Raw genomic sequence first — 72,089 nt, 5'->3', positions numbered from 1 at the left:
GTATTTATGTGTATATTGTGTACATAATTCCAGTAACTTTTATATATGTTTTGTATATAGTACATAAATAAAAAGATCTCATTTGAATGGTGTTGTAATAATAATTCCTCTTTAGTCTAATTAAGATGTTAGTTTGATCATTACAGTATATGCTTAGGGCTGCAGAATTAGATGAACTCAAAGTGGAAAAATTATGGAATAGATGACAACAATATACAGTATAGATAAACTAATTGAAAAATAATCTATGACAATGGAAATATTTGTAGAAAGGAAAAAAAACTTTGGCATTTGTGAATATAGGAAAAAACATTTGATAGAATTACTGCACTAGAAAACCAAGATTGGGAGGTACTGGAGAATAAATGTGATATTGTTGAATACCATATAGAGATTTTATAAAGTGTCATAGAATATTTTATAGTGTGAAGAGGAGAACAACATTAAGCATACACAGAACAGGATGTCACTGAAGCTCATATATCTTGAAGGAAAGACAGACGTGTGAGGGAGTGCATGGCGTCCACTGGCTTATGGGGGGATGTTATGGACGGAGGTGAGTGAGAGAATAATTGTTTCACTTGATTCTGTTAATATTATCAATAGCGATATTAGTATTAATGAAAATATTTTCAAAAGACCGATATTGTTATCAAACTTAACACCACAATGAATGCATTTCTTGGTGAGGCTCAACAAAGGGGCGTGGGTGTGAGGTCACTTCACTCCAGCAAGGTCACGTGCGGTGCTTCACCCCTGACCTGCCTGGATACTACAGTGAGAAGGAACCTCCCTCACAGCACATACACTCATACACGTCCTCGTAACTGAAGATATATGAATTTCCCTACCAGGTTGATTTTAGTTAAAGCATATAAAGAATATTTGTACGTAGTTTAGAGGATATATTTAAGACTACATACCTACTATGTGCGGTTAAGCATCTCATCTTCATTTTTTCTTTAATTGCTGCTAATAGAACGTATTTAGTTAATGTTGATTCTTGGTATAATTTTGATGTTACTTGTGGGTGTTGACCAGTTAGGAGCATTCTAGTTGGCTAACTAAAGCTGTATCACAAAATAGCCATATCAAAATCACCATAAGACGACATTTACTAGATACCCTCTCTGGATATCAGGAACATATGAATAAAGGAAACCATTTTAATTAGAAAACAAATAAAAATATCAAAACTGTATGAAATCTAACCCAATAATCTCAATTACTATTTTGATTCTAATTGTGGCAGAAAGTATATGTATATAAGTGTACATAATATTTACTGATTGACATCCAACCATTAATACACGTCTAAGAATTTGAGGTCATAAGTACTCTAAAAATATGGTTATTTTTCTCTCTAAATACTTTGTACCAAAACACAGGTTACAAATTTATTTTTAATGTCAATAAACCTTTATCAAGTGAGTAGCAACATTCCTGATTACTGACTGGATGGTACAGGGATGATGGTAATGACGACAGAACAAAATCCTTAAGGTTCAAATTCTGTTGAAAACTACATTGTTTGGGCGTCCTAAAGTATGAAATGCTCTCTCCCGACTTAACAGAGCTACCAACATGTTTTCTTGTCACCTATCCTTGCACAAATGCAATTCCTTTTTTGTATTGAAAAATATCACCTATAATGAATTTAATTTAAAAAGAGTACAATAAATCTTATGTATAAATTTACAAATAATAATAAAAAGAATGTATACCATGATTAGATAATGTGGTTTTGTTCCATTTGTTGGTATTCATGATGTCCACTGTCCAAACAAGCCTCCGTGTCACCTCAGGTCAACAAGAGTAGTGTGTTTTCTGTTTTGTGTTCCTTTCTTCAGGATTTCTGCCTCAAATTTTGCTAATTGTAAGCCAACAAACGTCTTGAAGATTGATAAGTGACAGAAGCTCCTTAAATTTGGCTCGAGAAGCAGACGTCGGCTGACAGACGAGGTAAGATAAATGTTTGTTTTTTTATGGGTCGACTGCTTCTGAACATGAACAGGTAGTTAAATTCTCGCTCATAGTTTTTTGTACCACATAAAATCTGCGTTTACGATGTTCAGTGTCACACGTTGTTCATAAAACTCGTATCATATGAGCTACAAATGCTTATGAATTAACCAAGTGTAAATAAATAGAGATTAACATTTTGTAGCCGAAAATTTGACTCATTATCTATGACGTCAAGAGAGTTAAATGCCTCCCTCCTCCGGGGTATTTTAATTATCAGTCTTTATGATCACATGACTTTATATAACATCACTGACTAAATAAAAGAGAATTATGAGAATGGAAGAGAGGGTAATAATAATACTTGAACAAAGAGTGTGTCTCGACCGAGTATACACCACGCATACACAAGTACAGTACACGTGCTTACAATATATACACAACACAGCGCCAACACATAACATGCAACACAAGTACATAAAATATATACATAAAACGCCCGTGTAAAACGCACACGTACACAATACTCAAAACAGTTGGCAGACACTAAACTGGTAATGACGAATACATCACAGCCAGAATTAGTGAAACAGTGAGTGATTAAAGCTGACTTACTGATTATGTAAGTGTTCAGTAGAGCGTGTCATGAAAAATAGACTGCTTAATGATTGCAGTAGTTGGATATAATAGTTTAACCCGCTATTTTGTATTTTGTTTACCTATCACGTGTTGAATAATAACCATTTCTTTACTGTGTGTGTGTGTGTGTGTGTACCAGTTACTATGATCGTTGTTGTGTATATTCATTTGTGTGTAAGCTGACTGGGTAAACCAATCAGTCAGTCATAACAAGTGTTGTACAAAAGAGGTTTTCAACTTCGTGTTGTTTATAGTGTTTGATAATTTTGTCTAATTCCTTACGATGTTTACCTATTTAGATTTTTAGACGATTTTCTCCTAAAATTTCATACAAAATATTTTTATATAATCGTTGGATGTAAAACAGCTATAAACTGATTTGAAATTTTGTCACTTGCATGATTACTTGTCGTTAAAATGCAGTTTGATAAAAAACATACTTAAGTTTACTGTATACCTACAGTGTAGTAAAAGCTAATTATATATCCTTTAAGCTTAGATAAAATTTTAAAGTTTGTTGTAAAAGCTTAATACCAAATGAAACGGTACTCAATAATCACGGCAGTAGAGGCACCTGAAACAAACAATAACAAGTTAAAATTTTGCATTACCAGGTTGAAAAAAGTGACTCGAACACTGATGAGTCAACAGAGAATAACGCGTAACGGGCCGTTGGTTCTTGCTGATTTCTGTCCGAGGTTCCTTTCAGCTACACACACTATGTCAACTGTGTATGAATATATATATAACCAGAGAGGAACTCTGGTCGTTACTGTGCTGGGGGGAGGGCGGAGGTATTCACTGTGATTCCTTGTGTCGGAGTTGTAATGGACGGTTAGTGTTTAAATTACACAAAGGTTACTGCATTCTCTTATCCTTTGTTACATGATTAAAAAAAATAGTTTTTTTTGAGAATCATGGCGTCGAAATTACACTGAGATTCTACTGTAACTAGGCAAGGGTCTCGGTGTCCTCTGTTATGGGTAAAAAAAAAAAAATTGTACGTATCTTTGAGCCGGCCATTACAGCTGACAATGAACCTCGTATTTCTTGCCTTAATGCTTGCCAATAAAATCTTAATGGGAATATCTGCATGTAAATACTGTATATAGTTCTCGTGTATAATCTTTCAAAGAATGTCATCTTCGCCAGACGTTTGCCAGACGACGATAAAAAAAAAAAAGAAGAAAACTTAAAATTACTCTCATTGTCGTGTTTTGTAATTTAATTTAATTTTAATTGAAAATGTTTTCTCGTGTGATTTCATTATTGTCTCTTGATTATTTATTTATGTTTTTTGCCTCCGTCAGAATTACGCCAGGCGACAGATTTTTTCCTTTGTGTTATACTTATTTTTTTTTTACTGTTTTGTTTTATTAATTAGGAATCGTTTACCGCGGATATATATATTTTTTTATAAACATCTTTCAATCGCCATTATTTCTTTTTGTTTCACTCTCCGCCAGAACGTTTACAAGGCAACGAAAAAATAATTAGTCCTTTTTATTAGCAAACTTTAAACTGTTTTTTAATGTACCGGATATAGGTTAGTATTTTAGTATGAGTTAATAGATTGTTATGATGTAAATGTCCTCCTTCATTTAAACGGTTTACATGTTTTGTTTATTGAATTTCTTAGCTTAGTTAAATTGTCATGTGAAGTTGTGTGAATTTTTTGTTTGATTATTTCTTTCTTTATTTTCAATTTAGTTGTTTGTTTATTTCTTTATGATCCGCAGTTATTCGTTTATTTCTTTGTTTATGAATCGTAGTTTTGTTTATTTGTTAGTATAATTATCTTTGTATATATAATTGTTTGTGAAGGTGGAGGGAGAGTTGTTAGCGTAATACAGTGTAGGAATATCTCTCTCTCTCTCTCTCTCTCTCTCTCTCTCTCTCTCTCTGACCTTGCCCTTGGGTGGGTAAGGACTTCAGTATCTCTAGATCGGTTTCCTCCCCTCTGGTATTTCAGGCGAGGGTTGATGACCTTCAGGCCGGGGTTAAAGGTCAATGCAGCTTCTCAACTGATCCAAAGTTCATTCGCTGCAGGGGACCTACCCATCTCTTTCTCTCTCTCTCTCTCTCTCCATTTTTATCTTTCATTTTCTATTCCTCTGTCTTTCTAATAAGTGAGGCAGACAGTGCGAGAATAATTGTGAGAGAAAAGGAAGGAAATTGATTTGCGAGAGAGAGAGAGAGAGAGAGAGAGAGAGAGAGAGAGAGAGAGAGAGAGAGAGATGTGACTGTATTGCGCTATATATTTTCAACAATTTCTTTTTCCTATCAGTGTAAATCTTTCTTACCGCCTGCACAATTGTTTAATGTAAAGAGATACACGTTGTTTAAAGTCGAGTTAATGTAAAGACAGTGTGTGTGGCAACGAGGGGAAGACGCCTGTAGGAATGAAGATGCTTAAAATAGTAATAATAGTTAAAATAGTTAAAAATAGTATAGAACTAAAAATATTAAACAAATAAAAAAATGGATAAAACTAGTTAAAAATAGTTGAAAATGGTACAAAAAAGTTAAACAATAGTAAAAAAAAGTTAAAATAGTAAAAAATCAATAAAAATAGTAAAAAAATCAATACAAATAGTATAAAATAGTTAAAATTACTATCCTTGAAATAGTTTGGCATTACTATTTGTCACCCTTACAAATTTAACATAGAGAAATGATTAAAAAAAATATGATAATATTAAAGTGTACAACAATAGGAAGAAAAATTATAAGGTGTAAAATAGATAACCTGAAGAAAACAATTATAAAAAGTTACCCGTTCACCTGCGATCCATTATTTATGATAGAACCCCCGTCACCCATCACAGAAAATGGGGAAGAGACGTGTAAAAAAGAAAGTGGGTGATAAATATAGCAATACATGATGGATTATGGTTAAAAAACTACAACACACACACACACGTTCGCCATTACTCACTTTTCGAAGCCTCACAAAATCTTTACAGAAAATTGAGGAAGGAAAGGACGCGGTGATAAAATATAAACGATGTGAAGTTATATGATAAATGATACCATGTATAACAAAAGGACTTGGCACTTCACACAATCATAGAAAATGGGATAAAGAATACAAGGAGAGAGAATCATAAATAAATAAAGGATATATATATATATATAGGATAGACTTTCATAAATATTAACAAAATCTTATCCACAAGTACACAATTGCTCTCTCCCCCATTGTTCAAGACTTGGCCCAACGAGCAAAGTTAACACAAAATGGCACTAACATTTTACTTACTTACAAACTAACTTACTTTTTAATTTATTTATTCACTTACTAACTTTCTTTCTTACTTCTTTTGGTAGGGGGATAAAGCTGGTGGATATGCAGGGGAAATATTACTTATCTTCCCTAAAAAAAAAAATCCCCAAGCATTTAACTGTAGACAGATTTACGCTTATTGCAGCTGCCTGATGTTGCCCCTGTAGCTTATTTATATCCGAATTAAAATACGGTTTTGATGTGTCCTTCTGCTAGGTGGGGGGAGGGTGTTATTTATTTACTTGTTGGCATCTGAGATATTGTTTCCTTCAGGCGATATATATATATACAATGTTCTCAATGGGTTTATATCGTCGTGGTATTCAAAGGGATAAAGTCGTACTCGAGAGGTTTGAGTTATACTCCAGGGGTTGTGATAGTACTCTGGTGGTGATGAAGATGGTGGTAGTGATGATGATGATAGATGGGGAGATAATGATGTTAATAGTTAGGATAATGACAGCTGTAATTACGGCTATGATGATGGATGATGATGACGTCAGTGTTAGTGTGTGCGTCAGGTAAACATTATTAGATGTTTGTTTACCTCATCCCCCGAAACATTAGAGGTTCATGATGACTGAAAATCCCTAACATTAACTCCTACATAAACACACACTGAGCAAAAAGCCAAACAAAGGAGGGGGGGGGGGAGGTGGCAGGATCATTTACATAAGCCAAGAACATGTATACCTGTAATTACCTTGTGTTTATGTATTGGACCGGCACCTGTGATAAAGTGTTTAGTGGAAATTGAATAGCTGTGTAATTTAAATCTCAATAAGGATGCGTTTCAGTGGTTTTATAATGTATATTCTATGTATATTTTTATCTTTTTTTTATGTATAATTTCGTCTCGGTTTATCTGTATGTATACACTTTATTTTTTGTTTGTTTGTGTCTATTCGTCTCTGCTTATGTATTGATTTACTTGTATACTTTAGGCGTCGGTGTCACTCGGCTACGTGTCTGTCTGTCTGTCTGTCTGTGTCTGTCTGTCTGTCTGTCTGTCTGTGTCTGTCTGTCTGTCTGTCTGTCTGTCTGTCTGTCTGTCTGCCTGTCTTCACCCTGAGCTAAAAGGTGTTACGAAGCGCCACGTCTCTAAATAAACTAAAAGAACTACTCCGCTGACAAACACTATTTACATAGATAGTGTTTTGTTTTTGTTGTTGTTAAGGGTTTATATCCCGTTTGTTGTTTTGACTTTCCTGGTGTATTTACCTGATTTATGTTACTTGTAGGTCTTAGTAGGGGTTTTGACGCTCGTGACATTCACACACACACACACACACACACACACACACACACACACACATACGAGAGAGAGATCCAATTATTTATTTTGTTTACATCCTTTCACCTCCAGGGTCTTACACTGACCGAACACACAGCGAGCATTAAAGAACCACGACTACCAATGACTACCACCACTACCACCAACACCACCACCTCACCACCACCACCTCACCACTGCCACCACCACCACTACCACCACCACCACCACCACTCACCACTACTCTCACCACCTCACCACCCACCACCACCACCACCACCACCTGACCACCCACCACCACCACCACCACTCACTCACCCAATCTTCACTACCCACTACCACCTACCAATGCCCACCACCACCCTCACCACTCCACCCACCACCACCTCACCTCACCCACCACCACCACCACCACCACCACCACCACCACCACCCACCACCACCCACCACCACCACCACCACCACTCACCACCACCACCACCACCACTACCACCACCACCACCCGAGGCTGAAGAGAACGACCAGGAGGCGACCCAGACCTTGGCATTGTACCAGAGATGCTGACGTCACCGAGTACGCCCCCACCTGTGCCTCGGGATACTTTCAGGTAACACAGTTTATGATGTAACTACCTGACGCAGATAGAGAGGAATGGAAGTAGCAGTGAAACCTCGATATAACGGAATTCTCTCTCCATATAAGTCCTTTAGAGGGAGGGCTTCACGTATAACGGACCCTTGATATAACGGAATTCTCTCTCCATATAAGTCCGTTAGAGGTTGGGTTTCACATAACGGACCCTTGATATAACGGACTTACTACCCCATAAAGGTTTCCCTGTAACTGGACCCCGAACGAAAGAGAGAGAGAGCAACAAAAACGCTCGGCTATGCTTATGCTCAAGTCGTGTATTCAAACTATCCCAAATTTGGAGGGAACGTTGTGTTGACATTCATGAATATATGTACCTATTTGATGACTTGTGTTTGTAGTTACTGAGGGAGGGAAGGAAGGAAGGAAGGAAGGAGGGAGGGAGAGAGGAAGGGAAGGAAGAGATTCAAGCGGAAAATATCAATAATTATTTGACACTTCTAAGAGCTGATGGTCACACTGGTGTACGTACAGAACACACACACACACACACACACACACACACACACACACACGAGAGTATAAACACAACGTGACTGCTACATCTCCTCATGTCTACTAGTCGGGGAAATAATGTATACTAATAATAAATAATAATAATTAACGGTTTATTGAAAGAGCTTGGCAGCCAGAAGGCTGAAACGTGTGTGTGTGTGTGTGTGTGTGTGTGTGTGTGTATGTGTGTGTGTGGGATTGTCTTGTGTTTGGTAATCATCTGACAGTATTTTGTTTTAGTGGAATATTTACCAAATTGGATTTTGTTCGGTGGGATTGTGTCCGTCTCGTCCTCCTCCCTCCCTGCTTACCTCACTCCCTTCCTCCCTCTTTCCCTGATTACCTCACTCCCTGCTTACCTCCCTCCCTCCCATCCTCTTTCCCTGCTTACCTCCCTCCCTCCCACCCTCTTTCCCTGCTTACCTCACTCCCTTCCTCCCTCTTTCCCTGCTCACCTCCCTCCCTACAGCTGCCCCCAACAATGCTCTCGGGGTTTGTGGAATGGAGTCGAAAAATCTGTTTGACTAAGAATTTAATGTTGTAAAAAATCAAAACAAGTGACGGACCGCAGATTGGATCCCATTGTATTGTCGGGTTAACATCAAGGTCCGAGGATTGTCCAAGGGTCTCAGAGTAAAACCTTCCCCCCCTCCCCCTTCTCCCCCCACCATCCACTACCCTAACCCATCCCCAACATCCCCTCACCATCTCCCCACCACCCCCCATCCTGACAACTTTACATGTAAGAACCTTCCCCCCTCCCCCCACTATCTCTGTTTGGCTTCCATAACTTAACAGCAGTAACTATGGATTCTCAACGGATTAAACATTAAAATCAATCTCTCTCTCTCTCTCTCTCTCTCTCTCTCTCTCGTGGACGATAGCTTAATATCCTGTGTACGATTTTAATTTTCCTCTTATGTTTTGGCTGCTACGATAATTGAATTTCATGAGTATGATAATTTGACTTTCCTGGGTACTAAAAGTTAAGCGAGCTGGCGAGATGATTCAACTATTTTTTTAAGACACTGTCCACAGGGGGGGTAAATCATCGTACTCAAGGGGTTAAGTTATCGTAGTCAAGGGGTTAAGTTATCCTACTCAAGGGGTTAAATCATCGTACTCGAGTGGCTAAGTCATAGTACTCAAGGGGTTAAGTTATCCTACTCAAGGGGTTAACTCACAATTTTCAGATAGGTTAAAATCTCTTCGGGTAACGAATAAAGACGGTAATCAGTCCTCGAGTACAAAGGACCGAGAATTAGAGGGTGGTGGGCGGGTGGGTGGGGTAGGGGACTGGTGGGTTGGGTGGGTGGTATTAACTGTACCTGAGATCTTGCAGTGTAAGCTTATCAAGGTGTGTCGCTGTAGGTAGAGAGCTAACCGCAGTAACATCTCTCCCCATCCTTTAAATCTAGGCTTCAACTGTTGAGTGAATCCTCTCTACCTCTCCCTCCCTTTTCCTACTCCCCTTTATATCCTCTACCCTCCCTTACCGCTCGTGTATCCCCCCCTCTCTCTCTCTCTCCTGCCTCATTCACTCCCCTCCTCCCTGTTTCACACACCATTCTTCTCTCTTCCTTCTGCCTCATTCTCTCTCCCTTCCTCCCATCCCCTTTTCGCTTCGACCAAAGACGGATGTTCATTCTTTCACTGCCTGTCTATTTCTACCTGTCTTTCTTTCAATTTGTGGATCGGTTTATTTATCTCCTGCCTGTCAATTTGCATATCTGTCTGTCAGTTTCATTATCGTTCTGTCTTTATTTTTTATGTCTATTGATGCCTCTCTCTCTCTCTCTCTCTCTCTCTCTCTCTCTCTCTCTCTCTCTCCTCTCTCTCTCTCTCTTAATTTACATTTCATATTCTCCCCTTTCATCCCTAATTGTTATGTCTTTCCCCATTCTCTTATCTCTCCCCCTTATTTCTCTCCCCTTTATCTTCTGTCTGCGTCTCTCTCTCCCACCCTCTGTCTCTGTCTTATCTCCTCTTCCCTTATGGTTCATCTTCTCTTTCGTTAGTACCTCTTATCTCTCTCTCTCTCTCTCTCTCTCTCTCTCTCTCTCCTCCATATTTTCCAGTCGTGTTTAAGCGTTGGTTATTCATTCTTCCTAATCATTAATGAACTCTTATTATCTCGTTACTGAATACCGATCACATATATTTTTTCCCGATTATACACTTTTCCGATGACTTCTTGTTCCGATCGTATAGTGAGTGTTCCGATTCCGATGACCGCTCACATGGTAATTCAGTTCTTATTTACGATCATACATATTTTTATTTATTTTTTTGTAGAGAAAGGAGGGGCTGGGGAAGGAAGTTATAGTTGGGAGATTGAAGGAATTTAGGAGGAGGTAAGAGAGGGCGGGCTGACCACCTAGCTAAGCTAATAGTGTGTTAGGGTTTTTGTCATGGGTTAGTTATTGTCTGTCGGTACAGGCACTAGACATCCTACCCTGTCCCATATATGGGTGTTTTAAGGGCCTTGTTTCATATTCCGCTGACCCTACTGGCGGATGCTGGTCTGGGGAGGTTGTCTATTGCCCTATCTCCTTCCTTCCTCCCTCCCCCTCTCCCCTTCCTTCCTCTCCTCTTCCTTCCTCCCCCTCTCCCCTTCCCTCCTTTCCCCTTCCTTCCTCTCCCCTTCCTTCCTCTCCCCTTCCTTCCTCTCCCCTTCCTTCCTCCCCCCTCTCCCTTTTCTTCTCCCTTTTCCCTATCTCATACCATAAAATATACCCGCGTTGGTGTCTAGTCCTTCCAAGCGATTGCCCTCTTAAGCGATGATGTCAGCGATCGATGTCTCTCTCTTGTGATTCCTGTGACGTCGATATGTCTACAGTGGGTCTTATACAGTAGGTCTTATACAGTGGGTTTTATACAGTGGGTCTTATACAGTGGGTTTTATAGTGAACCGTTAAACAGCGACCATTATACAGTTTCTCTAAGGTTAAATGGGGTTAATATGTTAAATTTATGTCCCTTTTTTGTATAAATTAACAAGATCCAGGTTTAATTATCTCTCGTTTCAGGTGTGATAACTTTCCCTCCTTGTTTCCCCTCATGTAAATAGGGTTAAAATGATCTTGTAGGTGAGGGGAGAGACATTCTACCCTCAGTACCTTGTTAGTGAGGGAAGGAGAGGCCCTCTTTCCACCCCCCCCCCCCACCCTCTCTCTACTCTAGCACTGGAGGGGAGGGGGGGGGTGGGGTCATTAAAATACAGGTAGAGGTGTGTTGTAGGTCTGGCTGTTACATAAGTTCCCCCTCCCTCTGTTGGCGGCTTGAGTACTGTGCATCGTTTTCTTTTTGTTGTTTCATTTTTTGTTTTGTTATTATTATTATTATTATTATTATTATTATTATTATTATTATTATTATTATTATTATTATTTTTTTTTTTATTGTTGTTTGGTCCTGGTAGGTGACACTTAAGGGGTACTGTTATTATGGGTCCTGGCAGGCGTCACTTAAGGGGTACATCAGGGTTAACTTTTCACTTAGCGTTAAGAGGAAGAAGAAGAGGAGAATTATTAGAAAGAGAAGGGGGGATGGAATAGGGGGAAACTTAAAGAGGATAGAGAGTAAGAATTATGGGAAAGGGAAAATTTGGGTAGAATGACGAGCCGAGAATATAAGGGTAACAGTAGGAGAAAGAGAATATTTAACAAGAGGAAGAAGAGGTGAGGAGGATAAAAGAAGAATAGAAAGAGAAGAAGATAAGGATAGAGAGTAATATTGGTAATAATCAGACTTTAGGGTTTTGGTATAAATATTGATATAAATCTATTGGCTTGCAGTCTACCGTGTGAAGTTGAGAAGGAAAACGGAAATTTGACAACAGAAAACGGATCAGGAGATGGACACTGGGCTACACACACACACACAATGTAGGTCAGTCAGTCATTCAGTCAGTCAGGAAAGGCAAGCATAGAGCTATCAAACGCAACACAAAAATTAGGGATTTTTTTCTCGCATTTTCCAGTTATAGGTGTAATTGTGGTATGCAAATTAGATCACAGGGGATAACACGTTAATATCCTGCTCTTTCATATACTGTTTCCTGTTGTGTGTGTGTGTGTGTGTCAGGTGTATTCACTTCACACCAAAACTCACCTGTTGTGGTTAGGTTAGGTTAGGTTAGGTTAGGTTTGGTTTATATATTAGAGGGTAAAGATTATCTATGTTCTGATAGTGTTGTTGTTATTATTGTTATTATTTATTATTATTATTATTATTATTATTATTATTATTATTATTATTATTATTATTATTATTATTAAACTTAATTTTCTGAGGCAGATTACATTCTCATGGTCTCAGAGAACCGGTTAGTAAAAGCAATTGTCGTAACCTTTAGTGAACCGCTGGACCGGGACTATTGGGGGGGGGGGTTTCAGAGGCATTAATAGTTTAATCCATTATGTGAGCATTATCCCGGACCATTAGTTCTACCTATTAACGCTGAGGAGGGGGAGAGAGGGGAGGAGAAGGATGGGAGAGAGAAAGGGAGGGATGGGAGAGAGAAAAGAGGGGAGGATGAGAGAGAAAAGAGGGGTGGATGTGAGGAGGGGGAGGGTAGGGGACGATGATAAGGGAGAGGAGGGTGAGAGAAAAAGGAAGGGAAGAGGAGAAAAAAAAGAAATGGTTGGATATGGAATGGAAGAGAGGGAGGTAAAATAAAGTGTATGCAGATAGATAGAAAAGAAGATACATACATACATACATACATACATACATACATACATACATACAAGAAGAATATAGAAAATCAATGTGTTGGGAAGTAGCTTTAAAGTGAAGTGTCTGTGTTGGATCCACATAAACTAATTGAAGGACATCTTGAGGTGGGCCAGGGAGGCAGGGAGACTAAAGGGAGGCAGGGGGAATAAAGGGTGGATACAGGGAGCAGGGCAGAGGGGAAGAATAAATAGTGACCCAGTTTATTCATTGGTCAGGAACATATTCATTATACTCTACTGACAATATCGATAATGGTAAAAACAGCACAGTATTGACGGGTTTTGGATTCTTAAAAAAGTTCGTAAGTTTATTTTTTTCCTCGTAATTGGTGAGACAAAAACACAATTCAAATGACTCACTTAAGTTGCGACACAAAGATGGAATCTGATTAAAAAAAGCAACGAACGTTCACTTAACTCCTCCTCCTCCCTCCCACCCCATAATGCTGATGATCTAAGAACACTATTAACAGGACCACTTTAAAATTACCATACCAACACGTCAACCAAGATGGCGTCGGAATTACACCAAGACTCTTAAATACTTTCCTTAAGATTTATTCACATTTAGAGGAGATGAATTAGTGGTCTAAGGTTCAAACTTTTCGAGCATTGTCTTCCAAGTTTTTCGAAGCGGCAAGGGAAAGGAAAGGGAAGGGGAAGGATTCGAACCCGTGAACCTGAGATCCCACTTTGTCCATGCTCGTCTTTTATCAGTCGTTAGAGGGTAAGACCTGGCAGTTTGCATTTAGGTTAATGCCCTCGTTAGGTCGTTAGTGTCCCATAAATGTGCGATGCCTTGGTAGGTAGGGAGGGGGAGGGGAGGGGGGAGGGAAGGGGGTTCTGGGTTGAAGTGGGCCGACCTGGAATTTGGGGGGGAGGGGGTGGGAGTATTTATGGACATGATTTTATATTTTGATTCGTGATTGGAATTTTGGGTTGAGGATTTGGATTAGAGGTGATTCATTTACATTCTTCTAGGGTTTTGAATCAGGGTTTAGGAAATTATGGATTGTAATTCTAATTTTGTATTTCGAGGAAAAGCTATTGGAGATTCTGTATTTAGTTGAGTAGTGAGTGATTGAAATTAATGTATTCAGGGTATTAGTGATTGGAATTGTACCGTATTGTTAATAGATTAGTTACTGAAAATCTGTATTGAGTGAAAGAGTGATAAGAATTTTTGTATTTAGAAGGTAATTGATTGGAATTCACTATTGGGAGACAAATTGAGTGCAGTTGTAATCAGGTTTTATGTCTTCATTGGCTCCAGATATTTTCCAGATTTCCATGTTACGAAAGGTCTTTAATAACAATGATAAAAATGAAGGATTCTGGAAATGTAGCTGAGTGGTGGTTGTGACTCAAGGGGCAGGGGGGGTGCAAGGGGCAGGGGGGGTGCAAGGGGAGGGAGAGTGGGGGTAGTGGAAGTTGCTTCTAGGAACTCTAAAGTATAAGTTATGATCTGGGTGATGAGTTGCGTCTCCTGGGAAGTGAGGGAGTGGTGGTGTAGTTCGAGGTTCAAGGAAATACGAAAGATATTACATGTTTTTAATGTATACTGTGAAGAGAGGCGTCCAGGAGCAGAGAGTAGAGAGGACAGGAAGGTATTGTCGGGAGGGTCTTAGTGGGGGAAGGGGAAGTAACGACACACGAAGCTTTTGTCAACACAGATATGGATGAGTTTTGTCACAGTGAGGGAGGCAGTGTAAGTAGGTTATCAATCATATGAGAAAGGCTTTGGGGTGAACTCTGGGGGGTGATAAATACTTGTGGTGGGGACTCGTATATTATAGTCCAGGCAGTATTGAATAAAATGATATACAGTTCCCTTCAGGAGTTGGTGATATAGCCTGTTGCATCTGGGGACCAACAGACTAGAGGAGTAACCATCAATTCCTGAACCTAGTCTATGACCATTGGGAAAACTGTGCAGGTGTTGGTTGGAGTTTATTCATGATCTTGTGTCTTATATACCAGATAGGGTTCATAGGTTGTTATGTAGTTACTGAGAAGGGGAGGGACGAGGTGGTTATCGGTCATGGCCTATATTAGTGAACTGCATACATAGCGGATACCAACCCAAACTAACCCTTGTTGTTTATCTCTTTCTTCATGCTCTGAGGGATAGTTTAACGGGTGATGATGACTATGGTGAACATACCTATCCCTTGGCCTGCCCACACACACACACACACACACACGTTTTATTGCTGGCTGGCGTGACTGACAATCATAATTCCTGGAACGTGTGATGGATGAAGTAAGGAATGGAACTGGAACTTAGCCATAAATATATCCAACTATATTTTTCGTTCCATGTGGATTATACTTGTATATGGATTATTCATTCATGTGGATTAATGTTTTGTAATCCGGTTAATGAATCAATTACTATTTTTACTATTATTTTTGTTAGGGATTTTTGTGGGTGAAATTTATAGGCTATGTATATGTATTTAATTATGTGTAATGTAGTGAGTGTTGTAATGTTTTATTTTCTCTGGGCGGTTATAAATGACAGCGCTGAGAGTTGTTGACAGTACCAGCGCTCAATGGTACATACTACACAACCATTAAATATATTACACCCGGGAGCTGACCTTACCTGACATTCAAAACTGCCGCTGGGGTGTGACGTGTGCAGTTGTCATGGTAACCCTCTTCCACAAGGGTATCTGATTTGTAGGTACATGACGTGCTGTTCCTTTTTGCTTCCGTCTCCTGTGAGTGGGTGGAAATGGCGTCACGTTTGCCATGGTAACTTTCGTCCGGGGTAACTGATTTTGGTTAATTGGAAATGTCCTTCTGGTTGTTTCCTGTGTTTTTGCATATGCTTGGGTGTGTGTGTGTGTGTGTGTGTGTGTGTGTGTGTGTGTGTGTGTGTGTGTGTGTGTCCAATAAACTCACTTTCACACACGATTAACTTCCATCTGGGATACGCCCCCCCCCAAAAGATCTTATTGCTATGTAAATTATATACAGTAGCTGCCCTTTGAAAATGTTTAATGTAAATTGATTATTACTTTAACAGTCTTTCGTCTGTTGAGAGATTCCCGCTGTAAAAAATAAAAAATAAAGATGGAACTTTTTTGGGCGCTTAAGACGCACTGAATTTGTCTTCTCAAGAGATTGTTCGTCACTCACAAGTTCGAACAGTGTTGATGGTTACATGGGTAAAATAAAAGAAATAAAACAAATTATGATTTTTTATTCATCTCATACGATGGAAGCTTCTCAGTGGCTGATATGAAATTCTGATGAAACACTTGAGGCGCTTGGAGTGATGATGCAGCAGCAGGGGGAGGCTCCAGTAATGCCGGGCGGGCTCTGGGGGGTCTGAATGGAGAATAAAAGGCCTTGAAGATGATGTGAGGCTTATTATTATTTTGTATCATTTTGATTATAGTTATCATAATATATCTATTTTTATTGCTGTTTAACTTTATTTTAAAATCTATTACGTATATTTTATTTCGCTTTATCTTCTTTATATACAGTACTGGTATTTTATATCCACGTATTTTGTTGTTGACAGTAACTAAAGGCACCGAAATATAATTGATATTAATGTTTATTTATGTAATGGTAGGACTTACTTGAACAACTAGAACCTAGGATTTCCTCAGGACGTGCCGAAACTTGCTAGGACTCATATCCTGTACTTAAACTCCGCCAGGACGTGATAGGAATCATCTTCATAAATAAAGGATTATAATCTCTGGAAGCGCTGAGAATTACTCTAGGACTCTGCCAGACCCCTGCTAGGATACTGTAACCCCCTCTCCTCCCCTGTAGTGAGTGACCCCCGTAGGACTGGCCAGGAGGGAGGAGTTTAACGATGGGTTGCGGCTAGGGATATCATCTGTCTTGCTCAGCTGGTGGCCGAGTGACTAAGAGGGCGCCGGGCTTCTGCTGGCTTTGGGAATATTAATGCTGGGTGGGTGATCCGGGCGGCTTGTGGTGGTGCTAGTGGTAGGTGTGGTGGTGGTGGAAGATAGTTGTAGTTGTGGTAGATGGTTGTAGTTGTTGTAGATAGGGTGATAGGCAGTAGCAGATGTGATGAATTGTGGTGGTAGTTGTGTTTGTTTGGTGTGGGTAGTAGTAGTAGTAGTTATGTGACGTAGTACTGGTATATGTTGTGTGGAAAGAGTTTATGATGGTGGTACATATACTGGTAATTGTGGTTGTGGGTAGTGGTGAGGGGAAAAGGGAAGGTGGTGGTGCTGGATGGTGGTAGTAGCTGGTGGATGTGGTTGTGGTTGTCTCACTGAACAAGTAAACAACAAAAAAATGTATAGCATTAGTGATTCAGGCCGCATACCTAGCCTACCACCATCCACACCTACCACCATCCACACCGCATCTAAATGGCTACAGGTCGGAGTGGTCAATATGCCCTTCAGGAAATTATTTTAGGAGCGGCGAGGTAAATGTAAATTACTGTAAATCATTTATAAAGGTCACCGTCACCAACACACCTCTAAGTAATTTACAGATTGTTCATAAATCATAAAGATAGAACATGGATTACTTTTAGGCCCGTAGACCAACTTTTTTGTTGTTGTTGAATTAGTTAACACGTGTGAAAGTTTACATATGGATGCCATTTGTTAAGGTACAAATTTTACTACAGTTGGTACGTGTACTTTAATGATTTATATCACCTGATGATTAGACACCCCAGCTTATTTCATCCCTAATGATTAAAATAGTAATAATGGTTGCCTGTCGTGTTGGTGGATGGTCTAAGTAAACGAGCTGTATGACCCAGTGTCAGGGAATAGTCCGAGAAGACCGGACAACTCGCCAACTGCACTGGCTAACCATTACTCTGTGGCTACTAATTTAGGTGTGTTCCCAGACACTGTAGACAGGAATTTAAGAACGTGTTTAAATAATGACCTTAAGTCTGTTGTTTGTAATACACTCAGGCTGAAGGACTATCTATATATCTGTTTGTCTGTCTGTCTCTTTAAGATTTAGAGATGTAATTAACCTGAAGTATGTATATATATTTTCTCCCTCAAAATGCGGGGAAATATGGAAAAAAAGTCAACACATACACACACACACACACACACACACACACACACACACACACACACACACACACACACACACACACGTAACATTTCTAATCACACTGTGTTCGTCTCGGTCTGTCTATCCGTCTCTTCAAAACTAGTTCAATACACGTATTTATCCGGTGCCAACGAGCTCCACGTTAAGTACAGGTAACCTCATTACCCAAGTGACTAGTATGTCTTAATTAACCTGTTTCCCGGGGCAGTACATCGATCCGCCACCCCCCCCCCCTCTATGGTAATAACGATTGGTCAATTACCTCACCTCATGACCTAATTATCTCGGAATGGTAGTTGATTGGGTTGTAAATGTCACTGTGGAAATAAGCTGACATTGATAGGTTGATGAATGTGTGTGTTAATTTTTTTGGGGTGGGGGGAATTTCTGCGCTCTTGGCTGCATCTGTAACTAGTATTATTTATTTGTATTTTTAAGTACTGTACCTGTATTTAAGAATCACTGTATCTTGACCTATAATGGTACTTTCGGGAGCCTGTATTTGTTACTCTATTACCTGTAACGTTTCTTTTTAATATTCTTCAAACTTACTTTCTGAAATCCTGTATTTATTTTTTTACCTGTACCTAATTAATGAACTGTCAATCGTATTTATGTATTTTTTTCACAGGTATACACACACACACTCTCTCTCTCTCTCTCTCTCTCTCTCAAAGATTACAAGAAAAAAAAATCATGTTTCTTTGTATTGATCTCGTCTAGTTAAAGAAAATGAAGGGAGACTAGGTTAGGTTAGGTTAGGTTAGGTTAGGTTAGGTTAGGTTAGGTTAGGTTAGGTTAGGTTAGGTACTCTTAGTGTTAATGTTTAGGTTCGCATGTCAGTTGTAAAATGTTAAAATCTTCAATACGTATATATTTATTAACGTGTTTTAGAAATTGACGATACAAAAATAAAAGGAAAATTGAATGTACGAAGCCCTGAGAATCCATGGTCGTGTCGTATAGCTTAATCGACCAAGTGAAATGCGGTTCTTTCATCCCCATTTGTGGAGAAAATTGAACGTAAGAACCTTTTAGCAATCCAGACTATTACCTGTTTACAACTCTTTACACAAACACTGAGTTTAACCGACCAAGACCTCCGCGTGACGTCACTTAGTGTACACAAACTTAGCGGTGCATTGTGGGGGATAATGGCGGGAAGAGCTACGCCATTAGCCACGTAAAGTGTCAATATAGCCCGGGGATGGTTTGTTTACTATCGTGACGTCATTTGGTGGTGCATGTCTCGCTGGGCTAAAGAGTTATGTGTAATTAGTCAATAGTTTAAATATCTGTTGGATTCTGGTACATTAGTCTCTGCCACATGGAGAGAGAGAGAGAGAGAGAGAGAGAGAGAGAGAGAGAGAGAGAGGCTCGTTTGATGAAGAGAATGAGGTTAGGTATAATTTGAGAGAAAGAGAAAGATATAGTCCAGCAATTAAGCTAACGGGCTAACAACAATGGACTCATAAAAAGCTATCATAATCTATATCAACAAAAGCTACCACAAAAGCTATCGTTATACCAACAAGCTACCACAAAAGCTATCTAGTTAATGTTTAGTATAACAAGATGCGGTAACTAGAGTATTAATGGCGCAATTAGAATTTAAATTGGCTGTTCCTTTCGTTGACAAGACTAACATAGTTTTGTCTCAGTCGTGACACCCAGACCCAGACACAACCTCTGTTTCACCTAACCTAACTTGATGCAGTATTGAGGTAGCCTACTAGTGTGTGTTTGGATATGTTTACATGTGTTTTTCTCAGTGTGTTTGTGTTTTTATTTGAGGGAGCCATTGTTAGGTAGGCATCGAACCTTCCCCCCCCTCCCCCCCCTCCCCCGAAGTTCGACATGGTGTTAATGAGGGTCCTCCTCCTTTAGGACTGTGTGTGTGTGGGGGGAGGGTGTGTACCAAATAAACTCAAACACCTGCCCCTGTGTCTGTGTGTATGTGTGAATTGCGTTGTATACTCACACCCCAGAATGAGTTCATAAATAAACTTGACCCTTGAACCTCTTCCTAACTTTGTGTAAGGCCCTGAAATGACCTCATTAAGCCGTAATGACCCTTATCTATCCTCACCCTCGCCTCACCTCCCTCACTCTTACCTCCTCCTCTAAAGTTGTGCCAACATGTCCCACCTCGCCTCAGTCTTGTTATGACGTGTTCTAGTGGGCTTCAATATTTATTATTTTTTTTATTTTATCCTGTCTTACTTTTCACTCAGAACTGTCAGTCGTCTTCCAGATCCGTGAGTCAGTGTGTCTGTCTGTATGTCTGTCATCACCTCGGACCCTCCCCCCCTTTACTGGCTCAGTGGCACTTTAGGAGTTCTTTCTGGTAAGTCTTCCTGACAGGGGTGTCGGACGATGGGGGAGACGTGGCACTCTCCCCCTCCCTGGCACTCCCCTCCCTGGCACTCCCCTCCTCTTGCACTCTCCCCTCCCTGGCCTCCCCCTCCTTGCACTCTCCCCTCCTGCCTCCCCCTCCAACCTCCCCCCTCCCTTGCACTCTCCCTCCCTTGCACTCTCCCCTCCTTGCCACACTCCCTCCTTGCACTCTCCCTCCCTTGCACTCACCCCCTCTCCTCCCTTGCCTCCCCTCCCTGGCCTCTCCCCTCCCTGTAGTGCTTGTGGGGGGATCAAATGGGGTCGTCTGATGCCGCTCTGGGGTCCCAAGGGGTCATCACTCTTAAGGGGGGTTCAGGGTCAATACAAGAGAGGAGGTAGGGAGATGAGATGGAGGAGAGGGGAGAACTTAGGCCTATGAGGTAATGGACGAGCCTACTTAATTTATCCGGGTTTATGTCGCCACTTGCGTACACACACACGTACACACACACGTACACACACACGTACACACACACCGTTTCTGACTGCATCTTACGTATTCAGTTCCTGGGTCATCAACTGTTTTCATTGGGATCATCAATATCCAGTGGTGACCTTTACAGTATGACCTTTGGAGATGACCTTACTGCGTGACCTATCTAGTGCACTTTGGGAACTCAATACTCTAGTCTTAAATTCAGTTGTCCTGTATGTGTGTGTGTGTGTGTGTGTGTGTGTGTGTGTGTGTGTGTGTGTGTGTCTCAATGTGATGAGTTGTATTAGTGTGTGTGTGTGTGTCAGTATAGAATTAGAAGTTAGATAATTTCAAAATAAAAAAAAACAACAATAAAACAGCACAAAAAATATAATGTATTTTTGACTCGGTGTATAACCCCCTCCCTCCTCCCTTTCCCCCCCTCTCCCCCCTCCCTTCCCTTAGTTGTGTAAATATTTAAAAGCCCTGAGAGATTCCACAAACAAGTAGTTAAAAGGTCATCTGAATAAGGTCTAAACTCGCCAGGAATGAGGTGGTCAAATTCACCCTTATTGGCCTCCTCCCTCTCCCCCCCCTCCCCCCCTCTCCCTCCCCTCTCCCCCCCTCTCCTCCCCCCTCCCCCCTCCTCTCCTCCCCCTCCTCTCCTTTTCATAGCCTTTCGTTCGTGTCTCATTGATTTTCGAAATGTCAGGATGCTCGTCGACAATTGCTGTGTTATTATTCGATAGGTTAGGTTGGGTTAGGTTAGGTTAGGTTAGAGTTGGGTTAGGTTAGGTTAGGTTGGGTTAGTTAGGTTAGGTTAGGTTGGGTTAGGTTAGGTTGGGTTGGGTTAGGTTGGGTTAGGTTAGGTTAGGTTAGGTTAGGTTAGGTTAGGTTGGGTTAGGTTGGGTTAGGTTAGGTTTGGTTAGGTTAGGTTAGAAATATGGTGGTTGGTTGAGAGAGAGAGAGAGAGTTTCATTTATCCATCTGTTATGTTGTTTATCTATGTTTATTGATTTATATCTATTTATCTGTTTTTTCTATGTATGAATGTTTATCCTTGTGTCTGTATATCTATCTATTTATTCTGTTTATCCATAAATATAATAATAGTAATAATAATAATAATAATAATAATAATAATAATAATAATAATAATGGAGTAAATATACAGTTACATAATTGGGGAATGGGTCACTTGATTTATAAATAATATACAAACAATATATGTGATACAAATATGATACACTTGGGAAGGAGGTCATACTACAGGACACTTCAGTATAGTAACAGTGTAAATATAAGATGATTGACTGAACGTGAACACTCTGGTTGATTACGAGAGATTGCCACGCCTCTTCCTCCTCTCCCTCCATCCCCCCCCCCCAGGTTCCTCACGATAGGTAAACACAAAATTTGCAATATCCTGAATTATGAAAATGGAATATTGACTGATTACTAGACTTCATCTTCTTCTCCTCCTCTCTTCCTCCTCCTCCACTCCCCCTTTTCTTCTTCTTCCTCTTTCTTCCCTTCCCATCCTTCCTCCCCTCCCCTCTTCCTTCCCTTCCTTCCCTTCCCATCCTCCCTTTCTCCCCCTCTTCCTCTTTCCTCGCTCTTTTGCCTCACTCACTTTCCTTTGTCTCCTTCTTCTTTCGTTTACCTTCATATCCTCTTGTTCCTCCATTTCCCCCTCCTCCCCCTCATTCCTCTCTTTCGTCTTATGGCTCCTCTCCTCTTTCCTTCTTTCCTTCCTTCCTTCTTCTTTTCTCCTTACCTCCTTTACCTTCTAATATTCTTCCTCCTCCTTCCTTCTCCCTTTCTCCTGGTCTCACTATTTCCTCTCCTTTCTCCACCCTTCCCTCCCTTCCCCTTTCTTTTACTTCCTTTACGTCTTCTGTTTCTCCCTCTTTCTTTCTTCTCTCATGCTCCTCCTCCTCTCTTCTTTTCCATCTCTCCTTTTCCCTTTCCTCTTCTCCTCATCCCCCTTTTCTTTTCCCTTTTTCTTCTTCCTCTCCTCTTTCTTACTCTTTCCTATCTCTTCCTTCCTCCTTTTTTCCCCCTCCACTCTTTCCTTCCTCTTCTCCTTCCACTAACTCTCTTCAATGTGCTTTTCTCCTCTCCGTCTTTCCCCGCCCTCTACAGTAGTTAGACAGACAGACACAGACAAATAAAGGAGAGAGAGAGAGAGAGAGAGAGAGAGAGAGAGAGAGAGAGAGAGAGAGAGAGAGAGAGAGAGAGAGAGAGAGGCCTCAGGACACGCCCAAGAATAATTAACTGCACAAGGGAAGGCGATGAGGGTGGTGGGTGGTGGTGGTGAGAAAGGAGGTGAGAAGGGAGAGAGAGAGAGACTAACTGTGGCACCCTGACTGTAACTGTGTGGCACTGTGGTACTAATTGTTAGTCAGAACCAGTCACCTTAGGGCTACACTCAGGATCAGGAGAGCGGCTCCTCCCTCAGGGCTCTTTCGTGTGTGTGTGTGTGTGTGTGTGTGTGTGTGTGTGTGTGTGTGTGTGTGTGTGTGTGTGTGTGTGTGTGTGTGCAACCTCCGTATATTAATGATAATAACATCTTCGCACATCTTGCCTCAGGGAAACACTGTCAAAACTGCAGAGAGAAATGGAAAGTTTCCAACTCTCCTTCAATATCCGCCACATCTCTTTCTCTCCGTCTTCGCAGTGTGACAGGTTTTCCCATCCTCAAGATTCAAGCCTTCCCCAGTCCCGTCTTCCTGTCCCCGTCTTCCCCAGTCCCCGTCTTCCCTGTCCCCGCCTTCCACAGTCCCACCTCCCTTTACAGTACAATATGACACATCTTTTCCCTATTCTCCCGCCCCCAGTACAACAGGACCCTACCCTCCACTTGGGAAATAACCAACCACCTCCAGAGAAGCATAAGGAAATTGGACCAATTACCTTCCTTCCCCAAATCCTCAAAGGTTCTTAAGTTTTTTTCCCCCCCTTTAGTGGTTATTTAGTAAGAGAACAACTCCTAGTTGCAGCCATATTTGTACATCTATAGCTCGTGTAGTTTGATGGACAGTGGAACATTTATCCCACCAGAACCATAATATTTAATTGTGTGTAAATCTTCTCCATCAAATCCAATACAAACTTTTCCCGTCAAACCAAAACAAAGAAACATTTTCAGTCGCACCTTCAGCATGACCGCAAATCCATCCAAAACATCAACAACAGATGCTCTAACTCGTCTAAAATCATTTTGCCAACTCTATAATTAATGGCTTCAAACGACACTAACCTAATGTAATCTACGCTGACCTAACCCCCCTCCTCCAGGGCAGCGTTAAGGTGGTTTATCTTCAGGGGATCCCAAGTTAAATTAATGCAGGAAGCTTTAACAATCAGGTTTTTTTTTTGTGTGTATTGATATCAAAGGCAGTTAGTTTAATTGGTCGTTATACGGTGTATATATAGTACAGTACTGTACTTTATCATGGTCGTTTACCCTTGGTGCCAGTGGCGGTGTGCACGTCAACAGGGTAAGTCAACCTCTCTGCTCTCTCCTCTACAGTTTGTCTCTTTTGCCAACTTAGCAGAAAAGTTATTAAATTTTGCAGTTTCCGTTACTGACGCTTTTGCAGTGACTCGGCAACTTTGGCGGCCAGTGACTTCGGTTATATCGGTCTTTGAAGTTGTTTTTGTGAAATATTGACTCAATTTCCCTTTAAAACTGATGACATAATTTTTAACTTAAAATATGTTAAGAGAAAATTAATTGCCAGTAAGTTTCCAACAGTTTCATTGAGTCATGCTTAACTGAATTGACTTGAAGTGTAAAATTGTTTGATAAAACACCGAGCTTACATGAATCATCTGCATATACAGTACGGAATATATTATTTCCCAACCTCAGAGATCCCAGAAAATATATTGTACACACTATCACCACCAGCTTGTAGTGTGAGTCAGTACCTGTAGTATATAATAATTGTTGCCCCTCATGTTACGAGGATAGCTGGCTCTAGAGTCTCTGAGGCGTGAATTTGTTTAAGGTGTAGAAGCTGTTGCCCTAAGTTAGCGAACTGCCTGAACCAGTGTAAAGGAATAGTCTGAGAAGACCGGACAACTCGCCAACTGCACTGGCTAACCATTACCCCGGAACACTATCCGCAAATCAATTAACATCCAGGTTCCCAATTACTGCTGGGTAGACAGCAGCAAATGGCATAAAGAAACTTGCCCATAGTTCTACCCTGCCCGGGGATTGAACCCGCATCCTCTTGTTTGCGAGGCGAGCATGCTGACCATTACACCACAAGTTGCCAACGGTGTAGTATACCATTTCACCACCAGCTTGTAGTGTGAGGGAAGAGGGAAGAGATGAGGGGTATCCACTGGCCTGACTCATTAAGGCACAAGAACTCAGACACTACGCTGAATATCATAGCTAGTGAAGTGACCCATTTCATCGATAAATACATACCCAAGACCAAACCCAGTGCCTCTAGGAATACGAGAGGATCACTACACATGAACCACGCGGCGGTCGACAAAGTTAAGAAGAAAACCCAGAAATTCAAGACGTGGGTTGGGTCAAACGATGAGCAGGACAGGAGGATGCATGCAAGAGCCAGAAACCAAGCAAAGGCAGAGTGTAGAAGGGCTGAAAGGGAGTTCCAGAGGCTGGTTGCAAGCGAGGTCAAGCCAAACCCAAAGCCGTTTTACCGCTATGCAAAGACGATATTAAAAACGCGAGTAGGAGTATCAGACCTGAGGCTTGAAGATGGTAGTTACGCAGATTCTGATCAGGATAAAGCCGAGGCATTAAACAGCTTCTTTTCCTCGGTGTTCACAAGAGAGGATGCGATTAACCTTCCTGTGTTTGAGGACAGAAGGTTCGACACAGCACTGACCCACATTGTGTTCACAGAAGAGGGTATTAGATATATACTGTACTGTCAAAGCTAAAGGTCCATAAGAGTCCCAGCCTTGACATGGTGCATCCCAAAGTGCAAGAGAGTTGTGCAACGAGCTTGCCGAGCCCCTGAAGATCCTGTTCTGTAAATGCCTGGATGAACAAAAGGTCCCCAGTGATTGGAAAATGGCTCATGTGAGTCCTATCTTCAAAAAGGGCAATCGCCACTCCACGAACAACTATAGACCGGTGAGCCTGACCAGCATAATATGTAAAGTACTTGAGAGTATTATCAGAGGTGCTGCGATGGAACAGCTATTACGAAACAACCTTGTAAAGGATTGCCAACACGGTTTTATGCCGGGGCGCGCCTGCTTAACACAATTGCTCAAGGTATTGGATATTTGGACCCATTTTCTGGAATGGGGTGGTAATATCGACACTATATACCTAGATTTTGCAAAGGCTTTCGTCAGCGTACCCCACGAAAGGCAAAAAATCAAACTAGAAGGGTACGGAATTCGGGGAAATGTCCTAGCGTGGATAGAAGACTTTTTATATGACCGCAAGCAGTGTGTGGTGATTAATGGCACGAAATCATCATCTGCACCTGTCACAAGCGGGGTACCACAGGGCAGTGTATTGGGCCCGCTGTTGTTTGTTTGGTTCATAAATGACATGCCTGACATTGTACATTCCTCCATACAAATGTTTGCCGATGGCGCCAAGTTATTTCGGGAAATCAAGAACCAAGCGGACTGTGAAGAGCTGCAGAAGGATCTCTGTGAGCTCCAAGAATGGTCAAAGAAGTCGCTGCTGAGATTCAATGTCACAAAGTGTAAGAAGATGCACCTGGGGCGTACCAACGGTAAGGAAGCGTATCATATGCCCCAACGGGAAGAAGAAACTGCACTATTTGAGACTGAATGTGAGAAGGACCAAGGTGTGTATGTTGACAATGAGCTGAAGTTCTTGGGCCATTGCTAAAAGAAGGTAAATCAGGCAAATAAATTATTGGGTCTTATAAGAAGGTCGTTCAGATAACTAGACGGTCTGTCCCTCGTAACGATCTTCAAGAGTGAAGTGCTTCCCCATCTGGAGTACTGTCACCCCGTCCGGTCCCCGAGATATGCTAGGGACTGTCAGTTGGTTGAAAAAGTTCAAAGGAGGGCCACCAGATTGGTGCCTGCACTTCGGCACCTCAAGCACCTTGAGAGATTGGAGCGCCTGAACTTGCCTAGCTTATACTACAGACGGGCAAGGGGCGACCTAATTAAGGTGTATACGCTAAGCATCTCAAGGGGCACTACTCAGTTGAGTGTCCTTACTTGGAGCTGGCGGATGCTCGCCCCACAAGGGGTCACAGCTCAAGATTGAAGAAGCCGCAAGTCCAGAAAACTGAGGGCAAACTTTTTCGGAGTGAGAGTTGTGAGCTCTTGGAACAATCTGCCAGAAAGTGTTGTGACGGCACAGAGTGTGAATTCTTTCAAGACAAGACTTGACCGACACTGGAGCAGGTTCAGGTACATTCAGGAGCCGGTGCATGCCCAGTACCTGCCAACAGTGCGTAACAGAGAGCCAGTACATGATTAGTACTTGCCAACAGTGCGTGACAGACGTGACAGATCGCCCAAGCAGCTAACGAGCTTATCAGTGGTGTATAACCATGTCACCACCAGCTTGTAAAAACCCATTGATTTTCATATATATCCAGATCATAGAGGTTGATATACATATCCTATTTCACCCAGTGTGTGGTACATGACTCCAGACTTACGTGACTAACTCCCTGGGCTGACTAAAGTCATACTCGTATATTCCTTGATGTATTTAACAAGCCTTGGAGTGCTCGTCACACTGTAGTGTATGATAGCTCTGTAACCCAGAGTACATAATGTCGTTATAATATAATTCATTCGGTACTGTACTTCACGTCTGTTTCAGTCTCCATGTTCTTTAAGCTTACTGTATTTTACCACTGTAGTTAAGCACCAATTTTAGTTTTTTCTCCTAACTTAATCTTTCACTATCAATACTGTATGTTTTTATAGACAGTAATTGATACAGGATACTGTGTCGTAATTACTAGATTAGATGTGTCTAAATGAGGTTCCTGTATATACTGTTATTACACAGATAATTTAACTTGATAATGTTCCTCGTTAAATGTAACTTGATAAGTTACTGATGATATTAATAAGAGGATAAGAAGTAGATACTGTATCTAAATTGGCTTCTGATAATGTTCACACTACAGTAGAACCCCCATAATTCGTACTGTATTGTACTCCCCAAATTTGTTGTATTGTGTCATTATGAAATCTGTTACAAATTTCGTAATACTGTATTGTATTATTTGGTAAAATTTCGAAATATGAGACTTTTCACTGGCCTGACTCACTAAGATATAAGAACGCAGACCTCTACGCTGAATATCATAGCCAATAAAACTTAACCATTTGATCGATAAATATATACCCAAGTGCATCCAGGAATACAAGGTGACCGTTACACATGAACCATGCAGCGGTTGACAAAGTTGAGGAGAAATTTCAGGATTTTTTTGGATGTGGGGTTAGGACAAATGATGAGCAGGACAGGAGGATTTATGCCAGGTCCAGGAACCAAGCAAAGTCAGAGTGTAGAAGGGCTGAAAAAGAGTTACAGAGTCAGATTACAAGCGAGGTCAAGTTAAACCCAAAGGCTTTTGCCACTTTTTACCGCTACACAAAGTCAAAATTAAAAATGCGAGTAGGCATATCGGATCTGAGGTTTGAAGATGGTAGTTAAACAGATTCTAACCATTACAAGGCAAAGGCATTGAACAAATTCTTTTCCTTAGTGTTCATAAGAGAGGATGCGAACAATCTTCCTGCGTTTGAGGGTTAGGTGGGAGTATGAGGAGATGATGTATGTAATTTCTGAAGCAGATCCTGAAAAATATATGAGAGGCAGATACAGTACTTGTAAGGACGCTTCAGGGGATACAGCGTGGACATATGCTCATTGGGGAATATTAACTAAAATTATGCAACCACATAAATTTTAATTTTTTTAAAGTAATCTTGCATTTCATTATTGTTCATTATCTATTTTGTGATTAAATCGAATCACTCACCAATAATATACCATACAATATACCTGTATATACAGTACACAGTTATTGAAAATGAATAGCCTACTTTACCCAGATTTTAACATTTATATACTGTACTGTATTACCATTTAACATTTAATCATTCAATTTTGCTGAATCTGTATGTTCTTTTTAAAAGTCTTTATTAATTATACTGTATTATCTTACCCTAGATTTTTGTCCAAGTTAATTGATAAGTTTAATTAAATTTAACTGAGCTTGTGTAGGAAATTGGTAAAGAGATAATACGTTCATACAGTATTAGGCTGCTGTTGCTCATCAGGACGATAAGTGATACTGTATCTAAATTTGCTTTTGATTATTTATATCTTAATTTTCAAACTAATGGGGAGATAACACATGTACTGTACAGCTGTTGAGGTTGTGTGTAGTGGGCATTATACCCCAGTAAAGAACTATTTTTACAGGTACGATGAGAGTGGCAGGCTGCTATAGCTTCTTATGGATGGTGGTGGTTGTGGTGGGAGTGGTAAAGGCATCACAAGTCATCCTGACCAATAGTGGTTACATGGGTATTGTGGTAGGCATCTCCTCAGAGGTGGACGAGAGTGACTGCCAGCCCGTCATTGATTCTGTCACGGTAAGAACTTCACTTATATCACTGTGCACAGTTTATCACAAGGAAATAATTCTTGTCATTGTCAGTTATGCTAAAAAGGGAAGTAATTTTGCCTTTTGTATTTAAACAAATATTCATAATTGTAGGGCATTATTTGTTTTGTCATTGGCAATACCGGTGCATGCCCAGTACTTGCCAACAGTGAGTAACAGAGACGTGACCGATCGCCCAAGCGGCTAACGAGTCAATCATTTGGTGAAGAGGATAAAAGAAAAGGAAAAGTAACAGAGACCCGATCGCCCAAGCTGCTAATGAGTTGATCAGTGGTGAAGAGGATAAAAGTAAAAATACCTGTACAGTAACACCATCTGGCACGTACAGCATTTGAGCTCTGTATTGTATTTTACTTTTATCTTCTTCACCGCTTGGGCGATCGGTCACGTCCCCCTGTGTCCTGTGTCGGCACACTTGCTTCCACTACCCTCCCCCTGAATATAACCCATGTACTGTATCCAATGAATCGGTAATTTTTCTACGCAATCTACCTAACGGCCAACTCCAGCTAGAGGTGGTCATGATGCCATTAGCTTCTCTGCTATTGTATGTACAGTATTGTAGTTCAGTAAGCTTAAGGGGTGACTGTAAGTTTAGGGGTAACATGATACAGGTACAGTACTGTATATTTTTGTAATTGCAGGAAATAATAAAGAAGGCATCAGAAATACTCTACCAGAATACTCACAAGCAAGTCTTTTTTGGAGATGTAAAGATTTTGATCCCAAAATTTTGGACCAACTGCAACGAAAATGCTGTAGGTGCGGAATCGGAAAGTTATGAGGTTTGTATACAGTACAGTATACGTATACTGTAGTTGTACAAAATATACAATTATAATTTTATTTATTTGTCTATTTATTTATTTATTTATTTATTATTATTATTAATATTATTATTATTATTATTATTATTATTATTATTATTATTATTATTATTATTATTATTATTATTATTATTATTATTATTATTATTATTATTATTATTATTATAATTATTATTATTATTGTAGTTGTAAAGATGCTGTAATAGCCCTATATGTTAACAGAGTATTTATCATTGATGCTCACTTGAACCAGTGTGACTGTGGACGTATTGTGGCAAAAGTGGTCTGAAAACTACTGTATTATCAAGTAAGAAAGTCTGAGAGCAATGGCACATGGTCAGATTGGACAACTTTTGGTCTAATACAACTATACCTTACAGTACTCCCAGCATATTTCAGATTTTGACCAAATTAGACAAATAGGGAGTTATATTGGATAAAAGCTTATAACAAGATAGGTGAAAATACAGCAAGTAATATTCATGGTTTATATTCCCCAGGAGAGTGATATTAAGATAGCCAAGGAGAATGTTTTGTATGGTGACCAACCGTACACACTACAGCCTGGTGAGTGTGGTGAGCCAGGCCTCTACATCCACCTCACTCCCACCTACCTCACCCACCCCAACATCATCAATTTGTGGGGACCCCCAGGTACATTACCAAACCGAGGAAGAATATACTGGTGTAGGGGTAAATTTTGCAGTCGCAGAGCAACTTGTGTGGTCTTTAAACATATTTTTTAGCTGTATGCTAATATGGTTGATACTGGAAAACTATTACATGTGCTGGATGCCCCAACACAACACTGTGGAGGTTACCTGTACTGTACGATGTTCTTAAATTAAAGAAGAAATAGAGGTACCCTTTGAGATACTGTACTGACATCTAATTTATGGAAAACCATTTATAGAATTTACAAATTAAAGTACAGTATGCCAAAAAATTTGGATTACAGAATGTGAATCCCAACCACAACAAATTTCTGCTACGGAATTTTAATTATATATTTTTTTGTAAATTTTATATTACCGTAAGTACAGTAGGAAATGTTGATTTATTTTTATTTGTGGTGGTGCAGCTGCACTCACACTGTTAAAGTTGGAAGGCTTGTAGATGAAATCAGTAGAACTCTACAGTACTGTAGTAGATGGATGGCAATCCTATAGGCATTCATGCTCACTGTGGCATTCCAAATAAATTAAGTTGGGACACCTTGGTAGCCTGATGTTGAAATCTTTTATTGTAGTATTTGCTCAAAGGTCATTTTGAAACATCTCGGTGAATAAGAAAAAAAATTCATAACCGTGGATGCACAATGTACAGGTACAGTACATGGGAGTAACTATCTTCTTTTCTCACTTAATAAAACAAATTTAAAATGTATAAAAACAGCATCATGCACAAATGCTGCCCCTCCACTAATCTTTTGTAATTGACATCTTCTGCACGTTGAAGATATTTGTAGGTTATGGCTGAAAACAAAATGTCAAAATCCTGTCACAACATGTGCTGGCTGATTATTCTTTAAGATGAGAACTTTTAATGCTAAGAAGTTAGTTCTGATTGCATTCTGCGCTGGTAGTTCCTGAAGCTTGAGACAGTGACATTTAGTGAAGAAGCCATCAGGTAATTACAAATGTATACTTTTGACTTGAGTATTGCTCCTTAAGATGCATACCGTACTGTATAACAGAGCAGCTATTTCTTGTAATTGATGCTTGTATTATTCTCTTCTGTACAGAAAAGGTGCTGATGGCAGAATGGTCCAAGTTACGTTGGGGGGTGTTTGATGAAGTTGGTTACCCTGATGATTATTTATTTCCCCTGGAGTACACAGAGGATGTTGAGACTAACACCACAAACACAGAGAAGCTCTTCCTCCCTACTGTCTGCACTTCTGGAGTGCCACAAGGAAACTTCATGTGATTAGAATGAAATTCCCACAGTTTTCTAACTCTTTACATTATTCCACTTAGTTGTTATGAGTAGTATGTTTGAAAACAGTGTACAGGTATACAATTTATAACACATATAACTTATAGCAGACGAGTTTGCTGTTCTTAATATAAACTAAAAAAGTACACCAAATTCCCCGAGTGAAGAGTTGCACGTTGGTAAACAAACTAAAACTTTGAACAGATTGGCTGTCATGATGTTCCAATATGGTTTGATTTTTTCAGTGTTTCACACGTAGATGTTTGTAGTAGTGCTGATTTTACTGACTGTAGTTGCTTGTGATGTATTCTCATAAAGATGCCATAATATTTGCATGATAGATTCATCTTTCACCTATTATCTTTTTTATCTGTGAAGCCTAAATATAAGAGGAAGATAATGTTCAGGAAAACCCTAAACATAAAATAAGCAAAGAAAATAGTGTACAGTAATTAGGTTATGTTAAATCAGGATAGGTATACTGTAGTCTGGGTCCCGGTCTGGATATTTGAGCCACTTAGTTACCAGCTGTAGGATTCTCAAATGAAACAGTTGGTTTTTGTGGTCTGGGCGTGTAGGATAGAAGTTCTTGTCAATGACCTGCACAGTGCCAGTCATTTGACTATATCATGGGTAAATTGTGCTCCCATATGAGGAACTGTTTTGTTCACAATGTAACTTTCCTCCATTTATTACATTAAGACATGTCGGTGAGAAGGGTTGAACGTTTCTTATTGGGAGGAAACTTTTACCTTTCTGTTCCAGGCTACTGTACTGCACTTCATGAACACTGTTTACCATGCTTAATAATTTTATTTTTACCCAAACATTTGCCAATTTTAAAGACTTCTATTAAGGCCATAATTTCCAGTAACAAGAGGACAGGAGAAAGTTGTGTTGATGTGATACCTCGTGACCATAACTGTCGGTTTAAGATGTCCAAAGGCCAAGACCTAAATGCTTCCATTTTCTCTTCGCCAAAGGTTGACAAGGACATGGTAAGTTACAAAGCTGTCCATGTTGGAAATGTACAAATAAGTTTGAAAATTACTACAAACAGGAGCATTTGTTTGGCCTGTATCATCTGATTTTTTTTTTATTATTAACCAAGTTGTAGCTGGGGGCTCTTTTATTTGTTTAAGGACTCTGTCTCCAGTATACAAGAGACTATAATCTTATCATCAATTCTTAATTAACAAACAAATGACTAATATACTGTATTTGTGTTCTGAGATAAAATGTCTTCTTATATTATGCATTAACTTAAGGTAGGTCAAGTGCCTTTATGAAGGACAATATGATGTCTACTTGTTGTTTGGGCCCAGCTGGTGTGACCTGTACCACTGTTGCTGGAGCAGTAACCCTGTACACTACATCATCTTCCAACCTTATCATGGAGGGTAAAAGGCATTTTTGGTCATGTACAGTAAGAATATTTCCAGAAGGGTAGTACAGAAATAAGCTTTGAAAGGCAGCAACACTACTAGAAGGGTAATAACATTTCTGGAAAGATAGTAACTAGTTTCTGGAAATACTGTAGTATCCTTTTTCAGAAGGGTAATTACCAATATTAATTCTGGAAGGGTGACAGATACAGGTATTCTTTTATTTACGATGAGGTTAGGTTACTGAAAAACCCATCGCAAGTTGAAATATCATAAATCGGAATCATTAAAACATGGGGTTCAATGGGATTCATTCCACAACAGCCCAACACCCACAGGTATGACCGAAAAAATAAAATAAATTCTTACACTAATAATGTACAGTACTGTACATAAAATAATTCAACAATGTTCACCACATCATTAAGAACAAGTCCGGTCATCATTATACATCCCCTTTGAGACTAATGGGACTCGTGAAGGTGGAGTAGAGATGTCACTCTGACTCCCACACGGCCTCTGGGGCATCTCAATGCTGCTTCACAACAACACCAAAATCACTTCACACCCTCCAAAACAATGTGAATATACAAATGTCCTCTCACTGTATGGTAAAAAAAAAACTGATGATATGTAACAACATCGATGATATGTACCAACACCGATAATTATCATTGAGTTACACAATCGCAGCCATATGCGATCACCATGGAAGAAAGCTTGGGACTGTAGTGCACTGGGTGGCATCTTGGCAGCATGCATTTTGACGACAACCAACATGTGTGCTGCCATCGTTTAAGCGGAATATCGTAGATAGGGAGATCGTAGATAGGGAGATCGTAGATCGGAAGATACCTGCATATATAAATGGATGACAGGAGACATTTATGGCAGTCTGTAGAACTCTGTTTTTACTCCTCAGATTGTTGGGTTCTGCAGTGACAAGAGTACTGGAATCTTCCACAACAGCGAGGCACCAACAAAGCAAAATACCTTTTGTCATGGCAATTCCACTTGGAGCATCATTTTGCGCCATCCAGATTTCTTGAACTTCGGTGATTTGTGAGTGCATGTGTTGAAAGTTCTACAGGTTCTTGATTTTTAGGGGAAAGGAATTAGGGGGGGGGAAATTTTTAGTTTATGGATGAGTTTTCATGAATGGAACCTTTTTGTAAATTAAGGGAGTCCTGTATTTGTTTATTAATACAATACTAATCAGGCAGATCTACCTACTTGCAGGACTAATTTTGGCTTCTTAGCAACAATTACACTTCTGTAGCAGTTGATGGGTTGCTGTTGCTTAGTAAACCACACTTCCACATCATCAAAGGATATCCAAAGTGGTTAGAGCTTAATTAAGTGATCAATTTGATAAAACCTTGAGAAACTTATACATAATCATTATTCATTGTGTTGTATTGTGGAAAGATGGTGTTGCCTTTCTCCACTACTTGTTACCACTGCAGGAATAATACCTGCCAGATACTGTAGAAATTTTGCCATCACCTCAACACATCATCTTAAGATATGAAACATGTGCTGTACATCTATCTTTATGCATTGTGCTAGTTTCTTCTGATGTGGTATTTTTCTCTTATACCTGAATTGGAAGTTATTTTTTCTAGAGTTGCAAGGCATCTCTGTATCCCAGCAGGGGCATAATGAATGGGAGTATCACTTCTCTCCTGAGCTATAGAGCTTCATATACATGAAGAAGATAATGTCTTTCTTCATAATGGTGTCTTTTGTGCATTTCATCATTATTTTGGACCCCCAGTCTCCCTCTTTAACCCTTTGGTTATGGGGGGTTACCCTAAGCTGAATAGAATTGTCTGTCGGTAGCCAGCATAAATTGGCAAGTGTGGGAATTGCAGCGAAAGGTTTAAACAATTGCTGCATACACCCTTTTATCCCACCCACTGTCCTCCACATCAGGAACTTGCCAGCCTTAGAACTGTGTTTCTCCTTGATTGATTGATTTCTGGTGTTTTGACTTTTTCTAGCAACAATATTATATATTTTATTTATTATTATTGAAAGTAGTGACTCATGCTTCAAACACTAGTTGACAAAAGTTTCACTTATCGACTAAAGTTAAAAAATTTTTTTAATTGTTTTTAATGCATACTTCTCATCTTTAATAAACAGCACATCGGGTGGGCTAGGCGACGACTTATTCACCCCACCTGATGCACACTTTTTCATCATATACCGAACGCCCTCCCCCCATCGTTCAGTGGTGCAATGTGGTATCTCGAAGCTTCGCTGTATTGTACGAATAGCAGTTCATGATGTAATATTTGAGAGAATACTGTATATGTGCGATACAGGTATTTTAGTGACTTCACAGCACTTTATTTACCATCACTATACAAGAGGGACCGTTCGGTTTGCAGCCCTGACTACGACTTCCCTCGGGCCAGGAGTAGTGGTAGAGGGTGCATTGAAACTATGGTGCGTGAGTGTACATGACTCTTTCTCTAAAGGTAGAAAATAAGAAAAATTCTGGAATTTCTTTGTACTGTACTCAAAAAGTAGAATTGTATTTATTATATCCAGTAAGACATTTTACAAGTGCAGTATTTCAAGTTGAAAAAAAAAGCCGGTTTGGGGGGTGAAGGAAGGGGTTTCGGGAATCGCAATTAAATGCCAGGTAGCGACGTGTCCTACTATTACTTATTAAGTAATTATTAGATGTTTTAATTGCCTGTATGTTGGCCTGGTGAGTTATTGCTAGGCATTAACATACCTAGGTTAAATGCTAGGCGTCGCATTCTGAGGTTGAACAAAAATAATGAATAAAAAAAATTAAGGTTCACAAACAGCAGAAAGTGGACATTCACTGACAGTCACACAGATCATAACAATACCTGTAGTAGTTGTTTATTTATTGGACTATTTATCTTCATATCCCCAGAAAAGCCCAGAAAGAATATGCTGAACCAAATGTGACATTAGTGCAGGAGGCTGATGCAAACTTTGTCTTACTACTGGACTACAGCGAAAGCATGATTACTGATGGAATTCTCCGTAAGTACTTAAAGAAAATAGCAGTACTGTGATGAATTTGGTAGATATTTTCAAGGTTGACTAACTTATTTTGAATTATAGAGTATGTTTTATTTTATCTAAGCACAGTGTATTGTTCGAGAATTATTGAACATTGGCTTCAATAATTGTTTAACATCACATTACTGTAAGTCCTCGTTATGTGAAACAACGTTGACCCGATCAATTTTCCCCATAAGAAATAGATAAATAAGTGTGTTATGTTCCCCAGCCTCTCTTTGCCCCATGAGAAACATTACATATATAGAAAATCATTGCCATTTCTATAGAAAAAGTATATGTACAGTATATAGAACTACAGTGCTGTACAAGTTTGTATTGGTACTCACTGATGGGCGGAGGCGGTAGAGCAAGTGTGTGTGGTGGGTAGTGGAGCGAAGGAGGAGGATGGTGGGAGGGGAGGAGCATGGCGGGAGCGGAGGAGGGTGGGAGAGGAGGAGGGTGGTGAGTCACTGAGACTCTGCTGCTGCCTCCTCCTCCTTCTGCTCTGACTGGGGTTCCTCCGCTGCTGCTTGCTCCTCCTCCGTTGGTTTTTGCTTCTCCTCTGTTGTTGTTTGCTCCTCCTCGGCTGCCAGCTGTTGTGAAGAAGCTGCTTCTGCTGTCCCACAACGAAAAAACGAATCCAGTGTTGACTGCTTGGTGCTACTCATCTTCTCCTTATAGATCTTGGTGTAACTACCAAGACTGTCCTCAATGCTGCGTTGAACCTTTGAGCTACGTTCTCTGCTTGGGTCGTCTCTATAAGGATTTGCATTGCTGGAACATGTTGAACGATTCTGCCATCCTCTTGGAAGTTAGCGTTTGTTGAAGTTCTTCTTCATCGTCGTCGTCAACAACAGAACTGTGTTCTGTTAGTTGTTGCAGATCTTCGTTGGTGAGTTCTTCTGTATGGGATGCCAGGACGTCCTCAATATCCTCTGATTCCAGCTCATCAAAGCCTGCCTGTCTAGCCAAGCTGAGGATATCCCTATTCACAGCTGGGATTAAGTTCGTGAATCCCGTAAAACTGTTGACGCACTCGGGCCACAGTCTACGCCACACACCATTCAGGCAACTTTCTGAAACCTCTTCCCATGCCTTGCCAATGTTGTCAATTGCATGAAGGATGTTGAAGCCACGCCAGTGTTCTCAGATCGTTGGTTTATTTTCTCCATCTGTAGTCTTGAGCAGCTGGGCCATGGTACGGCGTAAATAATACGCCTTGACTGTGGCGATGACGCCTTGGTCCATACAACTTTTACACTGTCATGCAAATCGTCGAGATTGGGAGGATGTGTTGGAGCATTATCAAGGATCAAAAGAATTTTGAAGTCAAGGTTCTCCTTGGCACAGTATTCCTTCAGTGCAGGGACGGCGTACACATTCAACCACTGGCTAAATATGGCGCTGGTTATCCATGCCTTCTTATTTGCTTTGTAGATCACAGGAAGGAGATCCTTAAGAGTAACCTTTCAGGGCCTGTGGGTTGGCAGCGCGAGAAGTCAGCATAGGCTTCAGCTTGAAGTCACCGGCAGCAGATATAGGTCCTCTCAGGCATCCTCTTCCAAAAGAGACCAGTCTCATCCACATTGAAGACTTGCTTCAATGTGTAGCCTCCTTGCTGGATAATCCGTTTTAATTCTGGTGGGAATGTCTCGGCAGTAACCATATCTGAACTACTGTAGCAGCTTCACCAGTCATCTTAATATTATGGAAGTTATACCTGCGTTTAAATCGTTGAAACCATCCTCGGCTGGCCGTAAAGGTCTCTTCCTTCAATCCTTCACCCTCTTCTGCCTTTATGTAGTCAAACAAGGATCTGGCCTTATGGTGGCGCATTGCGTTGATTCTGGTCCTCCATCCACATAGCTCGCATCTTTTCCACTTTTTCTATCACAGTACTTCTAGTACGAGTTGTCTTCGTTGCACACAGAGAAGAACCACTTCCAGCACTAACCTTAATCTTGTCAGAATTGGTCCGGATAGTACACACCACTGTGGGGGTTAGACCAAGCACAGCAGCTATGTCCACAGCACGTTCCCACTACGTTGCCTCTTCACTACACTAGCATCAGTAGCACTTGATGGGTGCTTGGAAGCCATTTTGAATGGTTAAAGTACAGTTTTAGAGCAAAATCACTTAAGCACACACGAATGATGTGAAATCATAACAGAGACTGGCTTGGCGTCGCTTGGGGACGCTGTGACGTTCCGCGAGTGAGGCCAGCGCGCCGAGCCGAGAAAGAGTAGCGTGGCCAGACAAGAGCTGGTGATGCGCCGTAGAAAGTAGTCCGTGACGATGCAAAACGAATTTTGGTCTCTAAAGTTTAGCGACGTAGTACCGAAACAACGTTAAGCGGGACGATGTTAAGCGAGGACTTACTGTATTTACAACAGAAATCTGGTTGCCATGGTGATGTATTTGTGCTTTGTACTGTATAGATTAATTTTTTCTTGCTAAGTAACCAATTGGTATATACTGTAGTATTGTATCCTGTAACAATCCTCTCTACCACATCATGTTACAGTCTTACTACAGTAATGTCTCCATGCTGCAGATACAAAAGCCATCTTCATGTAATTTATAAAAGACATGCTGAATGCACTTAAAGTTGTGTAACTCTTTGCACATAATGAAAAGACACATTTTTTTTGCTAATTACATTGCACAAACAGTCAGTAAACTAGTGCAACCTTGTCAGATAGTGATGATGGCTTTTAATATTATTACATTAGGTCATCTTGAGACTAAAGTTGTACCACCAGTATGACTAAATATGTCTTGCCTTTGTCACCTTCATTAATACAGTATATAGATTATAATAGTCCTAACCTTGGAAGTGACTAATGTTATGTAGACATTCATTTGTTAATAGTAGAAAAAATGAAGAGGTGAAATGAGGCAATTCTTATTTAATAAAGGTTTGTAAATATCCATAGCATGCAATGGGAGTGTTTTGTTCCACCACCAAATAGTAAGGGAGATGTGTACATGCTTTTGTTAAACAGTATATTTTTCATGCTCATCTATATTTTTTTAAATGGTATGGTAAGGGAGTGTTTAGGGGGGCACAACCATAACATAAGAGGGGAAAAAAGAGGCAGATAAGTGGAGGAAAGAAGAGATCAGGATTATATACTTGTCATCTTGCCTAGAAGCAGAATCTTTTCTGATCACTGTAGCAGTAAAAAAAATTAACATAAGTTTCTTTCTTGCATTTAAAATTTCATAAAAGTGTAGAACTCTCTCCCGTTGACCCAACACTTAAAGTACTCATGCTGCAGCTAATCTTTGTAGCCATTACAAACCCTTGTTAGAAGTTAATGGCTAAGTGCCTCTCTCTCTCTCTTTCTCTCTCTCTCTCTTTAAATTTTAGCATAATTCCTAGGACATAATTGTATCATTAAGCAATACTGTATTGTTATTTTAGGACTACTTCTTTTGCTTTTCCTATTTGATTACTTATATTAAATTAGGTACAGTACAGTGTCCTTTGATTTAAGTAGTTTTAAAGAAGGCTAATTTAATGTTTGTATTTTTCCTCTAATTAATTGTACTTTTAACTTTAGTAATATTTTTGAGTACTGTATTTTTTCAAGCCTCAAATGAAGTCACCCGTCTGTCAAGGATGAGAAGAGCAGTTATCTATTGGCTAATTCATGAAGTAGCTGAAGGCAGTTCAGTAGCCATCGTCTCTTTCTCGTAAGTCTCTCTAGTTTTATCACTCACATTTACAGGGTTGTATACTTTTTACTTTACTTTTATCCTCTTCACCACTGATAGGCTTGTTAGCCGCTTGGGTGATCGGTCACATCTCTGTTATGCACTGTTGGCAAGTACTGGGCATGCACTGGCTCCTGAATATATCTGAACCTGCTCCAGTGCTTGTCAAGTCTGGTCTTGAAAGAGCTCACACTCACTGCCATCACAACACTCTTTGGCAGATTGTTCCAAGAGCTCACAACTCTCACTCCGAAAAAGTTACCCCTCACAGTTTTCTGGACTTGTGGCTTCTTCAACCTTGAGCTATGACCCCTTGTGGGGCGAGCATCCGCCAGCTTCAGGTTAGGACGCTTGACTGAGTAGTGCCCTTTGAGATGTTTGTACACCTCAATTACTTCCCCCTTGCCCCTCTGTAGTACTATAAGCTAGGCAATTGCAGGTGCTCTAATCTCTCAGGGTAGCTGAGGTGCCAAAGTGCTTGCACCAGCCTGGTGGCCCTCCTTTGGACATTTCAATCAACTGACAGTCCCAAGCATATCTTGGGGACCAGATGGGGAAGCACCTCACTCTTGAAGATCATTAAGAGGGACGGACCGTCTAGATATCTGAACGGCCTAATAATTTAGTTGCCTGATTCACATTCTTCTCGCAATGGCCCAAGAATCTAAGCTCATTGTCAACATACAGTACACACCTAGGTAGGTAGGAAGACAATTAATGCCATCACTTTCTTTAATGTGTATGGTGGCAGCATGACTTAAGAATGGAAGGTGTCACAATGTTAATACATCTTATATACCTGTGCTCTGTATTCCTAACAGGTGCCATGTTTTTGGGGTCAAAATGTCCGGGTCATAATGTTGAAGAAGGTACTGTACCTCCTGTTATGATTTGGTATTTTCCTAAACGAAATTTTTTAGTTGTGTGGGTTGTGTAAGTAAAACTTCATGCACTCTTTCATAAAGAACAAAGTTCCATACCATAATTATGTTTTCATTTGGATTATAACTGATGTAGACTCTTTGTGTAATAAGTAAATTTTTAAAGACTATATGTGAGAGGTTAGTCTGTTAGATCAAAGTCCATAAAATATGAAACCACCTCCTACTGGGCTACATGAGAGAGGATATGACGACCCTTCCTCAAAATTGAAGATGCAAGAATTTACCTTACTGTACTGGATTAAGTTAAACCACATAAATAACATTAAAAAATGGTATCAAAATACACTGAGGCTATTATACCTTATCTAGATACATTCATTTAGCATCATTTAAGAAACAAAATGAATTAAGATACCCCTTTGAAAAGATTCTCAAGTTGTTTTTATTTCTTACAGTGGAACTAGCAAACTTGTGAAAAACATGACCAAAATTGAGGGCAAGTCATCTCGGGAGGCCCTTGTGAAAGCTCTCCCTTTAACAGCCAGAGGGATAACTTGCATTGGATGTGGGCTTTATGAAGCGATAAAGGTAAGTCCAACAAAAGTAAAACCTTACATACAGGTCTCAACCCCCAGTTGGGACAAAACATTTTACGATTAAGAGCAAATCATGTCAAGCGTGAGAACTTGCTGCAGGTCTGTGCATTGGAGCATAGACCCTCTGACTTTAGACCCAAGACTCCCTCTGTAAGCCTCAAGTACACACAGACCAACACCCTTTCTATCCCAAACATCTGTCTATATGGCTGATGAAACTGCTGCAGGCACGAGCATTGGGGTCATTGTCTTTGTTAATTTTTCCCAAAGTTATTCTCTTTCAAAGCAACTACTGTATATGATTGGGATTAACATATGGAGTTCTTGTTCTGTATTGGTTGTGTTGCTGTGCTCACCACTAACAGATCACACCAGCAGTAAGTTATGTATAGTATCTGTTTCAGACTTTCAGTGAGTAATCCTGATCTATCGTGATATGATGCTTTTATTTTACAAAGACAATCCATTACTGGAAATTTCTCCAACTTATTGTGTTGAGCAGTTGGCAATTTTAGAGCCAATGCCATATGTTTACCTACAATGATGTAATTTTCTTTTGAAACTCTGGAGATCATTTTAAGTTAATAGAATCTAGAAGTGAAACAAATAGATGTTAGGCAAGAGGGCCAGAAAGTGTGGACAAGAGAAGCTTGGTGAGATATTCATTGAACCCAGATACAGTATACCCCTTTCCTGTTGTAGATACAGGTGACCAGGTTTCTTTGATAGGTGGAGTACTGTTGTTCACACACTAGACTCAAACAAACATCCCCAGAGTATAAGGGCGGGGGCACGTTTTTATTTTTCTCTTTCTTTTCTTTCCTTATATTCTTTCTTTTTCTTATTTCCATTTGTTCTATCTAATTATTTAATTTCATATAGTAGTTACTTCATAACCTCTGACCTGTGGTAGCATGGTGAGGGTTTGGGCACATGGGTTCTGTAATTCTGGTATCAAGCTATTGGACAAGAATAAAGGCACATACTGAGGGAAAATGATACCCCTAACATACTCTAAAAATGGTTTATTAATATGAAATTCAATTTGGTTAAAGATGTCATTAACATACAACTACAAGGATCAACTCCTTGGCTTTACTCATCTGCAATTCCAATTAGATACTCTCGCTTCTTACATCATTACTGGTTGTACATTTAGAAGAACACACCACATGACAGGCTTACATATGGCACCTGCACTAGACTCAGTTGGTAGTACATATGAAATATACTCACAACCCATAACAACTTTATTACTGGTAACATCCATAATCATGGGTTCAATACTCAACATGGGATAACTATATTCATGCTAGTTATCCCCAATCAGGTACAACAATAATACTTTGGCCTCTATATTGTAACTGTGAGGAATACACCAGGGTGTCACACTGGTGTCACTGCAACAAACGAGGAGCGTTGTTATGGTCGGTTGCAGTACGACACACTGAGAGGGAGTTCGTCCCGCGGGCTTAGTTCCCAGGGTGGGAGACTCGCTCAATTCAATCGTTATCCTTCAAGACAGCTAGCTGGTATGCAGCTACTGGTCCCCGGTAGCTGCTGGGTATTCGGCTAACACCCACTCTGTGCCTGGAGATGCGTTGAGGAATAGTCACGAGCGTGTTAAACAGGTTAACTTCAACTATACATAACATACGTCTGGCAACGATACTTATGTTACTTTAATTATACTTGGCACACAATCATTTCACTATGTTTAAACATGAACACTGATATTCACAATATTCAATCGAGTTAAACTGACTTTACATGGCTGCGGGAAAAATCGTTCACATACCTGGAGATGCGTTGAGGAAGAGTCACGTGCGTGTGAGTCTTCCTCGTGCATTCGTTTATATATGGGCATCTGGCAACTCAGGCTTGCGCAGGCACGTCAGAAGGGCTAATCTCATAAATGACAGAAATTCGATTCACCTCAGTCGCTGTACATTCATCTATGAAAATCAGTGTCATGGGTCAGGTGAATTTCTTATGTCTATTTCTATAATTTAATCAGCAATTGAGCTTGCCAGGAAAAAGTGAAAATAGGCATCAAATACACACGCTGTTAACCTTAATTTTACAAACTCAGCGGGATTTCTAGACAAGGAGCCTCTATGGGTATACGTTGAGATCTTGGAGATAAGGAGTTTGACATGTTCTTTTCAGGAGATTAATGACTTTCTTAAATAGACAACTGATAATAATCGAACTGCAAATATCAGATTCTCTGAGGTTTGGGAATCAAAATAATCTAACTTCAGTAGCAATTGGAAACTCATGGCTATCCCCAAGGACGACATCATGAGATGCCATTCGTACTGGCAGACTCGACACTCACTTACTTGACAAGTGTTACTAGTAATAAAGACAGTTGAAGCTTTCAACATCACTCACAATGCTTTAACTGTAATCAGACATATCTAAGTTGACTCAAAACAATGGTGTTCTCTCTCACATTCAAATTAATTTATAGAGAGGTTGGTTTCAGGAAGTCAGAGAAATGGACGGCACCTAAGCCAGGGATAACTCACCAGTTATCCACATGTTTTAAGGGCATGGAGCATAATATGAATCATCAGGTTTCAAACAGACCAGCAGTCATTGTGACCATGACTAGAGCACAACATTATTATTGTTTTTGTATCACTGCTTATTAAAACCAATAACTTATAATTTCCTGCCTTATAACTTGTACTACAGTAAGGGATAGACCATTTGGTATTTAAAGAACACCCACTTTAGCTTATACATATGGCTTTCTTCTTCAGTGTATAAACAAAAAGGTGTAAATGTGTTGAATGTTTTGATTTTGAATGAATATTACAATATAGGAAACCCTTGATATTCATGGGGGTTGTTTCCCTAAGATGAACCACAAATATTGTTTCCATGTTGGTGTAACCCACATTATGTATGATGTTTAGTATACATTAAAGCAGTTTTGGAACAGTTTACGGGTATTTCTTGGCTTCTGGATCCAAACTCATTATTTCCATTCAAATCAACAAAACTATAATTTGCTATTTGATAATTCACGATGTCATCTGGTATCTAACCCATGAATTATCAAGATTTCACTTTTATAGAACCAATTAATTTTTTAACCAATAAGTTTAACACCTTACATATAGCTACACTGAAATTAAATTTATAATAAATTAACATAGTATTTCTTTCACAGGTGCTTCAAAATCTTAAGAACCAAGTGATAATTCTACTATCTGATGGCAAGGAGAGTTCCATTGAAGAACTCCGAATTAACCGAACCATAAGTAGATATAAAAATAAGTTTGAAAAAACAAACATTCGACTTGTCAGCATAGCTTTTGGGTAAATGTTTTGGGGACTCCTCAATCTTTGGAGTGCATGAAAATTTGGGTGCATTTAAGAGATTAGTTTTTCAGTACAGTATAATTTTATCACTTAATTTCTCACACAAAGCCATGCAACAGGCAAAAGCTATCCTAAAGATGTTAGGACAAATTCCCCTAGACTACTAGATAGGGTTATAGCTCTACAAAACAAGAAGGAAAGGTTATTGTTATCAAAGATATCATGTGTCATTTACAGGCATCCGCCAATTTACAATAGGGTTGCATTCCTGGAACATATACCAGGTATTGGGAGATTTTTAACATGGGTTTTGATGGGATACATCTTGGCCTGTCCAACACAGACATATATCACAGAACAAGCTACAATATCCTGCACTAATTAAATAAGTACAAAATAATTAAGCAACACTCACCACATTTAACAAGCCTGTTGCTTAACAATGTCTTAACTTTGTCTCCAGAGAAACAGTCTTCCTTGAAGCCATGGCTTTCTCAGGGGCAGAAAGTGTTATGAATCACTTAACAGTCACCAAAACAGAACAAAATCTAAAGGATAGTGTTTTCCTCTAACCAATAATAGCTAAAATCCCAGTGATTACAAGATTATCCAACGATAATAATGATAACGTTGGTTACACGAGCGAGGGCAGGTGCAATCATGTTGGAACAAAGCACAGAAACGAGATAAACAGGGTGGCCATCAGGTGGGGCACGAGTGGTTGAACTGCAGGGAGGATGGAAAAGCAGTTTCTGCGTATGGTAGCTATCTTTGATTTGACAAGTGAAAAAGGAGAGATACACTTCCCTAGTGATTATGATCATCGTCAACAAGTTTAGCCTCCCTATAGCTATTGTTAATGTGGTATTTACTTAACATAAAACGTGAGACTGCTTTAAAAGCTAAGTAACGTTAATGTGGATTATCATAACTCAAGGGATACCTGTACTGTATGTCCTTAAGAAACTGTATTACACAGATTTGTCCTGTACTAAGACACAGATTAGTGATACATTTATTACTTAAAAGACTTCAACAGATAATTTATTCCTTTCAGAGAGGAAGCAAATTATTATTTTTTAATTGCTATTCTTAATTTCTTGATGACTAGCCGTGAAGCAGACCCAAGGTTAGAGGAGCTTGCAAAATTGAATGGAGGATGCAGTTTCACTGTGAATGACGAGGACAAAGGGCACATGCTGGGTGATGCCCTTAGAGGAGCTCTCGTGTACCAGCCACCACTGAACCCCAGTGACATGGTCATACAGGTGCTGTCTTAACGCTATCAGCAAGCTGTTGAACTGTACTCATTTATTACTGTTTAAAGAATTACTGTATTCAATTTAAAGATGTATTGGTCTATTGTCTAACTGTCTCTAAGCTTCTTGTTTAGAACATAATTCTTGTGTTAGATATCCTTATATAATTTCACTGAAAGTATATCATCATTGGACAAATGCAAAACAACATTATTATTAATATTATTGTTATTACTGTATTATTATTATTGTTATTATTATTATTATTATTATTATTATTATTATTGGGCAGATAACTTCAAAGGAACTCAAAGTCAGTGGTTCTTCGGATCAGGAGAAAATCACGGTAGGAAGCACATTCACTGTTGATAAGGGCATGGGTAAGAACCTCGTCTTCCGTTTGGACTCTTTCTGTGAAAACTATATCACAAACGATACACAACCACAACTTATTCGGCCAAGTAATAAAGTGGAGGAAAATGTTACGGAAACATTTTATCCGGATACACTCATGTGGCATATCACTGTACCAAAAGCTGAGGTAAGTTAAGATGGTGGTGGGTCAAATGGGCTTCACTCCTAATAGATTTAACTTCTAAATTAGTTCAACCATTTTGATCAAAGCTTACTCCAAATGGGCTCTTGTCCAAGTTGGTCCAAATCCTAATGGTTTGTTAAGGTTAGGTTGGAGCCCATTTGACATACAGCAAAGATAATTGCATTACCTGAAAGCTCACATGATATGTGAACAAGTTAGAACAATAAATCATTGACTCAATAAATGTAATTGTGTTTAGTTGTGGAATGAAGGGGAGGGAAAGAAGATAAGTCCAAACTAGCCAGACTTAACCATTTGGGATGGGACTCAGTCCTGATGGGGCCTATTCCTGATCATCGTCATCACTGTTGTATGGTCATTTTCCACACTTGTGTGGGTTAGCCATAATTATCTGATGGCATAGTGCCTGGCTGCTATCAGACAAATTTGAATCAAGTTTTACATCTGGATAGCCTTCTTATTCCTAATCCACTTTTACAAAGTCGGAACTGGGCATTATATGTAAGACTTCCAAGTGCCTTCTTAGTTGGCAAGGCAGGGTTGCCACACCTTCAGGTACTTAAACCTTACCTTCCTACCTGTAAAGCTATTTTTTATTTACTCTGACTTGACCATAGGGCCATCAGGTCCCTGACAACTGTGTTCATTTTCCCCCCACTCTGGATCAGCCACTCCCAGGGCTTAAAAATCACAGTATTATGAATGGTCACCTATTCCTTATGGTTAGGTATATAAGTAGTTAAGTTGGAGCCAGTTTGATGAGTCATTAATCAGCACATGCTGTGTATGTGTTACAGTGAGAGAAACCAAAGATATTGACCACCTAGAACTCAAACTCATGACATCCATTTTGCAGGGATGCACTTACCTTGTCTTGGACTTATGTCGAGCTAATTGATCACTGGACAACCTTTCATTCATCATGGGATGTCACATTACACATGTACTGTGAGAAATATTTCTGAAATTTAGACTTCCCGCAAGTCCCAATTAATCAGTTAGGTGCATTTCACCTACTTTAGTTTCCTTGGAAAGCTGTTACACATCTTAAAAGTTGATTTGTAAGTGAGTTACAGTGCCTTATAAGACGTTTAAAACCAATTACTGTATATAAATACTGTAGTATAAACATCTCATAGGGCACTACTCGGTCAAGTGTCCTTACCTGGAGCTGGTGGACGTTCTCCCCACAAGGGGTCACAGCTCAAGTTTGAAGAGCTGCAAGTCCAGAAGACTGTGAGGGGTAACTTTTTCGGAGTGAGAGTTGCGAACTCTTGGAACAATCTGCCAGAAGGTGTTGTGACGGCACCGAGTGTGAGCTCTTTCAAGACCAGACTTAAACAAGCACTGGAGCGGGTTCAGATAAATTCAGGGGCCGGTGCATGTCCGGTACTTGCCAACAGTGTATAGCAGGGACATGACCGATCGCCCAAGTGGCTAACAAACCGATCCTTGGTGAAGAGGATAAAAAGTAAAAAAAAAAAAAAAAGTTAATTTCCCTAAAAAATATTAACTATAAATCTGCTGATATCGTGTCATGACTTGCTTAAAACCAGCAATCAATCAACTTTTTTGAGTTGTAACAATTACCCGGGAAGCCAACAATAGCTGGAACTTAATCTACAGGTTTATTGCCAAAAAATATTTCATTGATGGCTTTTGAAAGATCATATAATCTATCGTATACTATATTGTATTGAAAAACTCTCCTCTTGTATTTTAATTGTAAATATAAAGATGCCATATGTCAACTTTATTTATTCTTGCTTTGGTATTGTTTATTGTTTTACATTCAGAGGATGATCTGGACAGACAGCATAAAGGCTACATCTAAAACAAAAATCACTACCCCATGTATCATGTCATTTACGCCCAAATTTGTTGCCTCGTCCATAGGAAGGTCAGTGGAGGTGGTACATAAAGCTGCCACCAAAGAAAGACTGTAATGTCCGTTATGGAGTAGCATCACAGCCCCATGACCTTAGCACTTCTTCAGTCACCATCAAGGGTTGGGTCAGTAACATGGTTCCTAGTTATAATGGACTCTTAATTTTAATGGTTAGTCACTAGTCAGAATTATATTATTTACAGTACTTCTTTACAGTGATGATGTATTTCTCACCAGATATGCCTGTTGACTTTATGTAGTACAGTAGTCTGCCATACTCACACCCTGCATAGTCTATTTGTAGTTCATAACCATGGTCAAGGGCATTGCCCAATTTTTGGTGACCCCCTTAAACGAGTGTCTTTCAGAACCATAGGTACTTTAAGATTGCAAAATAAAACTGGCACAGTTTGAATAATAATCCACATACCTTTCAATTAGTTTTGTTTTCTTTTAAATTTTTGGCTATCTTTAACACTTTAACTACAATGTACTAATGTACTTGAAGTATTTGAATGTTTATTAACATTCTTTAAAAGATTTAACCTCTGAAACATTTTCTTTATTCAGAGTGACAAAATTTTTTATGACATTCTAGAATGTTTATTTTTACAAGTTCCATTCTCTACTGATCACAGTCTTTTGTCCATCACACCATGGTTCAGAATTTAGCGAATCTTAAAATAGGATTTTAGGGATATTTAAACTGTTAAAATCGTAACAAAATTAAAAGTTTTATGTAAAGTTCACCCAAGTTTAGTGCAGCTTCAATCACAGACACATAGAAGCAATACAAGATATTATATTTCTTGTATTTACACAAGATTATGTCAAACAGCAATTTTTTCATCATAATGTAGAAGTATTGCAATGACAGAGGGTCTCTCCTGTGTATACAAAAGTAAATCTTTGTAAGTACTATACCCAAGTAACATTTCTGGGTATTTACTTTTTAAAAAGTACTCAAATTTTTTAGTACAGTATTACCCCGCCTAACGCGGTTTCACTTAACACGTTTTACCATATACGCGGTGCCTCGCCAGAGCTGAACTTTCACTTAACACGGATATTTTCCACATATACGCGGTGAGTGTCCGGCTCGAGACGCTATTTTTAGATTTGCCCCAGCCGCCACCCTGCCTGACTGCCTGTTTTAGCTCATAAAATTCATACAAATTACCCGGCCAGAATATAATTTACATTGCTGGAATTCTTATAATTTGGTGATCATTTTGAATATAAACATCATATATTTTGCATTAGACATACAAATTTTAGATAAAATGTTTTCTCTTGAGTAAATATGTTATCTTTTGTGCAAAATATATGACATTTATATTCAAAATATTCCTGGTCTTACAAGGAATCCAGCAATGTCAATTATATTTTCCTAACTTTAGTTTGAGGTATTATTTATTACTAAAGTTAAATATTCTGGTTTCCCCACACATCTCCTTGGGACGGTTGGTGGGGGGTGGGGGGGAGGGAGGGACCGACCGACCATCTGTTACCCCGTGAAGAATATTTTTTTTTTTATTAACTGAAGATATTTGTTTTAGCTCATAAAATTCATACAAATTACCCAGTCAGAATATAATTTACATTGCTGGAATTCTTATAATTTGATGATCATTTTGAATATAAACATCATATATTTTGCATTAGACATACAAATTTTAGATAAAATGTTTTCTCAAGTAAATATGTTCTCTTTTGTGCAAAATATATGACATTTCTATTCAAAATATTCCTGGTCTTACAAGGAATCCAGCAATGTCAATTATATTATCCTAACTTTAATCTGAGGTATTATTTAATACAAAATGTTAAAATTTATTTTTTTCACCCACTCTTCTCCTGAAGGGAGGAGTGGTGGGGGGTGGGGGGGGAGGGTTGGGACTGACCGCGCGGTTGGAAGAGGGGGGGGAGGCAAGGTGGGGTACTTTGATTGACAGATCGTGTCCTGAAGAATATTTTTTTTCATTAACTGAAGATATTTGTTTTAGCTCATAAAATTCATACAAATTACCCGGCCAGAATATAATTTATATTGCTGGAATTCTTACAATTTGGTGATCATTTTGAATATAAACATCATATATTTTGCATTAGACATACAAATTTTAGATAAAATGTTTTCTCTAAGTACATATGTTATCTTTTGTGCAAAATATATGACATTTATATTCAAAATATTCCTGGTCTTACAAGGAATCCAGCAATGTCAATTGTATTATCCTAACTTTGGATTTGAGTGTATTTATTAAAATTTAGTGGTTTTCCCCCAAAAATTTCTCAGAGAGGGAAGAGCCAGCAGTGTAGTGTGAGAAGAGGGGGAGGGAGTTGAGTCCATTATTTGAATGGACATTAACTTAGCGACTGTATTTCTCTATTTCTCTTAAGTATTAATTGTGTGCATGTACCATCATAAAATTAAGATGTTATTTTTACTACAACATAGGTATGTGTCTTCAGAAAGTGGAGTTTGGGGGTCGGGCCGGTTTCTATTGGAATTAATCCCATATGTTCTGTTGTTCACTTAATGCAGATTTCACTTAACACAGGACCCTCTGGGTTCTATTGACCGCGTTAAGTGGGGTACAACTGTAATTGTACATTTCATTTGCAATGCTAATTACTCGCCACTTAAGGGTTTTCGAGGTCATTTCTTGGTGCTTGTGTATTATTCTGGATGGTAAAATCTCAGTATAGGTAGTCCTAAACATGCTGCTTAAGGATGTGTTAACTAAAATTTGATATCTGAATTATTGCTTGTTCAAGTGATTTTTAGAAAATTTTAATTACTTCTGCAATGCTAATTACTTGCCACTTATGGGTTTTCGAGGTCATTGCTTGGTGCTTGTGTATTATTCTGGATGTACTTAAATAGTTAGGCACATTATATTTTAATTCTGAGAGAAACGGTATTTTTTGCCAAAAATCCTGTAAGGGGTAAGCCTTACAATTTCGTCCAAAAAATAGATTTGTTCAAAATCTCAGTATAGGTACTCCTGAATGTGCTGCTTAAGGATCTGTTAACCAAAATTTGATATCTTGATTATAACTTGTTCAAATGGCTTTTAGAAAATGTTCAAATGATTTTTAGAATATTTTAATTACTTTTGCAATGCTAATTACTCGCCACTTATGGGTTTTCGAGGTCATTTCTTGGTGCTTGTGTATTATTCTGGATGTACTTAAATAGTTAGGCACATTAAATTTTAGTTCAGAGAAAACGTATTTTTGGCCAAAAATCCTTTAAGGCTATAGACTTACAATTTTCGTCATTTCGGCCAAAAAATGGATTTTGTTCAGAATTTCAGTATAGGTACTCCTGAATGTGCTGCTTAAGGATCTGTTAACCAAAATTTGATATCTTGATTATAACTTGTTCAAATGGCTTTTAGAAAATGTTCAAATGATTTTTAGAATATTTTAATTACTTTTGCAATGCTAATTACTCGCCACTTATGGGTTTTCGAGGTCATTTCTTGGTGCTTGTGTATTATTTTGGATGTACTTAAATAGTTAGGCACATTAAATTTTAGTTCAGAGAGAAAACGTATTTTTGGCCAAAAATCCTTTAAGGCTATAGACTTACAATTTTCGTCATTTCGGCCAAAAATGGATTTTGTTCAAAATTTCAGTATAGGTACTCCTGAATGTGCTGCTTAAGGATCTGTTAACCAAAATTTGATATCTTGATTATAACTTGTTCAAATGGTTTTTAGAATATTTTAATTACTTTTGCAATGCTAATTACTCGCCACTTATGGGTTTTCGAGATCATTTCTTGGTGCTTTTGTATTATTCTGGATGTACTTAAATAGTTAGGCACATTATATTTTAGTTCTGAGAGAAAAGGTATTTTTGGCCAAAAATCCTGTAAGGGGTAAGCCTTACAATTTCGTCCAAAAAATAGATTTTGTTCAAAATCTCAGTATAGGTACTCCTGAACGTGCTGCTTAAGGATCTGTTAACCAAAATTTGATACTACTTAAGTATGGTATTCTAATTATTTTACTCCAGTACAGTTGAAAAAACAAAAATTGTCACTCGTTACATGCCCCAAACAATAGTTTTAAATATCCAATTACAGGACACAGGACAAACTTAGATGCTAACCAATCACAAATGTTTCTTCACATCTGCTGCTTGTGAGCGTCTGTTTAGTCATGCTGGGCTTGTAGTTACGCTTAAAAGATCCCAATAGGACAGCAATAATTTTGAGAACCAGTTCTTAATTAGTCTCGATCAAAAGTTTTGCAAATAAACATGTGTAGTGCTGTCTTATTTTTATCCTCAGTCAACTAGAGTTAACTATTTTTTTTTATAATTTCCTGTGGATTTATTTTAATATTTGAAACAATAAATAATTTTGTTGTTACTTTTTACTTTCATTACTTGAATACTTTATGAATGAGATACTTTTTTACTTCTACTTGAGTAACATTGTACCAGTGTAACAATAATTTTACTAAAGTAACCAAGTCCAGTACTTTTTACAACTTTGTTGAATATATTGATACAATCATAATGATATTGCTAGGGAGTTGATAATTATTTTCATTGACAGGTGAACGTTGGGAATGTGGTGGATGCAGCTAAGGATAAGAAGGTCATTATTTGTGCCAAGGTGATACAGGGTATCTACCCAGTCCTCAATGCCTCGGTCAGGTAGCATAGATCTCCACTTCTGTTTAATGGCATTGAATTCTCTAAAACCTTTATAAAAGTCTTAAATAAAACTACAAGTTTGTTTTGTACAGTAACTCACAGTTTAATGTTCCATCCCTAGGTGGCCTTTCCGAACATGTAGCAACGTTGGAATCTCTTTATGAATGAATCAGTAATGTGAGGAGAGCAGTTGTTGGCAACTACTCTCTTCATGTTACCAATTCATTCATAAAGTGACTCCAGTGTTTCCACATGTTCGGAAAGGTCACCTAGTGATGGAAAATTAAACCTGTGGGCTACTGTACATTTTACTTTTAAGTGGAGCACAAATTGTCCTAAGTTACATACTATATGGAATTATAATTGTCTTGAAACAGGAAACTTTTTTTTTCAGTACACTCATCACTCACCCAGATGGTATAAAAAAAGAAGAATTGCAGCTGCTTGACAATGGGCAAGCAGCTGACAGAATAGCAGGTGATGGTATCTACTGCCGGTACTTATTGAAGTATTCTGAGAATGGACGGTACAGCATCAAGGCTCTGGTAGGTCCCCGGTACTTGTGCTTCATCACTTTGTGTCAATCAGCTCCTTAACCGAAGGCCAATGAGAAGGTTTGGTCCTCTCACTTTACATTCCTGACTTTGAAAGACAGAAGGGACTAAAGATAAAGGCTCACATTGCTGGTATCAGAAATAGGACATTGTCTTGTGAAGCATACATTCCCTTGTTAGGTTACTGTGGCAGTCTTTCTCAGTTAAGATTGGTCAAGAATTACTGACCCATCGAATAAGTTTGGTGATAGAGGATATTAGATCATTCGTATTCCAGATTTTGTTTCCTACTTTAAAAGGCATTTCTCGGTGAATTTTTCAGACACCATCAGTTGCTAGTTTTCTAGAGCCTATTATGGCAATTCGTGTATAAAATATCCGAATAAACCCAGGTAGTGCCTCAGGGGGATAGGATCAACATTTGGTGTGATGCATGATATTCTAGTCACCTCCAGTATTGTGGGTCGAGTCCAGATATACAATGATTCATCACTGAGAACCCACAAACTAATTAAACTGATAAAAGAAAAATAATCAGAATCTACTTCAGGGTACAAGGTATTTCATTATTTTCCACTTTTCCCCCAAAAAGATATGGCCAGGTCGGATGCCGTTTGGTTTATCATTGAAGTCCAGTTTAGGAGAAGTTTACTGTACACATAGGCATACTGAATGGAGGGGAGGGGGATGATGGTGGCATTCTCCCCCCCCCCTTGAGCTAATAAAGTATTGCAAATAAACCATTTTTAGCAACAGGAAAAGAAAAAATAATAACAGTAAATAAATAAATACAAATATTAGCATCACTACCGTAATTGAATGGTAAGCTCATGAACGTGAAGAAAAACAGTAATATCTCCGGTAGCCGGAATCCCTCAAACCCGGAACTCTGATAAGTGGAATTGATATTTTCTCAGAAATCGTTCCCAAGGTCGGAATTTTCTGGAAAATTCAAGCTTTGGGAACATTTTCCCAATACTCGGAAAATTCTGGGGATAGGGGAGTTTTTTCCAGGTTCGAGAGATAATGTAATGGGCAACTTCTGGAACTTCTGAGAAAATTCCGGGGATGAGGGATTTTTCCCCCTTCGAGAGTCGTCTTGTTACCTGGAAGTCTCTCATTCCCTGAAGTGCTCTGCACCAATTGTTCCAGCTAACGGAGATATCACTGTAGTTTAACGATACCTCAGTATTTCTGTTCAGAGTCCCCCCCCCCCTACTCCTTGATAAATTTCTGGGTACGCTACTGACTGTATAATAATCTGTTATTCATTAGTTCCTGAACAACAAAGTTTTGATCCACTGTGCAGCTTTATCAACTGTTATAATTAATTATCTGACAGGCTAAAATTCTTTAAGTGCATACCCTAAGTTTTATGACAAAAGCAGTACATATAGACTTCAGGTGTACGGGTTTTACAAGTTAAAGTGCTACACATATATACAGTACTTTATAATGTACTGTACAGTAATTATATTGTTTATCTGCTAGACCACAGTTCTTTCCAGGTTAGATGAGCAGATTGCTATTTTATAAATTTGTTATTCTAATGCTACAGTATATCGAATTTTTTTTAAATACTGTACTTGTTCTATCAAAACTCCAGAATTAAATTGAGCAGGAATTTATTTTTCTCTCTTTTATGTGTGTGTGTGTGCGCGCATGTGTGCAGGCAAGTAGCAGTGGTGACACGTACATTATCAAGCCAAAACAAGACAAGACAAAACGTAGGCGAAAATCAGCTGATGCCATGAACTGTAAGTTTTCTGTCTTGGCTTTTCAACCAGATGTTTTTTCAAGTTGTATAAATCCTGTTTCTGTCTAGATAACACAATACAGCAACTCCCCGACTTACGACCTACTCGACTTACGTCCACCCGCACTTACGACCTGCCTCAGTCGTACCAAAATTTGGTCAAATTACGTATTTTCAAGTCCCAAAGTCAGTACACAGACAAAAATTTCATCTGTAATTCACTTTAAAATGGCTGGCAAGCTTAAAAGTGAGTGTTTTGTGGTGCTGAGAAGAAAAAGAGACCCCCCATTTTCGATTTTCTATGTGTTATTTAAGCATTTCCGACGAACGACCATTTCGACTTACGACCTGGATGTCGGTCCCTAACCCCGTCTTAAGTCAGGGAGCAGCTGTACTGTACATTACAATATTTTACAATGATGTAGAATAACATAATAAAACAAATCAATAAAAAAAATCAGCACTATCCACATACTGTATACAGCTCCTCCTCGACTTACGACCTACTCGACTTACAACCACCCGGACATACGACCGCCTCAGTCGTACCAAAATTTTGTCAAATTACGTATTTTCGAGTCCCGACGTTAGTGATTGCGCTGTGTACTGACAAAATTTTCGTTTGTAATTCACTTTAAAATGGCTGGCAAGCTTAAAAGTGAGAGTTTTGTGGTACTGAGAAGAAAAAGAGACACCCACTTTTGATTTTCTATGTATTATTTAAGCATTTTCGACTTACGACCTGGATTTGGGTCCCTAACCCCGTCGTAAGTCGAGGAGCAGCTGTACTGTAAACACTAAAATATAGTTGGTGTGACTAAACTAACTTCATTGTAGACAATAACACTTGGCCATATTTTGGACAGCCTCATTATGGTGGGAGTCTCTCTCTTAAAAAATCAATATCTTCATCCCCACCACACAGTTTTTTTGGTTTGCCTGTCAACTCCAATTCTAGCAAATAGCACTCAATTTCATCATTATCTTCTGAAGAGTATTTAACGTCCACTCTTGGCCAGGGCAAGTGGGTACCAGAGTGTGATAAGTTGTGCAAATGAACTCAGTACCCATATGCACTGTGCCTCTCAATTCAGGAAGAAACACACAATTTTGATATAGTGTACAGTATACAGATAGAGAGGTTACCTACAAATTATATGGGTAAAGGGATAAAAAAAGAGTTAAATGAGACCTTTACATCCCTTGAACCTTAATTGTAACTTAACATAACCTACCCCTGGCCTCAACCTAATCAGATCAACATGTTTAGGTCTGAGTACTAGGACCGATTTCCGAGTCTCGTCCGAACGAACTGGCTTTTTCTTTTAGCTTTTGCCAACCAATTATTATACATTTTTATTTTGTTAAGCTTTGATTATAATTGTTATTTTTATTATTCCATTATATACTGGAGCATGTGCAGTATTATAATTAGAAAAGAGGGAAAAATGGATTTGAATATGTCAATGTGGTGGTGTGATGAGATTAAACTTCTTAACTAATCAACTTCCACAAATTGTAAAACTGAGGAAGGAAAGTGGATTTGGGCAGAGCTTACTGAGTTCATTCTTAAGCTCTGAAGTATCTATAGTATGTGTAGCTAATCTATAGTACTCTTAACAAGTAATTGCGGGCCCTTCGTGCCTGGTGAAAGTTTGAAAGCTCATGCTTGGCTAGCGCGCAACCGCCTTTCGGCTGACAGCGTACAGCGAATGAGGGTGCGCCAAGTCCGTAGACTTGCATCGTTTTCCAGCGTAAATAAAATGGATAATTAATGCTTTCCTAAAGAAACCATCGACATGGGACCAGGTTTGTTCCACTCTACGATTTTTTTGCGATTTTTCCACCAAGTTTGATGAAAAACGATTGTGCCGTTTCGGCTGCCCAGAACAGACACACGGCTATTCCTATAGTATATTAGATTTGTAAAGTTGTGTGTGCAACAAGACTAAAATATTTATATGATACTAATTCTCTTTAAAATATGATATATGCTGTGTATATAAGTACAGTACATGTACTGTACTGTATTTTTTTTTCAAAAAACTTACAAAAGATTATAAAAAACTGAAAATTACAGTCATCCCTTGGTTATCACGCCTAATTGGGACCACGCCGAGTGCGTGATAACGAAAAACGCGATAACGAAAGAGCAGAACGTATGGGATTTATTCTAATTGGTTCTAGGCACCCAAGACCCAACCCCAATTTTCCCATTTTACGACCATTTAGACGGTAAAATTTATCATCCCGTGAAATTATGAAAGAAATTGATATACTGTAATCATGTTTATTGTCAAATGAATTTTACATACTTAAGATCAGACAAAACCAAATGAGGTATTCCTGGTAAGCCAGGTAAGGCAATGTGTGAAGCTGTTAGCTTCAATCCTGCAAATATGTGATATAGCACTTGTGTTGGCCCTGAAGAGGGTAACTAAAATAAGAATTGGCCCTCGAAAGGTATTAAGTTTGACGCCACTGGTGTAAGATTTACATTTTTGGTGGTTTTTGGCCAAAAATTAGATTTTGCTGAAAATCACAGTATGGGTACTCCTGAGCTTGCTGATTATGAGTATGTGGTCCATGATTCGATTGCAGAGTAATTAGTGGCCAAAATGACCCTTGAAATATTTAACTAACATTTTTCAATGCTAATTACTCATCAATTATGGGTTTCCAAGGTGTAATTTACCTGTAGGGTTTGTGTGTTATTCTGAAAGTACTTAATTAGTTAAACCCCTTACATTTCAATTCTGAGAAAAAAGTATGTTCTGGGGTTGCAATTGTTGCGGCAACTTAGATATGTCTGATTACAGCAAATGTGTTATTGTCAATTTGTAGGTGAAAGATTTTATCCTCAATAGATGTAGGTGAAGCAAATAGGTAAAAACACCTGGAGGTACCTGCGTGATAACGAAATTTCCCGGCTTGAAAAATGCGCTATAACAGCAGGTGTGCAGATTTTGATGGAAGCGTGATAACCAAGTGCGCTATAACCAAGGTATGACTGTACATGGTAATTAATTTCCAGAAGAAATTTAGTATGGATGAATCTGTGAATGTTCAAGAAAAACATTGAAGAATGAGTCAAATTTCCTAGATTTTATGTGAATATATTCAATCATCATATTAACATAAAAAAATAATAATCCAGAATTTTTTTTTTGTATACAGTACTCCTTTGTGTTTACAGATGTTCCAGATTATTGCTGTGGGAGTAAGATTCCTGTGGATTTATTCAAACAAGAGACTGTCAAACCCTTTAGTAGGGAACTGCCAACTGGATCCCTCAAAGTCAGTAAAACGTATCAAGTTGATATCAAGATAAAGCCCCCTATCTTGTTTCATGTGCTCTGTTATATACTGTTGTCAGTTACTGGGTATATATGGTTCTTGAGTGTACCGAAACATGTGTTGGTGTTGGCCAGATCTGGACATCAAGGGGCACACACTTGGTGCTGTCACAACATCTCTGGAAAGGTTATTCGAAGACATTACAACTCTTATTCCAAAGAAGTTAGTTCAAATAGTCTTACGGACTAATAGCTTCTTTAACTGGTGGGGTGGGCTTGCACTAACTCCCAAAACATATCTTTGAAGTGATTATAAACATACAGTGAACCCTCGTTTTACGTGGTTTCACTTTACGCGTTTCTACATTTACGCGGTACCCTGCCAGAACCGGAATTCCCACTTTACGCGGTGCATCTACTCATATACGCGGGTGAAGTATAATTTTTTTATTTAGCTCATAAAATTCATACAAATTATCAAGCCAGAATATAATTTACATTGCTGGAATTCTTACAATTTGATGATCATTTTGAATATATACATCATAGATTTTGCATTAGACATACAAATTTTAGATCTACTGTAAGTATTTTGTTTACTCTGAGTAAATATGTTATCTTTTGTGCACAATATATGACATTTATATTCAGAATATTCCTGGTCTTACAAGGAATCCAGCAATGTCAATTATATTATCCTAACGTTAGTCTGAGGTATTATTTATTACTAAAAAGGTAAATATTCTGGTTTCTCCCACACATTTCTCTGGTAGGGAGGGACCGACCGACCATCTGGCGCGGTTGGAAGAGGGGGGGAGGCAAGGTGGGGTACTTTGATTGACAGATAGTGTTGTGAAGAATATTTTTTTTTTTTTATTAACTGAAGATATTTGTTTTAGCTCATAAAATTCATACAAATTACCTGGCCAGAGTATAATTTACATTGCTGGAATTCTTACAATTTGATGATCATTTTGAATATAAACATCATAGATTTTGCATTAGACATACAAATTTTAGATCTAATGTAAGTATTTTGTTTACTCTGAGTAAATATGTTATCTTTTGTGCAAAATATTCCTGGTCTTACAAGGAATCCAGCAATGTCAATTATATTATCCTAACTTTAGTTTGAGGTATTATTTATTACTATACCTTAAAATCTAATGGTTTTCCCCCAAAAATTTCTCAGAGAGGGAAGAGCCAGCGAGTGTAGTGTGAGAAGAGGGGGAGGGAGTCGAGTCCATTACGGTATTTGAATGGATATTAACTTGGCGACTGTATTTCTCTATTTCTCTTAAGTATTAATTGTGTGCATGTACCATCATAAAATTAAGATGTTATTTTTACTAGAACATAGGTATTGTGTCGGAAAAAGTGGAGTTTGGGGCTCAGCCGGTCTCTACTTCATTTAATCCCATATGTTATGTTGTTCACTTTACACGTTTCTCGCTTTACGCAGGCCTCCGTGGGTTCAATTGACCGCGTAAAGTGAGGGTTCACTGTATATTAAATCTCCCTTTTATTTTTTAATTTAAACTCTCTTTTGTAAATTCCAAAGTTCACGTTTGGCCAATACTGGGAAAGGTTCAGGTACATTAAAGAGCTTAGGCATGTTCATTACTTATCACTTGTGTGCAACAGAGAACAGACGGACTGCTTGATAAGCTAGTTTGCAACAAATGGTGGAGAGGATGAGTGAATTCCTTAGCAACCAGCATCCAATCAACTTGTATGAATTGTAATACTGTGCAGGTACTTGCTCCAGAAGCCAAAAATGATTGATGAATTATTGTTTTAAAGCAACCATTATGGTGATCAACACTTAATGTTATCCTCTCTTCCAGTAGTCATTGTTTGGCTATGAATTTGATATATAGTTTTTCTTGTTCAGGTGATCAACTTTTCAAATGAGAGTAAAGATGCAACAAGTCCCTGCCGTGTAACAGACCTGAAAGTAGAGTTTTTATACCAGGACCCTGATACAGATGAGTTCCTCTTATCCCTCTCTTGGACTGCCCCAGGAGATGACTTGGACTTTGGCAAAGGTAAGTTTATGATGTAGCACAAGACAAATAGCAAGAAGACAACTCCAGCTTATGGAACAAACACTACACTGCTTGCGGTAGTGTAGAACGTCTTCTATCCACGCTAGGACATTTCCCCTGGCTCTCAGGGACTCCAAAAAATATTACGTACATTGTTCCTGTGCTGGAAACGTTTCCGTTGATCCTCCTCTCCCCTAACAGTAGTTCGTTTAATTTTTATTTCTTCTACACACTTCTTCAGAGTCCCTAGCTGCTGTAGAACCTGTTCTGATCCTGCATTACTCTCCGCCACCTCCCGTGGCCCTGCTAATACCTCAGCATAACTCCTCTTAGCAACCACCTCCATTGTGTCGGCTACTTCCTCAGTCTTAGCAAGGATCTCTTTCCCATCTTGTTCTAGTTTGGCAACCAGCAAAGCTTCAGCTTCATCTATTTTCGTCCCTAGGGAACTCGTTTCCCTCTGGCTTGCAATCGCCTCATTCACCTTGACTATGCAGTCAGGGCAATACCAGCAACAGCCTTCATGCTTTACGGCAGTTTGCATCATTTTAAACGTTGTATTAGTCAGGCCTGTATCATCCATATCCAATGTCCCCCTGCAGTAATCACATATCATACTCATAGTTGTTGTTGTGTGTGTGTGTGGGGGTGCTGTGTTTAGATCTACACTTATTTCAAAATAAAGAAAAAAAACAGTACTTAGCCACCCTCTGCTGGTTTTAACCTCCCCTGTTGCCTTTAAAGTTATCTTCTGTTTTTCTTCTCTTTTTTTTTCAGTTCACTTTGTCGATTTGTCGGTATTTATGTGCTATCTCTATGTACACTACATTTTGCTGTGAATAACAGATTTTATACACCCACCCAGTCCTTTAGAAGCACAGAAAAATAAAATAAAGCTTTCTTTGGGGCAGTAATAGAATGCCTTTAAGGATAGCCAAGCTTGTTCATTTTATTTATTCTTTTATTTTAACTAGTACCTGTATTTCCTTCTACGTTCTTTTCCCGTTCTCATCAACGACTATATCTCATTGTGCTATCACTGTGTACACTGTATCTCCCTGTGAATGGTGTCTTATAGGCACATTTTCAGTCCATGAGAAAGCACACAAACAATAAAATTTAAAGTCTCTGTGGCACCTATAACACGACTACTAGGTTTCAGCTGGCAGTGGTGCCTTACCAGTTTGCTTGCCATCCGTATTCACTTTAAGTTATTTACAGCCTCTTCTGCAGTCACTGATGACACTATGAACTGATTTAACTAAAGGCACAGTATACTACACTCCCTGGTTGGCCTTCATCACAGCCATGACCACAACTCCGTAAAAAAATAAAATAAAAGCTTTGTGGTTGTAGGCCTCCTGACCTGGGCTGCACCTCCAACTCGGTGGAGATTGAGTTTTCAAAAATACAATTGCGTCTAACATTTAAAATCCTATGTTGATTTACACTTTCACATCGCTAAGACGATCTTGATCATCTTATGTAATCACTGTCCAATTTCTGCCGCTCAACAACGAAGGCCCGAATGCTGAACACGCTTTGTTACAGAGACGCAACACGACCCGACCCGCTGATGAGAGGAACTCTTTTCTGTGATTGGTCCTCTGTCCACAAATTAAGGGCTTGCTTCGTTTTTTACATGCTAGTGTCATGGGTTTGAAAAGCTACTTTAGCACTTTTTGGGTCACTTGCAGAGGCACTTACACAAATATAGTTAATTGCTTCATTTTTCCTGCTCAAGCACACAATTGACTCATTAACACCATAATGGAGTCCCACAGCCGTTGCACTATCACCCTTAGTAAGGTGATTAAGCAACTCCATATTTTGTCTTGAAGTCATCACTTTCTTCTGCCTCCTTGCACTTAATTCATTGACCCCACTCATTGTATACTGTACTTAGGAGGCATCACTAAGGACAGAAAGTCACCAAAAAGTGCAATAATAGTTGACCTACAAGTGTTACTCTGATGGAGTGTGCTGTGATGCACGGCATCCTGTGTGATATGGTCGTGTACACTAAACACAAGCGTTCTGTGGGCTGCAGAACTATGGGAAAACGTGATCACATACCATGATTAACCAAACTTCATGTCCGTGAATAATGAGCAGGTACAGGTATACAATGATTGTACCCGTGAATAATCAAATCCGTGAAAGTTAAACCCGTGATTGTTAAGGGTTTACTATATACTACATAACATTCAGTTTATTTCCCACTTATAAATGGGAACATGAAAAACAGAATGATACATCACTTAATGTTCATACCTATCAAGTTCAGTTATTGTTTAGAAATAAAGAATTAAACATTCTAAAAATACCATGAAATGCTAATATTTTTTTTTACTGCAAGTATTCTTCTGATGTGTGGCAAATCAGAATTCATTCTAACAAAGTAAAAACAGATACTTACACTAAAACTCCTTTATTTTTCTTATTAACAGTGTCCAGCTATGCACTGTGTATGACAGATGACCGCCAGTACTTGAAGGAGTATATATTTGACAAAAGTGAACGCAACATTTTTCTCAATGTGTCCGACTCATTGGTGACTATCTCTGCTGGAGAACCAGTCCTTACCAATATAACTGGTGTGAAGAAAATGAAATTTTACCAGTATTATTATGTTGCATTGCGCAGCAGAGATGAAGAGGGTAATGCCAGGTGAGTGTGTTTGTTTGTCACAGTTGATTTTAGCTCTGTGAAGGCTTTTCCCTGGTAGACGACCTTATTCTTCCCTATTCAGGGTGTCTACTGGTCTGGAAAACCTGGGAAGGCAGGTAATTTTATTTTGGGCTGGAAAACCCGGAGAAGCTAGGGAATTTAACAAATAAACTGGGAATTTTATGTGAATTTAGTTCAACTTCAAGATATTGTTATTTTGACATCAATCTTACCATAAATAGTCCACTTCAATAACTGAATTGTTTGTGTACTTATCATATTTTATGTTACTGATCAGATAACCAAATATTACAGGTTATATTTAATAATTCTGCATTGAGTATTGTCAGAGATGAATTGTTCTTATAATTAAGTGACTTTATTTAAATAGATTATTCCACATATTAATCCTGAGTCATATAGGTGGATTAGGAGTGTGATTTTTCACTTTTTGCCGGATTTCTGGCATTTTGGGAACGTTCAAATCGACCCACGTGAATGTCACAAATCCGAGGAGAAAAAATATGCAGGGGGAGGGAGTGTCAAGGTCTTTGCCGATGTTTATCACTAGGCTTTGGGTGGGTCGCGAAAGGGCCATTTATATCCTCTTAAAAATTTCCAATAGTATATACTGTACATGTTATTGATAACTTCTAATTATGTCATTCTGTCATAATAAATACCGTATTAATGTACCCAGAAGTTTTCAAATTTACACCTGGTAAAGCCAGGGAACTTGTTTTGTCTGGCCAATAGACACCTGACTGTCTTTACTATATAAACACGTTAGTTTTCTATTTCTTAAAAAAGCCGTTTTGTTTTCTAAAAACCAAATTTTGTGATAAAGTCCAAATATCAATTTATGTCAAAAATACACCTGACCTTATTTTTCGGCACTTGGGGTCAAAAATATATTTTGTTTAAATTTCATACAAAGGTACTACTTTACATGCTGATTAAGAATCTGGGTTCACAATAATTGAAGATATTTAAAGTCAATTACGCTGTGCCCGTAAGTTTTAAATCGCCCTTCTATACATTTTCTTAAAAATATAGACTATCCTTACGATATAGACACGTTCGTTTTCACTTTCAGGAGGGAGAGTGGTGAAGGAGGGAGGGGTGGGAGGATGGGTGTTGTGTGGTATCTTCAGTTTCCACAGCGTATACTGTACTCGGATTTTTAAAACACACTGCTTTAGTTTTGGGTGCCCAAAACACCAAAATTTGCCGGGAAAATGACACAAATACTTTTATGTGCCTGAAATGCCCAAATTTGCTGTGGAAATTACACCATGGCTATAGTAGGGTGCCTAAGATACCCAAATTTACCAAATAAATGACACAAGGCTATACTGTATATACAGTAGACTTGAGTGCCTGAAACTCCCAAATTTGCAATAGTGATCTGTAATTTATCATGTCGGCTCCTCACTCAGGTCAAATATAAAATATTTTAAATTCCTCCCACCCCTACCCAATTTATGGGTGCGTCCCCGATTCATTATTCTGAAATGAAAAGCACGGAAACATGTACTAATCAAATAAATACTGTACCGTAATAAATAAAACATTCTAATCGTATTAAATATGAACTGTACAGTAATAAATAAAATGTACTAGTTCTGTACAGTATATACTCTCTTAATGAAGCCCTCATACACAGGGTATTACTCATAGGTAAGACATCATTGTCACAAACACATGACTTTTGGAAGTGTTACACTTAAGTTTTTGTAGAGCTCTTTTTTTAAAGTGCTTCATTCTAAAAGTATGTATCTACGGTGCTGTAAGAGGAATGCCTTTATTAGTGGTTGTCTAGTGATAATAATATGTGTGTTTTTGACAAGACTGTGTTTACTGATGCTGTCACTTCCTTAGCCCGGTGTCCAACATTGCAAAACAACGTCTCCAAGTTTTCTACATGAAGTCGGTGCCTTTAATAGAGACTAATAAGGACCTCATCATCTGTGGCTCCATCGTGGCTTTTATTGTCCTGATCATTGCTGCCGGGACTTTGGTATGGTGCATCTTGAAAAAGATTAAAGAACAGGAGAATAGTCTTCAAAGTGACATTGTTAGTTCTGTATACAGTAGATCTTGTAAAGTAGAGCTGCACACCTAATTACAGTTCATATTACCACTAAGTTGATCTTGACTCAAGACAAGAAAAACCACTGAAAATGGTATTTCTAATTTGACAACTGATATCTAATGTAAGATCAAAATTATTTTAATCCCACTTCCTTTGTTTTATTTAATTTTATGAGTTTAAGATGTGTTATGATACAGTATTAGTTTCATGATTTGAACCACTTTATGACATTGTGTCTACTATTCTCACACAACTTTTGCTCAGACAAACCTGAACTGTGTAAATTTCCTGCTCACTGTACAGTTAAGCCATTGTAAAAAGCTCGGTTCACTCAGGTTTCAGAAAATGTTTACTACAGAGGAAGAGCTGCTATCTGCTGCATTTGTAACGGTGTCCACTACAGTATATAAGCCAAGATAACATACTACTCTCACTATATGGTCTGTTCAATACTTAAATAATATTAAAACAAATTCACAAACCATAGCTATTAATCCCTATTGTTATTATGATACACTTGATGTTGATAAACTTAAGTATCAACCTCTTAATGGTCACTCATGTAAATTATGTCATCCCTTGTTATATACTAATTGGTCACGGACGTAGTTTACATCACATTGAGCTAGGGCTCAGTAGGCTTTTCTTAGGGCTCTTTATGGGTCCAGAATTGTAGAATAACTCATTTTATTTGACTTGGCAACATGTAGCTGCAAAAACAGAGACACAGCACAATGTGTCGTGTAGGGAGAAGCATCAACTTGAACCCCTCCTTCTCACCTTGCATCCCTCCCTCTCACCTTGCACCCCTCTTTCTCACCTTGCACCCCACCCTCTCTCATTTCACCCCTCTCCTTCCACCCCTCCCTCACCCTCCTTCCACCACATCCCTCCTCCTCTCTCTCCTTCCACCCATCCCTCCCTCTCTCTCTCCACCACATCCCCTCTCTCTCCTTCCCACATCCCTCTCTCTCTCTCCTTCCACCACATCCCCTCTCTCTCTCTCCTTCCACCACATCCTCTCTCTCTCTCTCCTTCACACCCTCTCTCTCTCTCTCCTTCCACCACATCCCCCCCTCCTCTCTCCTTCCCACCCTCTCTCTCTCTCTCCTTCCACCACATCCCTCTCTCTCTCTCTCCTTCCACATCCCCTCTCTCTCTCTCTCCTTCCACCCACATCCCTCTCTCTCTCTCCTCTCCCTTCACCACATCCCTCTCTCTCTCCTTCACCACATCCCTCTCTCTCTCCTCCTTCCCCACTCCTCTCTCTCCTTCCACCCACCCTCTCTCTCTCTCCTTCCACCACATCCCTCTCTCTCTCTCCTTCCACCCATCCCTCTCTCTCTCCTTCCACCACATCCCTCTCTCTCCTTCCACCATCCCTCTCTCTCTCTCCTTCACCACATCCCTCTCTCTCTCTCTCCTTCCCCCACATCCCTCTCTCTCTCTCCTTCCACCACATCCCTCTCTCTCTCCTTCCCACCATCCCTACCTCTCTCTCCTTCCACCACATCCCTACCTCTCTCTCCTTCCACCCACATCCCTCCCTCTCTCTCCCTTCCACCACATCCCTCCCCTCTCTCTCCTTCCACCACATCCTCCCCTCTCTCTCCTTCCACACCACATCCCTCCCCCTCTCTCTCCTTCCCACCACATCCTCTCTCTCCTTCCCACCACATCCCTCCCTCTCTCTCCTTCCACCACATCCCTCCCTCTCTCTCCTTCACCACATCCCCTCTCTCTCCTTCCACCATCCCTCCCTCTCTCTCCTTCCCACCCATCCTCCTCTCTCTCCTTCCCACCATCCCTCCTCTCTCTCCTTCCCACCACATCCCTACCTCTCTCTCCTTCCACCCATCCCTCCCTCCCTCTCCTTCCACCACATCCTCCTCTCTCTCCTTCCACCCTCCCCTCCCTCTCTCTCCTTCCCACCCACATCCCTCCCCTCTCCTCTCCTTCCACCCCCATCCCTCTCTCTCCTTCCACCCATCCTCCCTCCCTCTCCTTCACCATCCCCTACCTCTCTCTCTCCCTCCACCACATCCCTCCCTCTCTCTCCTTCCACCATCCCTCCCTCTCTCTCCTTCCACCATCCTCCCCTCTCTCTCCTTCCACCACACCCTCCCTCTCTCTCCTTCCACACATCCCTCCCTCTCTCTCCTTCCACCCATCCCTCTCTCTCTCTCCTTCCACCCATCCCTCTCTCTCTCTCCTTCCACCACATCCCTCTCTCTCTCTCCTTCCACCATCCCTCCCTCTCTCTCCTTCCCACCCACATCCCTCCTCTCTCCTTCACCCATCCCTCCCTCTCTCTCCTTCCCACCACATCCCTCCCTCTCTCCCTTCTCCCATCCCTCCCTCTCTCCTTCCACCATCCTCCCTCTCTCTCCTTCCACCATCCCTCTCTCTCTCTCTCCTTCCCCATCCCTCTCTCTCTCTCCTTCCCACCACATCCCTCCCTCTCTCTCCTTCCACCACATCCTCCCTCTCTCTCCTTCCCACCACATCCCTCCCTCTCTCTCCTTCCACCACCTCCCCTCCCTCTCTCTCCTTCCACCCATCCCCTCTCTCTCTCTCCTTCCCACCCACATCCCTCTCTCTCTCTCCTTCCCACCCATCCCTCCCTCTCTCCTTCACTCCCTCCCTCTCTCCTTCCCACCCACATCCCTCCCTCTCTCTCCTTCCCACCACATCCTCCCTCTCTCTCCTTCCACCCATCCCTCCCTCTCTCTCCTTCCCCCACATCCCTCTCTCTCTCCTTCCACCCACATCCCTCTCTCTCTCTCCTTCCACCATCCCCTCTCTCTCTCTCTCCTTCCCCCACATCCTCCTCTCTCTCTCTCCTTCCACCACACCCCTCTCTCTCTCTCTCTCCTTCCACCCATCCCCTCTCTCTCTCTCCTTCCACCCATCCTCTCTCTCTCTCTCTCCTTCCACCACATCCCTCTCTCTCTCTCTCCTTCCCACATCCCCACTCTCTCTCTCTCCTTCCACCACATCCCTCTCTCTCTCTCTCCTTCCACCACATCCCTCCCCTCTCTCCTTCCCCACATCCCTCCCTCTCTCCTTCCACCCATCCCCTACCTCTCTCCTTCCCCACATCCCTCCCTCTCTCTCCTTCCACCACATCCCTCCCTCTCTCTCCTTCCCACCTTCCTCCTCTCTCTCCTTCCCACCACATCCCTACCTCTCTCCTTCCACCACATCCCTCCCCTCTCTCTCCTTCCACCACATCCCTCTCTCTCTCTCTCCTTCCACCACATCCCTCCCCCTCTCTCTCCTTCCACCACATCCCCTCTCTCCTTCCCCACATCCCTCTCTCTCTCTCCTTCCCCCATCCCTCCCCCTCTCTCCTTCCACCACATCCCTCCCTCTCTCTCCTTCCACCACATCCCTCCCCTGTCTCTCCTTCACCACATCCTCCCTCTCTCTCCTTCCACCACATCCCTCCCTCTCTCTCCTTCCCCACATCCCTCCCTCCCTCTCCTTCCACCACATCCCTCTCTCTCTCCTTCCCACCCCCCTCTCTCTCCTTCCACCCTCCCCCCTCTCTCCTTCACCCCCCCTCTCTCCTTCCACCCCCCTCTCCTTCCACCCCCCCCCTCTCTCCTTCCACCTCCCCTCTCTCCTTCCCACCTCCCCCCTCTCTCCTTCCCACCTCCCCCTCTCCTTCCACCCTCCCCCTCTCCTTCCACCTTTCCACCACTCTTCCATCCCTCCCCCTCTCCTCCAACCCCCCTCCTCTTCTCCTTCCACCCCTCCTCCCTCCTCTCCCATTCCACCCCTCCCTCTCCTTCCTCCCCACCCCCTCTCCCCCACCCCTCCCCCCTTCTTCCCCTCCCCCTTCTTCCCCTCCCTCTCCTTCCACTCTTCCCACCCCTCTCCTCTCGCCCCTCCCCCCTCTCTTTTCCCACCTCCCTCTCTTCTTCCACCCCGTCCTCCTCTCCTTCCCACCCCTCCTCTCCTTCCACCCCTCCTCCTCTCCCTTCCACCTTCCCCTCTCCTTCCACCTCCCCTCTCCTTCCACCCCTCCCATCTCCTTCCACCCCTCCCCTCTCCTCCAACCCCTTCCTTCTCCTTCCACCTCCTCCCTCCTCTCTTTCCCACCCCCCTCCCTTTCCTTTCACCCCACCCCCTCTCCTTCCACCCCACCCTCTCCTTCCACCCTCCTCACTTTCCCACCCACTCCTCACTTTCCACCCTCCTCCTCCCCCTCTCCTCCTACCCCTCCCCTCTCCTTCCACCCCTCCCCATCTCCTTCCACCCCTCCTTCCCTTTCCACCCCTCCCTTCCACCTCCCCTCTCCCTTCCCACCCTCCCCCTCTCCTTCCCCTCCCATCTCCTCACCCCTCCCCTCTCCTTCCCACCCCTCCCCTCTCCTACCACCCCTCCCCTCTCCTTCCCCCTCCCCTCTCCCTACCACCCCTCCCCTCTCCTTCCACCCCTCCCTCTCCCTACCCCTCCCCTCTCCTTCCCCTCCCCTCTCTCCCTTCCCACCCCTCCCCTCTCCCTTCACCCCTCCCCTCTCCTACCACCCCTCCCCTCTCCTTCCACCCCTTCCCCTCTCCTTCCCTTCCCACCACTCTTCCATCCCTCCCCTCTTCCAACCCCTCTCCTTCTCCTTCACCCCTCCTCCCTCCTCTCTTTCCACCCCCACCCCTCTCCTTCCACCCCACCCCTCTCCTTCTACCCCTCCCCCTCTCCTTCCACCCCTCCCCCTCTCCTTCCCACCCCTCCTTCTTCTCCTCCCCTCTCCTTCTCCCCTCTCCTTCCACCCCTCCCCTCTCCCACCTCCCCCTCTCCTTCCACCCTCTCCTCCCCTCTCCTTCCACCCTCCCCTCTCTTCCACCCTCTCCCCTTCCTTCACCCCTGCTCCTCCTGTACAATACAGGTACAGTACTTTTATATGAAGGGACCTTGTTTTGTTTTTCAGGGGTAGTGATGAACTGTGATACACTGGTTAAAGATTTATATGTATCGCATTTCCTATTGCTCTCTTTAGTTTACCAAAATGTAATTTTGCCATATTTGAGCGGAAGTCCTTTGAGTTAATGAACTTCACGTTATAAGTAGTCCATTTATTTTTTAATTTGGGTGTCTTTTTAGATCTAAGAGTTCATGGATTTATCATAGGTATAGATTTTTATTATAAATTCCCCTGTGTATCTTCTTAGCCCTCCACTCCAACATCAAGACAGCGCCTCTGGATGCCCCATTACCCAAGATAACATCTTTTTTACAGGTCTGAGGCGAAATGTTTCCACATAAAATTAAAGGACTGAGTCATCTATTGTTGTTTTAATGGACCCATTTAATTCCTCAACCATAGCTTCATAATATCAGTAAGAGAGAGATTGTAACAAGAGCTTAGGTGTGTGCGTCAAATTGTCGAAGAAAGTGGAAGGAGAGAGGGAGGGATAATGGTGGAAAGAGCAGAAAGGGTGGAAGGATGGAGACGAGAGTGGGATGCAAGGCGAGAGGGAGGTGTTCAGAATATTCTCCCTCACACACCACACACTGAGGCAAAAATAGGTTCGGTTGGGGACAAATAAGTCCGAAGTAGATTATCATAGAAAACAGAAATTTGTATCATAAAAATGGGAAATATCTACGGAAAGTTGGTTATCTACTTTCGAAAAGTAGATAGATTTTCTATTCGGGAAAGTAGTTATCGACTTTTCGGGAAGTAGATTTCCGAATTTTTGAAATATTACTAATTTTGCGAAGTAGATTATCATGAAAACGGAAATTTGTATCATAAAAAATGGAAATATCTACTTTCCGGGAAAGTTGGTTATCTACTTTCCCGAAAAGTAGATAGATTTTCTACTTTTCGGGAAAGTAGATTATCGACTTTTGGGAAGTAGATTTTCGAGCAGAAATATTACCTAATTTTGCGAAGTAGATTATCATAAACGGGAAATTTGTATCATAAAAATGGAAATATCTACTTTCCGGG

The 72,089-nt window shown here is 40.2% G+C and overlaps 2 protein-coding genes across 2 annotated transcripts in view; both read left to right on the top strand.

Moving 5' to 3' along the window:
- LOC121864964 (frizzled-1-like) overlaps positions 1–87 on the top strand; it is a 6,304-nt gene extending 6,217 nt beyond the window's left edge. Inside the window, exon 1 of the mRNA XM_042364189.1 lies at positions 1–87. This exon is cut by the window's left edge and continues 6,217 nt beyond it. The gene's annotated coding sequence lies outside the window, so the exon portion shown is untranslated.
- Positions 88–29,414: 29,327 nt separating this feature from the next.
- On the top strand, positions 29,415–66,972 carry LOC121864963 (calcium-activated chloride channel regulator 1-like). The gene is made up of 20 exons (XM_042364188.1): positions 29,415–29,558; positions 30,235–30,375; positions 30,918–31,071; positions 32,162–32,342; positions 33,227–33,353; positions 34,663–34,802; positions 36,658–36,770; positions 40,389–40,491; positions 41,852–41,984; positions 45,177–45,325; positions 46,440–46,596; positions 46,880–47,128; positions 49,043–49,159; positions 53,611–53,711; positions 54,106–54,256; positions 55,938–56,022; positions 59,218–59,318; positions 61,212–61,365; positions 63,816–64,035; positions 65,917–66,972. The coding sequence occupies exons 1-20, from the start codon at positions 29,424–29,426 to the stop codon at positions 66,158–66,160; spliced, it is 2,955 nt and encodes a 984-aa protein (XP_042220122.1). The 5' UTR covers positions 29,415–29,423; the 3' UTR covers positions 66,161–66,972.
- The last annotated feature ends 5,117 nt before the right edge of the window (positions 66,973–72,089 follow it).

This window comes from Homarus americanus, unplaced genomic scaffold (assembly GCF_018991925.1).
Source record: "Homarus americanus isolate GMGI-L3 unplaced genomic scaffold, GMGI_Hamer_2.0 scaffold2539, whole genome shotgun sequence".
NCBI classification, from domain to species: Eukaryota; Metazoa; Arthropoda; class Malacostraca; order Decapoda; family Nephropidae; genus Homarus; species Homarus americanus.
Note: the sequence above shows the minus strand (reverse complement) of the source record. Positions and strands in the feature narration are given on the sequence as shown.

Bases quoted from the DNA above. Each gene is read 5' to 3' on its own strand.
- LOC121864963 (XM_042364188.1), top strand. From the start codon at position 29,424: ATGGTGGTGGTTGTGGTGGGAGTGGTAAAGGCATCACAAGTCATCCTG. The intron at 49,160-53,610 runs GTCAGTAACATG...TTTCATTGACAG, and splicing joins CAGTCACCATCAAGGGTTGG to GTGAACGTTGGGAATGTGGT. The intron at 53,712-54,105 runs GTAGCATAGATC...TTTTTTTTTCAG, and splicing joins GTCCTCAATGCCTCGGTCAG to TACACTCATCACTCACCCAG.